This window comes from Tiliqua scincoides, chromosome 11 (assembly GCF_035046505.1).
Source record: "Tiliqua scincoides isolate rTilSci1 chromosome 11, rTilSci1.hap2, whole genome shotgun sequence".
Lineage (NCBI taxonomy): Eukaryota > Metazoa > Chordata > Lepidosauria > Squamata > Scincidae > Tiliqua > Tiliqua scincoides.
In genome coordinates, this window is record NC_089831.1 from 4,417,952 (window position 1) to 4,483,654 (window position 65,703).

General features: G+C 45.4%; 2 protein-coding genes across 2 annotated transcripts; one reads left to right on the plus strand and one right to left on the minus strand.

The window, feature by feature from the left end:
• The first annotated feature begins 33,018 nt into the window (after positions 1 to 33,018).
• H2AZ2 (H2A.Z variant histone 2) lies at positions 33,019 to 50,956 on the plus strand. Its single transcript, XM_066639378.1, has 5 exons — positions 33,019 to 33,129; positions 42,242 to 42,319; positions 44,183 to 44,296; positions 45,927 to 46,056; positions 47,124 to 50,956. Exons 1-5 carry the CDS (start codon positions 33,127 to 33,129, stop codon positions 47,183 to 47,185), a joined length of 387 nt encoding a protein of 128 aa, XP_066495475.1. The 5' UTR covers positions 33,019 to 33,126; the 3' UTR covers positions 47,186 to 50,956.
• Positions 50,957 to 51,175: 219 nt separating this feature from the next.
• LOC136662507 (heparan sulfate glucosamine 3-O-sulfotransferase 1-like) lies at positions 51,176 to 52,081 on the minus strand. Its single transcript, XM_066639734.1, has one exon. It carries the CDS (start codon positions 52,079 to 52,081, stop codon positions 51,176 to 51,178), a length of 906 nt encoding a protein of 301 aa, XP_066495831.1.
• Between the last annotated feature and the right edge of the window lie 13,622 nt (positions 52,082 to 65,703).

A 65,703-nucleotide genomic window follows, 5' to 3' on the forward strand; every position in this document is an offset into this window, starting at 1 on the left:
GAGGAGTTTTGTGGACCTTGAAAGGACTTACAAATGGATCCTGGCATCAGTTTTCATGCCTGCCAGCTGCTTCATCGGCTGCACCGGAGTCCAGGAAGTTCCTGCTTACTACCCATTGGTAAGTCCTGCAAGGCTGCTGCTAAATCTTTGTTACTTTGGCTGTCATGTGCAGCTACTCTGCTGGAATTGGAGGTGGTGTGGTTTGTTTCTTGTCATCCCTGCTCTCAGAAACCACTTTGCAAGACAGGCCATTGCAGAGTCCATTACTAAAATGCAAGGGCATAGCTTGCAGTGTGTGACAATGGCGGAGCAGGCCAAATTCCCGATGAGCCAGCCTCTGCTCCTCCCACTATCCCATGTCTTAGCTTAGCATCCTCCTGCCCTCCCCATTTCCTCTTCCTCTCGGTCCCCCTTTTCCTTTTTCCAATCCAGGGACTAGAAGGTGGACAGAGAAGAGTGCCCCGACCACTCAGTGGGCCTCACGGATGGGCTGGCCCTGCTCCTGGGTGTGAGAGGCAGGGTGTTACCAGGCCCGCTTAGAGGTCCAGAACGGCACAAGCTATTTGAGGCCGCTGAGTATCATAAAAGGGGAAAAAGGAGTGAGACATCATTTGAAGCAGTTCTCTGGTGTGCCTAAATGTGCAGCTCTTAGAGAGAGAGCAAGTCACCCATTTTGGTCCACTGGGGATGCGCAGAACAGGCTGCCCCTGCCCCATGGGATGCCCCCAAATCAGCAGGTGCCTGAGCCTGAGCCCCTCTGGAGCTGGAAGTGATGGCCAAGACGACCACCATCCCCTGCCCGGTCCTGGGCGTCACACAGATATGGGGGGGGGGAACCAGAGGAATGGCGAGTGGCCCCTGAAATGCCCTGGCAGCAGCGAAGGGCCCAGTCCTACTGGCAGGCCAAGCCCCTGGAGGTCTACTCAGAAGTCAGTTCCCGTTCAGCGGGGCTTACTGCCGGGAAGGAGTGCGCAGGGCCGAGCCGAAGGTGCGCGTGCCAGCCCCTCTCCTGCGGCTGCGCCCCCAGCCGTGCGGGAACGCGGGCGAGCCTTCCGCGGCCCCTGCTCCGGGCCCTGCAGGAGGAGGCGGGCAGGGCTGCGGCTGCGCGCCGGCCGGGAAGCGGCTCTGCCGGCGCGGGCTGCGCACTGCGGCCCTCCCAGCGCGCCTCCGGCTCCTCCCCCGCAACAGGCCCGCCTCTTACCTCGGATGAACCCGGCCCGCCCGCCCGCGACGGGCGGGGCTCCGCGTCCAAGCGACTGTGGGGCCTGAAGGGGGCATCCTAGAAGCGCCCCCCCAACGCCCCACGTGCCGGTGCCTGCCGGGCTGCTGGGGGTCCTGCAGCACAGCCCCAGCCCGTCCCCCGAGGGCACTTGAGGCTCCCACGGGCACCGGCACAGAGCAGCAGCCCAGCAAGCGGCCCACCAGGATTGCCTACTGCCCAGGCGTCCCTTGGTCTCCACGGGAGGTGCCGTGGATCCATTGCCAGACCTACCCAGGAAGAGCCAGGCAGCCTGACTTGGAAGCAGTGGCAGAGCTAATGACCGTGCGCCCAGGGCCAGTCTCAAACTCATGCCCCAGAAGCTCGCCTGGGCTCTTGTAAAAGTGAAAAGAATGGGGGGGGGGGAATCCACTTCCTTCCCCAGCTGCTCTCCACCCACTCACTCTGCCACCTCCCCCCAGGCTCCCCCCAATAAGGTGTTAAACCTTATTGGCTCCCTGCTGGATCATAACACCTAATTGGCTCTCCCATCAGTGAGTTTTGAGTTTAAAAAATCCAGTTTTTGTTACGTAATGCAGTTGTGTTTTTGTTTTCTAGTTATTTGGCTATAAATTTTGATGGAATAGAGATATTTTGATGCGGTTCGTTTCATTGCACTCAACATTAAATTCCGCATCGAGTGGTGTATCACATGATAGTATTAGTCAAAAATACCAAGGTTTTCACAATTTTGGCCACTAGTGTCAAGTTCAGGTTGTTGTCCCCCTAACGCTTGTTGCCTGGTGCTTTTGCTAGCCCTTGCATCTCCTTAGCTATGCACTGCTTGGAAGAGAAGCCCACAGATTTCAGTACAGGAACGCCAGCCTGAATGATTTGGAGCTAATTACATTAATAGCCCTGTTCACACATTAAGCTACACATGTGTAAAATCAACACACAATTGTGTCTGCAGGTACAATTATTCATATGTTTATACTGGTCTGAGACAGTTAAATAAACTACTACTACATATGTTCAGTGTGTCCACAGTACACCCAGTCTAACTTTTTGAGGATCCATATTGACTTTTTAAATGAATATTCAGTCACATGGAAACATGTGCAGATACTTGCACATGTGTACAACATGAATAGTCCTTCTCTCCCTCATAGCCACAATGATGTACAAAGGAAAGTCCAGCCTCACTAACCACCTGCAGTTTTTCAAGAGTGTCAGCAAGCATGTGGACAGAGACAATTGGGTTGAGACTGTATGCTTGAACTTGCAAAAAGCTTCTGACAAAGTCTCTCCTAAAAGTCTCCTGAATCCAGCATGGGATAAGAAGACAGCTCTGTTTATCAATTGGAAACTGGTTAAGGACCTGGAGTAAGACAGTAAGAATAAATGCTCAGGTCTCATAGTGGAGAGAAGTGGGGTATCTTCTTGGGACCAGTATCAGTGATCTGGATTGTAAGAAAACATGCGCAACTTGTTTGACCAGAGGGGATAAAGGAAGAAGAAAACAAAATGTGTGCATGCAGATAACACGAGAACTTGGGGATCATCCAGGGAAACTGATTGGCAGGAGATTCAGGACTGGCAAGAGAAAGAACTTCATACAGTGTATAATCTGTCTGTGGGATTCATTGCCACATGCTATGGTGGGCTCTACATGGGGATGCCTTTAAAAGAGGAGGAGGAGAGGTCTAGCGCTATGAGTTATGATGGTTATGTGAAATCAACTCTCCCTGTTTAGGGGCAGTCTTCCTCTGGATACCATTCCTTGGAGGGCCACAGTATGGGAGAACTGTTGCGGAGGAGTCCTATACTGTGGCTTTCCTAAAGGCATCAGCTCAAGAAACAGATAGACACAGGAAGTGGCTGTAGGGAGGGCATCTGCCTTACAGCAGGCCCAGCTTCAGCCCCCAGCTAGGACAGAGAAACATCCCTGCCTGAAGCCTTGGAGAGTTGCTGCTGGCCATGGCCCTGGTCTGACTCAGGGGGAGGCAGCTCCTTAGACCTTCCCTGTGTTCTTATGCATGATCACTGGCTCCAATGGCTTTAAAAGGGAATTAGACAAATCCATGGAGGAGAGCTACAGCCTGGACTCTCCTTTTGAACCTCCCAGGACAATGGCAGCATACCTTTGTCTACTGGATGGCAACATAAGAAGTTGCCCTCTTATGGGAGGGTTGTTGTCTGCCTGGGGGCTTCCTGGAGGCATCTGGTTGGTCACTGTGGGAACAAGCAGGCGCGGTTAGCCGATCCATGGGGCTGAAGGAGAGGAGACAGGGCAGGCAGGAGACTGACTGGTAGGGGACCGGTCCACCTTCCCCCTCCTTTTTGAGGCTTCTCCCGCGCTCTGGCGTGGAGGAGGACGGAGCAGAAGAGGCAGTGCGGGGAAGGGAGGGATGCGGCCGCCCCTTCCTTACAGCCCAGCAGGGCTTCTCTTCCTCCATTGCTAGCCTGCTTATGGAGGGCGCCTCGCTCCAGTCAGTGACCTTGATGCGGTGGGCAGGAGTCCTTCGTAAAGCGCCGCCGCCATGGGAGGTGCCCAAGCACCCACAGCCCCCACGTGGAGCATGACCCCGGGCCCCGCGGAGCGCGTGGGTTGTGGGTGCCCGGGCGCCTCCCATGCGGTAAAGGACTCCGGTGGGGAGGCTCTGCCTCACCTGCCTCGGACGCAGCCCAGCCCTCTGAAGACCAGCGAGAGGGGGGGCTTCCCGCCCCGGGGGCACCAGGGCTGGGAGGCTCTTTGGGCGGCGCCCACCCCTTGCCCCAGTGCACCGGGGGGGGAGGCGGGGGCTGTTCTTGGGGGCGCCGCGCTCTGCCTCGCTCGCACGTCCCTGCCTGGACGCGCGCTCCCGCCGGCCCCTTCCTGCCTCCCTCTCCAGGCCTTCTCCGCTCGGCTGCTCGCTGCGGACGTGGTGCTGCTGCGCGGCCGTGTTCGGCGCGACGATCGCTGGGCTGTGAGAAACGAGCGCCAGGCGCGGCCCCGCCCCGCGCAGGAGCAAAGGGAACAATGCGAGCCTGTACAGCTCGGCACGCACGTAACACCCGCCGCTGCAGCCGCGGCCCCGGGCTCTGCGGGCGAGGCGCTTCCTGGCTGGCTGGCTGGCTGGCGGGGGGGTCTGCCGGGGGAAGGACGCGCTGAGCTCCGGCCTGACTTGAAAGCGGGAGGAAATCCCGAAGGCAGACCAGGGCCCTGCGGCGGGTGGGGAGGCAGGTGAGGCAGAGCCTCCCCACCGGAATCCTTCGAAAAGCGCCGCCGCCCTGGGAGGCACCCAGGCCCCACGCGCTCTGCACAGTCTGCACGCGGGTTGTGAGTGCGTCTGCACCTCCCACGCTGCTGGCACTTTTTGAAGGACTCTGGTGGGGAGGCTCTGCTCACCTGCCTCCCCACCCGCCGCATGTCCCTGGGGCAGACGTGGGGCAGTGGTTGATGAATGTCCCCCACCCAGGGCAATGAAATGGAGCCTCCCCGTTCAGAGGCAGTCTGTCTCCAGGCTTTAGGTTCTGCTGCCCCATGTGGAAGCCAGATCTGCATCAAGAGACATGAGACATTCTAACTTTCTTAACTTTTTATTCCACAAGCTCAGGGTAAGATGCCTCGTTTTCCTACCCTCCACCAGATGTTTAGGCTAAGAGAGATGGTGACTGGCCCAAGATTCCTTCATGAACTTCACGGGGAAGGGGAATTTATGCCTGGCCTCCCTGCTTCAAGTCCACCACTGTAACCACTATGCCATCCTTCCTCTTGTGTAACCTGGTAACCTTAATCATTAATTAAAACCCATTTCAGCCCAGTCCACATGTGTACACATTTGATCCCTGTTGCACATATGCAACGTGGAGCAGAAATGGCTTTAAGAGAATGAGCTGTGATGCAGGGACTGCCTGTGCCAACCGGAATATGGCACCATGACTTCCTAGCCTGTCATGCTAACCATGATGCCATATTCCCATTGGCACAGGCAGTCCCTGCATCACTCCCACTGGGTGGGAGACTGATTCAAATCACATCGCCATTTATTTTATTTTAAAATATTTGTACCCTGCTTTTTTTCTTTAAAAGACACAAAATAGCTAACAAGATTAAAAAACAAAGCAACAGGGTTAACAAGATAAAACACAATAATAATTAATACAATACTCAGTCAATAAATGAAGATCAGCCTATTCAGCCCAAGACCTCCTGTTGCCTGAGGCAGTGTTCCAAATGCTGCCCCCCTCACCTAGTAGCTGTCAGCCTCTATCTCTTGCACTTGCTGGATTGCAAAAGGAAGAAAGGACTGTGGTGGAGGGGAGAGCTGTGGGCTAGAGTGTGATACTTTGTGTCCCTCTTCCTTTTCCAATCTAGTTTGTGGGAGGAGGAGCAGCAGCACAGAGACAACTGCAGAAATAGGTGGTGCCTATGACCTCTGTTGACCTCATGGATGGACCAGCCCTGCCCACAGGCACAACACAAAATGAAGATGGTCCGCAACAAATCAGCCCACGTTTCATGAAAAATCAGGGGAGTCTGGTGCAGAAATGCTGGGAACATGCCAAGCCTCAACAGAAAATTGGTGCCACTGCTGAAAGGTTCCCACTCCTAATTGGGCAACTGATAAGGTTCTCTGGGCACCTGGAGCACAATGTCTGGTGACAACTGCAGCCTTAGGAGAGGGATATACAGAAGAAATCAATTTTGAGGGTATTCAGGTCCCAAACCATTTGGTGGTTTTAATGGTCAGGACCTGCATCTTGAATTGGGCCTGGAAGCAAACAAGCAGCACACGCACATTTATGGAGACAGGTGGAATATGTTTCTAGAGAGCTAATCCATTTAATAGCAATACGTGCTACATTTTGCACTAGCTGTAGTTTCCAAATACTTATCAGCCATGATCCTATCTCTCAGTCCAGCCTATCTCATAGGATTGTTGCGAGGATTAAATGTAGGGTGGGGCGGGGGGGAGAGAAAGCCCATGTCAGCCATTATAAGTTTCTTAGAAGAAAGGCAGGATCAAACATGCAAAAATAAGCAAATAAATAGCTTGACCGCTGTTTCCAAATGTTCTTGGCTCCATTGCTTCTCAGTTTTGGAAACGTTCACTAAGGACGTAATCCTAACCCACTTTCCAGCACTGACATAAGGGCAATGCAGCTCTGAGGTAAGGGAACAAACATTCCCTTACTTTGAGGAGGCTTCTGTGACTGCTACCCACCTGCAGGATGCTGCACACATCCCATTGGAACAACTATGCCAGTGCTGGAAGGTTGGTTAGGATTTGGGCCAAAGTGTCTCAGGATTATTTCCAAGACCTGGAGCACCAGCTGACACTTGAAGTGCTGGAAATGTTGAGGCAATGTGGTTGTCAAGATGTAGGGCTCAAGTGCACTAGTTGGCCGCATGTTTACTTCTGAGGAACTGGGTGCTTTTAAAAATGTGGGGGATAGAAGGAAGGGAGATGAATATCTAAACCAAACAGGGGAAGGCAGATGGTGGGAAAGAAAGCTTTAAGTTTAGCTTCAGAGAGCAAATTCAGCATGCAGGGAAAGGCGCAAGGAAGTTCTCTGGGTGAAATGAGTTCAGGGCCAGCCCATCTGTGAACCTAGCTGAGGCACTCACTTCTGGCTGTGGATTGGCAGGAGGCTGATCACACAAACCTGAACCCAGATTTGTACTGGTTCACTTCCTGGTCAGAAGTCTAGGACGCAATCCACTAGGTGCTCTTCTCCTCATGCCACATTGAAAGTAACTAGAAATGCTCTCACAAAATGATGGTGCTCTTGTCATGCTCTTGAGCATCTCCCATTCATTTCAGAGCAGTATGAACAGGAGGATGTCCCATTGGATTGTGCCCTGTCCAAATGAGAGGGAGAGGAAGCATCAACTTGATTTTCTGTCTCAGGTACCAAGATATACCCATAAGCCAGCCCCATGGGCACACACTTCTACCCTACTAAGCATCAGTACCTCTGGACCAATGTCCTGACAAGCAATCCTATTTCTAATCAGCCTTGCCACAATGTGCCCTGGAGCATCCATAGGTGGCAGACAGTGCATTTGATGTCCCAGTCATCACAAAAGGACCAGTCCCTTCTCAGAAAACCTCTTTTTTGTCAGTATGCTCAGGTAAAGTACAGGGCTACCAGACTTCAGCTAGAGAGACCGAAGTTGGACCTAGAGTGAGTTTCATCAACACCATCAGTACATCTCAATTTAAGAGCTGTAGAGTACACTACCAGAGATCTTATCAAGCTCTCAGAATAGTTATTCATGTTCTTGGGGAGGGGGCAGAAAAGTGAATATTATTTTCTATCCATCTATTCCTTCCATCGTCCCTTTACTTCAGACTCATTCCAGGATGACACAAGACCTCTTGGCATTTAAAGTGGACCACCAAGAGCTATTCCCTGAGTATAACCTTCTGATGCCAAATGCTGCCCCGCTCACCCAGTAGCATGCGCTCAGATTTGGCTTGGCTCCCTGGTGCAAGGTTGCCAAGTCAGATGCATCCCTAAATCTAAGATTCCCAAGCTGACATCTGTTGAAACACGGGAGGGGGGGAGGTTTCTGGTAGGAGGGTGGTGGAGCCTGGTGGCTGCCCCCAAATGGCCTGAGATTAAGCTGCCTGCCTGAGAAAAAAGATGAAGAAACAGGGTCATTTGGGGGCAAACTGGCCACTCTCTCCTGGTGTCAGATCCTCTGCCTGTCTTCCAGTCTTGGTCCTCTTAATGGTATCCGTTGTGCTTTGCCTTGGAATAGGCCCTATCTCTGCTGGCTGGCGACACAGAATCCTGGCCATTTTTTGCTCTGCTGTGTCCTTCAGCAGTGAACATGCTCAGTACACACACTCAGCACTTTGCACTGCGTGTGGCTCTGCTTCTGAGAAACGGTAGAGGCACTGTGTGCTCCTTTGCAGCTCGTGTCCTCAGCTGCCCTCAGCTGCTCTTCCATCTGTTCTGAGCCTTTTCCATGAATGAGTGCACCAGAGACAGGATTAATGGACATGATCAATACAGGCCTGTACAGTGGGTCGCCACGGGGGTTCAGATACTTACATGCTGCCAGGAAAAGAGAAGCCAGACGGCAAGCAAAACTGTGTTATGACCGAGAAGCTTTCGGCTGCCACCCTGGATGATCACCCCCCCAACATTAAAAAAAAAAAAAAAAACCAGCATGCCCCCACCAGACCTTTCCAAATTATGCTCAAAGAACCACAAATTTGACAAGTGCAGTTCAGCCCCTCCCCCAGTTCTGCAGTCATCATTGGCTCTGCAAATTCAGGCAAAATATGTCAGTTCGAATTGAACAAGGTTATGTTTTAATTTTTTTTAACATTGCCTTTCTTTCTGCAATGCCAAAGGAGGAGAGGACAGGTACCTGCCCCCAGGGGTTTACAATCTTTTAGGAAATATATTATTGGGGAAGTTAACAGAGGACTACAGAAGCAAAGAAAAGCACACTCTTGGCCTGTGTCAGGGAGCAGGAGAACTAAGTCTGAATTGTTTTTCTTAGTGCAGATGCTTCTTTAAAACAACCATGGATTAATTGTCCAAAGGTTCTGCAACTTTGTCCAAATTGTCCAACTTCTGCAGTCCAGATAAGTTCAGAATGTGTGAACTGGACATTTGCTGCAGAATCCTGACTGGATGAGCTAGGACTAAGCAGACCCAGGTCCCAGTCTCCACTCTGCCACTGGGCAGCCTCAGGCCAGGCACTCTCTAACCTACCTCACACATCTGCCATTAGTAAAGAACCATGAATGACACCCTGAGTCACCCATGGAAGAAGGGTGGGACTATGTACCTAACAAACAGAGACAGATATAATATTTCTGCTTCCAGGAGAAACTCTTGCAGATGTCCTTGTATCGCAGCTGTGGTCTACCTGTAGGGCGCTTTCCTTGCACGAGTTCTCCATAGAGGAGATCCTTTGGGATCCGGCCATCATCCATTCTCACGACATGACCAAGCCAACGCAGGCGTCTCTGTTTCAGCAGTGAATACATGCTAGGGATTCCAGCACGTTCCAGGACTGTGTTGTTTGGAACTTTGTGCAGTCAAGGTACAGAACAACAAAAAACATCAAAGACAAAAAAATTAAAAGATAAATTAGCAGATTAAGGTCTCAATCCTATCCAATTTTCCAATGGGGAAATGCACTGTACCAATGGGGCATGCACTGCATCTTGAGGTGGGGAGGCAGACACAGAGACCTCCTCAAGGTATGAGAACATTTGTTCCCGTACCTCTGGGCTGTATTGCAGCTGCACCGGTGCTGGAAAATTGGATAGGATTGGGCCCTAAAACCAGAAAATATTTCTCAAAAGTTTGCTGGATGACAATAATCTGTATGGCTTCTCTAGAAACATGTTGTGATGGGGGCTCCCTCTAGGAAGGCTATGTCAAAATATGGGTGCTACTACAGAAAAGCCTCTATGAACAAGGATGGAGTTAGGGGCAAGCAACTCAGGTCAGTTCCTGGAATGCTTTTTCAAGGGCTGGTAATAAGCTGTGAATCAGGAATTCCTCTGTTTAGAACTTGACTCTGCCACAAACACACTAAGGGCCTAATCCTATCCAACTTTCCAGCAATGATGCAGCCCCATGGTAAGTGAACAAACATTCCCTTACCTTCAGAAGGCCTCCATGACTGCCCTCCCCACTGCAGGATGCAGCACATGTCACATTGGCATAGCTGCATCAAAGCTGGGAAGTTGGATAGGACTGGGCCCTAAGTGGCCTTAGGCAAGCCAGTTGCTCTCAGCCTTTTCCATCTGGAATAAGGGGATTGTAATATTTAGGCTGCAAACCTACACACGCTTACCAGGCAGTAAGCTCGTTGAACATAGTGGAATTTATTATAGTGCATAGAATTGCACTGCAGGATTGTGCTGTTACTTGCCCTACAGGGTTGTTAGAGGGGATTTACAAGCCTCATATATGCATGCAGCACTAATGCTATACAAATGCTCAGGCAGAAGTGTATCTAGGGGCTGCAGTCCCTGGGCAGTGACATGACCTCACGTGAAGTCACTTCCACTTCCATCTGCAGCATCACCCAGCCCAAGAAAACAGCAGCCAAGCCTGGCTCTGGTAAGCTGCAGACAGATGTATTGAAAAAATGACCTCTTGCAGCTTTCCAGCTCATCAGCCACCCATCCCAGAGTCTCCACCATGTGACTGGGAAGCAAGAGCACCTGGCTTTTACTTTCCTTTTTAAAAAATTGTACCCCCTTTGGCATAGCACCCAAGGCAGGTGCTCTTCAGCCATTGCCCTCCTTACACCTCTGTGCTCAGGAATTTGTCTTAAAATGAAAAAGCTACTATAAGAGGAGAAGGAATACAATTCTTTTTTTGTTTTTGTTTTGCTTCTATGCAGCATGAATAAAGACTGGTTGAGAGGTCCATATGTGCAAAATTATTGACTTATGTGACTAGGATAAATCCTGCATGCAAATCACGCATCAAAATTGTGCAAGGGGATGACAAAAGCAACAAAAAGACAAAATTAGGGATTTGAAAGCTGAACAAATTGAAAGGTGGGTGGGCAGAAGATGCTACTAATGGCCTTCCTATCTCTCATGCTTGCCCACCACACCTCTGATAGCAACGTGACATGGAGAAGGCTTCTGCACTAGAGTGAAGCCTTGGGCAGGTTCATGTCAGAGGAGTTGGCTCTAGTGCAGAAATTCTTCCTCAGTTCACTTAGGACTACAAAGGTCTAGTATGGCCAGTGTGTCTCAACTAAGAGCAGGAGACTTCTGGATGCCTGGAGACAGAGCATCTTTAATACTTTAATGCTCTTTAATACTGTATTACTGTTCTTGGATTGTGTGCCACTTCTGCTTTCCGGAATTTCCTTTGCAAGAGAGCAGGGTGGGAAGAGAGGAGAGCCTAGGAACTCTACACTCCTTAAACTATGTTACATGTGAGGGGCAATTAATAGGCTTGGGGACCAGGTTGTTGCTGCCAGAGATGAGAAGCAGACAATATCCCAGGGGGGAGCATGGTAGGTGTAAAGTGTCTTCTGGTGCTACACTAGGAAAAAGGATGCACACAAGAGGCAGCTGAAGTGCAGAGCCAGTGTGGATAGTAGAGAATTGGATTTAGGTTACAAAGACCCAGACTGCCATTTTGGTGGGTGACCTTAGACCTTAATCCAGGATAAAAAGGGAGAAAACTATATAGTGCCCTGATCTCCTTCAAGGAAAGAAATATAAAATTTCTCCACCCATCACCTGATTGGAATAAGGACTCCAAATGGATAACTTAGCAGTTATGGGCCTAGTTGATCTGCTACCTACACATCAGAATATCTTCTGGGCCAGGACCCTCTCTTAAGAGTATAAAAAAAACCCCTACTAGAGCCATCAAGTATTGATATTCAGAGGTCTATAGCCTCTGAATGTGGTGGGTCTATACAGGCTGGTTCAAAACCACCTGGAACAGTGTGCTAAATGCTGCCCATCCTTACCTGGTGATGTACCAGCGTCTGCTCCTACTACTACCTAGATCTGAAAAGGAAGAGTATAAGGAGGAAGGATGGAGGAGAGGAGGGGAGAATGATGGGCTAGAGTGTCTTGTCCACCTTTCCTCTTCCACTCCACCCCCCTCTTTCTTTTCCAAACCGGAGAGTGAGGAGGGGCTATGAGGGCAAGTTGGTGAACAGTTGGACCCCCCCCCCCCCCAACTAATCTGCTGCCTGAGGCAGCCATCTCAGATAGCCTCATGGACAGGCTGGCCCTGTATCTCATGGTTAATAAAAAGAGTTCTGACAGACCACAGATCCATCGAATCTGGCACCCCATTTCCCACATTGGTATCCAGATAGCCCAGAAGCAGAGAATGAAGGCAATCTCCCTCCCCTGCTATCCCTCCCCCCCAAAGCATATTTGTATTTAACATAGTAAGATGCTTGTAAACCAACAATGCTGTTCTAAAAATGTTTCTCTACAGGTATACTGCCTTTGAACATGGAAGTTTGACACAGCAGTCATAAGTAACATAAGCAGTGACAGCTTCTGGTCCAACAAGAAGCTGACGGAACATACCAAGATCCAGGTCTACAGAGCTTGCGTCCTGAGTACACTTCTGTACTGCAGTGAGTCATGGACTCTTCGCTCACAACAGGAGAGGAAACTGAATGCTTTCCACATGCGCTGCCTCCGACGCATTCTCGGCATCACCTGGCAGGACAAAGTTCCAAACAACTCAGTCCTGGAACATGCTGGAATCCCTAGCATGTTTGCACTGCTGAAACAGAGGCGCCTGCATTGGCTCGGTCATGTTGTGAGAATGGATGATGGCCGGATCCCAAAGGATCTCCTCTATGGAGAACTCGCGCAAGGAAAGCGCCCTACAGGCAGACCACAGCTGCAATACAAGGACATCTGCAAGAGGGATCTGAAGGCCTTAGGAGTGGACCTCAACAAGTGGAAACCCTGGCCTCTGAGAGGCCCGCTTGGAGGTGGGCTGTGCAGCATGGCCTTTCCCAGTTTGAAGAGACACTTGGCCAACAGTCTGAGGCAAAGAGGCAAAGAAGGAAGGCCCATAGCCAGGGAGACAGACCATGGACAGACTGCACTTGCTCCCAGTGTGGAAGGGATTGTCACTCCCGAATTGGCCTTTTCAGCCACACTAGACGCTGTTCCAGAACCACCGTCCAGAGCGCGATACCATAGTCTTTCGAGACTGAAGGTTGCCAACATGACAGCTTCTCCTCTCCCATGATTCTGTCTCATTCCCTTTTGAAGACACCTAAGCCAGAGGCTGCCACCACCACATACTAATCTTCCCTTGTTTTTGGCTCCTGCCTTATTTTGCCTTTTTACCTGCATGACAGGCAGATCCTTGAATCTCAATCTTTGTTCACCTGTTCATGCTTGAAAATTGATTTGTTGTTGAATCTGATTCTTAGGTGCATCCTACTAGCCTGAGCCATCTGCTGCCCTTTATCTCACGACCTGGGGGGTTTCTCGCTGTTGGCAGGAGATACCTGTTCAGACAGCCCAAATCCACAATTTTCCTGACTTTTGAGCTTAGATAGAAGGACAATCTACCCAGTTGAGTTGTATGTGTTTGGGGAAAGGCTGACATCTGGTGGCCAATGTAAGCACTGACTCAAAGTACAGTTAGTATTAGGTATGCAGTCCCATACACCAAATGACACTGAGTGACACTGAACTTAGTGAGACTTACTTCTGAGTCAGCATGCATAGAATCATGCTGTTAATCATGTATGGGCATTGTCCAGAGCAGTATTTGGGAGTTATACACCTAAGTGTAAAGACAGTCATAAAATTTTAAGACCTGTCACAGTGGCTTCCTTTACCCATGGTGTTTTCTGGCTTTGCAATTTGCAATACAAATGTATATTCAAATGTTAAATCAACTGCCTCTTCCTTTATGTAATAGTGGGTAGCAGAATGTGCATGTATTCATGTATATCATCTTTTTAAAATTGCAATATTGCTGAAGAGAAACAGCATTGGTGATATCACAGGAACTAGTCAATAGGCACCTTCCACATCAATTCCCCCCCCCCCCATTTCAAACTGACCACACTGGAAATTTGCATAACTGATTTTGCAGAATCCACTGTACAACATACAGATATATTTGGATAACATGGTGAGGGGGCTTTCAAACTGATCCCTTGCTGTAGTAATGTTATGCCTACCAATATAATACCAAACAATACCAAATTCCCTCCAGGCAGTGGACATATATTCTGCATTACCCACCTAATCCAATAAAGCTCCCCTGGAAGGGGAATAAGATCACACACAGCCTTAACTGTATTGTGTATGGATTCCTTTCTCCTTTTCTGCTGCTTAATCCTAATCAATCCCATTTTCTTGCTACCCAGGTTGTGTGTGTACTGTTCTTCCACTTCCACCAGGCCAATGATATGGTAAGACTCTTGCCTCTCCTTTAAACAGGGGGGGGGGGGTTGGGGGTCAGAGCAATTAGCTCCCAGAGCAATTAGCTCCCAGATCAAGGAATGCAATCTGCATACTAGCAGAGACAGTGCTACAGCAGTGTTTTGTTCTTCTTTCACTGAACCATAAGAAATATAGGGCAGCCTATGAAATATAGGGCAGCCATAAGAAATATAGGGCAGCTAATCTGCAATTAGCTCCCAGATCAAGGAATGCAATCTGCATACTAGCAGAGACAGTGCTACAGCAGTGTTTTGTTCTTCCTTCACTGAGCCATAAGAAATATAGGGCAGCCAGGGTCAACTCAACAGTTTAGGGCATTTCAATAACTACTTAGTGGAGTGATATTTTCAGGACAATGTGCAACAAGAAGGGTGTACCCCAGTATTCCTCACACCAGAGAAAGTACTGTGGTGCCAGTCCCAGAGAGGGTATGGCTACAACAGATTCTGAGTTCAATTAAACTTACTCCCAGATATGTGTGTGTGTATATTTATTATTATTATTATTATAATTATAATTATAATTATTATTATTATTATTATTATCAACAGTATTTATGTACTGCTTTATCAACAAAAAGTTCACAAAGCAGTTAGGGCCTTAGGGTCCAATCCTATTCAACTTTCCAGCACTGATGCAGCTACGCCAATGGGGTATGCACTGCATCCTGCTATGAGGAGGCAGTCATCGAGGTCTTCTCATTGTAATGGGAAGATTTGTTTTCTTACCTCAAAGCTGCACTGTGGCCATATTCATGCTGAAAAGTTGGATAGGATTGGGCCCTTAGTCAACTAATATTGCAAGTCTGTGCATGTCTGTTCGAAAGAAAGCCCCACTGAGTTCTGTGGGACTTGCTCCCTAAGTGTGTATAGAATTGCAGCCGAAAAGTACAATCCTAAACATACTTACCTGGGAGTAAGCCCCATTGAATACAGTGCAGCTGACTTCTGAGTAAGTATGCTTAGGATTGCGGTTAGATTTCTTTAATATGGTGACAACACAGACCTATGGTTTCCCCACAGTGCTTGGAAAGATCAAAAAGTTGTTTGGCAATTTAGTTTTAGATCTCCCTCCCACCCTGCTTTTTTGTACTGTGAAATTAGCAGGGAAGGTAGGCAGGGGAAGGTGATTTCCTGATAACAAGGTGCCCCTGAGCCTAATCCTGAGGAAAGGGCATCTGTGTGCTGCAGCCCACAAATTCAAGAGAGCCTGACATTTTCCTAAGGGGGAATCAGGTCCCAGGGTCTAAGCATGGAAGATAAAACCTGGATGCTTTACCCAGGCCTGGAAGTCCAAGGACAGAAAAGAGTCATTATCACAAGGGAAAAACTAAGGCTAAACTGTAGACCATGCTAGAAGGTATTTGTGTAAACTTATTTCCCTGTATTTACAGGTGAGTGTTTGTGTGGCCAGACTACATAAACCCTGGATAAGACTTGATGGATGCAGAAGCACTATAGAAGCAGAGGAGAATCAAAATATGTGTAATAGTAAATAAGATCAGTGGACTGTGCCCCAAAGGTCTTGTCTGATGTTCTTAAGGCCATTCAGAATCCCATGTCAGGTTTGGCCAACTCACTCTGTTGCATGGTAGGGAAGCTTCAGACAGCTGGTTGGTCCCAAGATGCCCTTCTCCCTGATCCTGAAGATACTGAAGCCACTTGTGATACATATTACAAAAGCATCTCCTTAGATCTTTGACCTCCAAAACAAACGTATACTTCCTCACTGCTTCTGCAAGTCTTTTGCAGCACCAAAGAAGGCTCATACAATTCTAGGCTGCATCAGCAAAAGGACAGTAGCCAGATCACAGTAGTCATACTGTACTGCCTTGTTCTGCTTAATCAGATTCCACCTAGAATACTGCGTCTAGTTCTGGGTGCTGCAGTAAGAGGGATATTGACAAACTGGAGGGTCTACAGGAGGGTGACTAGGATGATGATGAGGTGCAGACCATGTCCAGTGAAGACAGGTTGAAGGAGTTAAGCATGTTTAGCTTGGAAAAGAAATGGTTAAGAGATGACATGATAACGACCCACAAATATCTGAGCAGCTGTCCTGTGGAAGATGGAGCAGATTTGTTCTTGGAGGGTAACAGCAGGACAAATGGATTTAAACTACAACAAAGCAGATTTTGATTAAATGTTATTAAAACTTTCTGATGGTAAGAACTGTTTGGCTGTGGAACAGTCTGCCTCATAAAGTGGCAGATTCTCCATCACTGGAAGACTTTAAGCAGCCATCTATTGAGGATCTTGAAGTTATGGACTGGCTGCATTGGCAGAGGGTTGGACTCAATGACCTTGTAGGTTCTTTCCAACTCTGATTCTGGGATGAAAAGGTGGCTGAAATGAGCTCTGAGAAGGCTTGGGCATCTTGCCAGAAGTCAAGCAGCAGCTGTTCTCCACTTCCCACATTCCTTATCCCCAGTCTTAGAATCTGTATCTCTGAGTATCTTGGACGTTTATGTCCCATTGACTGTTTTACAGCCTTTGGATACCATAGCAGAAAATAACACCCAAGCTGAGCAGTTTCAACAGGTGCTGGGGTGACTGCTGCACAAATGGTGCTCTCCCTGCCCCTTCCACAGATGGCAGAACTTTACTTTCCTGGGGGGAGGGGTGGATCTTGGGTTCCTCTCATCCCACCCTGAGCTTTGATATCATCATGGGGTTGCCACAGATGCTGGCCACTCTCCCGGAGGAGCAGGTGTGGCGCCATCCTCTGAATGCACCCTATTGTGTGGGTCTTTGGCACAAGGGCAAGTTCCAGCAGGACACAGATGGAATAAGCCAGGAGTTATGCAGAAGGGGTTCTGCAAAGCAAGCTCGCATTAGCTTAGTGAGGTAAGGAAATATTTGTTTCCTGACTTCGGGGCTGCATTGCAGCTGCATTGAAGCTGGAAAGTTGGATAGGATTGGGCCCTCCTTCCTTACTGAATCTGCAGAATGTCAACACTGGCAATTCACGCTAACAAAATCTGAGCAAGGTGTCCCCAGAAAGCAAAAATGAGAACAAAATTGAATTGGTGACTAAGGAAAGTTATAGCATATGAGAAAAGTGGAAGAAGTGACTATTATGACAGTGAGTATTGATTCTGCAAGCCAAGGGTTCTCAAAGTGTGGGTGAAAACTAGCTGTAATATGAAAGGAAGGACTGTGTAAATTTATATATTATTTTTCAGAGGTTGCAATTAAGATACAGTATGAGAATGCCTTCTGTAAGTCTTATGGTAAACGACCCAGTGAAACTCTTTGCCATGAAAGGTTGCAAAGGATGTATTATAGAGTTGAGCAGAATATTGGCAATTTCAGCAAGATATGTGCCAAGGTCTAGTTTTGCCTCTTCTCTTGAGTGTAATATTTCAAGTTCAACACCAACATCTGTATTTTGAATGTGAAACTTTGTCAAATTGTAGTGCTTTAGATGTGAGATAATCTCTTAATTGTTTGGGCAACCATCAAACCAAATATTTCATAAGCTGTCCAACAGCGATACTATGGCATTAAATCTTTCAGGTGCTGTCAGGCCCTATTAAATGCTATTGGTGTCAATTATCAGATACAGTCAGGCCTGATTACAGTCAGGCCTGAGCTGTGCAGGCAAGCATTGAGTGTTGGCTAGAGGCCAGGAGTCAGAGATGAAAAACAGAATAAGCCACGTGCTAGGAAAACTATCACAAGTTCCAGCTGAACAACAGAAATCTTTATAGCCTTTCCTGTTGAGGGGATGCCAATGGAAGGCCTGGCTGGGTGAAGCCACATCAATATCCAGGATCCATTTATGACCTAGGGCAGTAGTCCGAGTAACATCACCCAATCTTGTTCATATTGGGGTAGGTCGGAGCAGGTGAACTATAGAAAGTAATATATACATGTTGCACATTAAAAATGTTTAAAATAAGAGAAAAACAATTGCAAATTTTGCAGTTACAGGCTGCATACTATCACTTCTCAGCTGAGCTCTGTGAGAACTCAAATCAGCAGTTGCTTCATTCAGCAGGAGAAAAAGGTGTGTGATGGGGTGGGTAGAGAAGGTGAAAGAGTGAGGGTGAACATAATTATAATACCACTGGGCTCAGCAAGCCACTCAAAATGTGGTGTGCCAGATGTTGCCCAAAGTTGGAGATGTGGCTCCTGGGGGGGGTCACAGGGCATTCCCGGGGAGCCACAGCAAGGGCATGTGATGCTATAGAGCAGGGGAGCCCAAACCCTGGCCCTGGGGCCACTTGCGGCACTCGAGGACTCCCAATCTGGCCCTCAGGGAGCCCCTAGTCTCCAATGAGCCTCTGGCCCTCCGGAGACTTGCTGAAGTCCGTGCTGGCCTGATCCAACTGCTCTTAGCGTGACAGCCAAGTGTTCGACCTCTTATGTGAGCTGTGGGATGAGGGCTCCTTCCACTGCTTGCTGTTTCACATCTGTGATGCAGCAGCGGCAGCAAAGGAAAGGCTGGCCTTGCTTTGTGCAAGGCCTTTTATAGGCCTTGAGGTATTGCAAGACCTTCTTTCATTCACATGTTCCACCTCTAATATATTCACTTATGTAAATTTATTCAAATTTTAAATGTAAATTAATTCTTTTTCCCCAGACCCGGACACGGTGTTAGAGAGATGATGTGGCCCTCCTGCTGTAAAGTTTGGACACCCCTGCTACAGAGGAAAGTAGGAAGCTCAGCAGGCTGAGCACCTGCATGTGGTTTTCATGCACTTGGAAAAGTCCACCCACCCACCCTAAGCCTCTTAGGCATCTGTAGCATCTGTCTCAACCCAGAAATAAAAGTTTTTGTTTTTGGTGAGTAAGATAGGCTTATAGCCTAAGGGTGCAAACCTAACCTGCGCTGAAACAGGGAGGCCAGGAGTCTTGCACTGTATTCAGTGCAGGATTGTGGCCAGAAATGGCTCAGCCAGAGGTAAGGGGAAACTTTTCCCCTTACCCCTGGTTAAAGGCTGCTGGCCACAATGGGTCTCTTCGGATTTGCGCCACCTCTGGAGGTGGCACAAGTCCGAGGAGTGTGGAGCGGCTTGAAGGGGGTTGGGATCAGGCATAACTGCTGGATAACTGCCCAGGAATACCTCCCTCCCTCCTTCTCCCCACGCCTACCATTTCCGTTTGGGTGCCTGTGGGCCAGCCCAAGGAACTTGGGCCGGTATAGGGGTAGATACTCAGGTATAGTACATGAAATCTTTGCCAAGTAATCAAGCTCAAATTAACACTTCACCTTATCTCCGGGTCAATCAGAGGGCAAAGCCTTTCAACTCTGAAAAGTTACTTTTCTCAAGCAGTAGGTAGGCACCAGGCAGGCAGGGCAGAGATCCTTTCTATGGCAACTGGGAAATTCCAGCCAAAGTTAACCTTTTAGTCTCCTTCCTTCTGCTGCAGCCTGCTTTGCAAATGCTTGCAAAGCAGGTGTTTTTTGAAACACCAGGATGGGACCCTCCTTCCCAGGTTACAATTCAGTGCACCATTACTTAAGAATAATACCCATGGAAAGCAGTGGGTCTACTTCTGAGTAAAAAGGGCTGCAAATATATGCAGCTGCATCTCTCTGCTGTGACTTGAATTGCACACTCCCAGTTATGTGTTATATGCTGTATGTAGAGCTTCTGGCTTAACATGCCAGACACCTTAAAGGTGGATTTGATTCATGGTTCAACCTTTTTCACTTGCATATCCCTTGGCAGCCCATTTCCATAAATTGTACCCTTCCTATTAGCAAAACGTTTGTAATTAGTAAGACAAGCCCTCATCTCCTCCATATGAAAGCCCAGACTTCATGTATTCATCACATATTTTCTCTCTTCATCTGTTTGAAGAACAGAAGACTCTGCCTTTGCACTGTTTTGCACCAGAAATGTACTGAGAAATTCTGGATGATTGATCACTTTCCATATTATGTTTCAGCTTTTTTACTGTGCTGGTTTTCAATCACTGGTTCATACATGAATTGATGACCAAAAACTAGCTATTGGTGGGGCTTTCACAGCCAACTAGCTACCTCCCTTCCAGGTCCTGCATTCTGGAGCACAGCCTGCCTTTTTCTGCCTTTATTCCATTCTTTTTCCAAGTACCCCTAAAGGTCCTGTTGAGTGTCCCTGGGAGTACATGAATACCAGGTTGGGAACCACTGATTTACTGGTATGTTGTTTACAGTGCACTTACTCTGATATTGTTTACAAAAAGGTGGTGAAGACCAGAATTTTAAAAAGAATTAAAATGTATCTTATGATCTTTTACTGTGTTTTTAATAAATTAGAGACTACAGTTCTTAGGTAACAATTAGTGGTAGGTTATTTTTCAGGATCTGGCCTGGGGTAAAATCAGACAAAACTATAATCAGACACCCCCCTAAGTTTAACCCCCGACTTATCCAAGGGTCATAGAAAATTCCATGAATGTTGGCTCAAAATTGCCCTTATCTGTGGAGTCAACTTTTGGCCAGGTGTCTGCGGTACTTCTGAGTAAAACACAATTCAAATGCCTCTTTACATCATGAACATTTGGCAAAGTATTCCCATGTGGAACAAACACCCAGCAAAGAGAGGCCCAGTGAAAAATAGTAACCCTGTGAAAACAAATTGTTCCACAGGCTGCTTAGCATCTCCTCTCTTTAGTTTGTGCTGTGTCTTTCTCATTTACTTTTGTTGCTATGACACGCAGATACATCATGGAAGAGCTGTCAATCTACGTAAATTGGTATGGTTGATAGCATTTGTTCTATATTTATATTGCCAAAGGAGCATCACTGAATTGAAAATACAGTTATCACAATATTTGATAATGTGCTCCCTCTAGTGGCTGATCCAGATGGTTATGTAAACCCCTCCACCACCACCAGGCAAAACAGCATCATCTCTTAATTGTAGAAAGATTTATACATCCAAATCAGTGGTTCAAGCCATAACTTGCTTTTTCTTCTCCTGGGGCAACCGGTTTGTACCAGCTGCTTTGCAAGCTTTTAATGCTAAAGTCATTCCACAAATTTTATATGGCATCCCAGTATGGATGCCGACATTAAATAACACAATTGAAAGGGTTCAATCCAAATTTCTTTACAAAATTCTCGGCTTACCACATTGCGTTCCCTACGCAGCACTCTGCCTGGAATCAGGTCAACATAGACTGGAGTTACATGCATGGTCCAGTTTTTTAAAATACTGGACCAAAGTCTTCTTCAGGGCTGATCACGACTTGCTGCTAAAGGGGCTGTTGACTGATCCAACGTTAACCCCTTGCCTAGTACTATTTCATTAAAAAACTCAACAGATGGGCCTTGAGGTCGATCTACAAGGAGCTCTGTCTCCAGAGGTTATCACCAGACTTGTGAAAACCAGACTATATGATATAGAAAGGCAAGAGATTCTAAGTGCAGCACAGAAAAAATGTTCCCCTCTGAATTTTCATCTTAAAATTACAAGTGGTCCACAACCAAAATATCTGTCCCTCCTAGTGCACCCCCTGGAGAGAAGGGCCTTTACCTTGGCACGTTGTAATGTGACCCCCTCTAATGACTTACATGGCAGATTTAGAAATGCCTCCTGGGAAGATCGTTTATGTAGCTGCAATTTAGGTGAAGTAGAATCATCCACCCACATTATGTTGCACTGTCCCAGATGTCAAGCATTAAGACAGCAATTTCTCCCTCCCTTGCTCCATGCTAAAACAGGGCATTCTGAAAAAGCTATAATTCAATTCCTTCTAGCAAGTGACGTAGAGCATACAACCCTCTCAGTCGCACAGTTCCTAAACTTGAGTAATTTGAATTGAGCCAAGCTTTCTGTAGCCAGTAACCACTGAGCACATTACATCTTTGGCAATATCTGCAGAGTAACTGATTGTTTTGTTTTTTTAATAATACATGTTTGTATGTAAAATGTATTGTACGTTTGTATCTGTGTGTACACGTAGGTGTGCACATATACATATACTTGTGTATTACTTAGGTTTATATTCTCTCTACGGTTTCCATACAGAGTCTTCACCTACCTAATGTTTATGCCTAATAAAGGTTGACTTGACTTGACTTAATTGTAGAAAATTAGGTGTCTGCCTCAAGTCACAACCACTGACAATGAAGCTCAAGGGTGGTTTCAATCAGTTCATCATGCAGCACAGCCCAAGGCTGAGGCCTACTGTTGACACCAGGGTCTTGGGCTATGAACGGTTCATCTCTAACTGAGAGAAAATCCAGGTATTATTCAATAAGGGCTTCCAAAAAGGGATGGACCCTGTAATATACAGAAGCATTCATTGTTGTTTACTTTATAAGAGGTATTCAATTAAAATACACACACACACACACACATTATATTTGATTAATAAATTAAGGGCCCAATCCTATCCAACTTTCCAGCGCTGATACAGAGGGGCAGTTACACCAGAGGGGCAGTTACAGAGACCTCATCAGGGTGAGAGAACGTTTGTTCCCTTAACTCAGGGCGACATTGTGCCTGTATTGATGCTGGAAAGTTGAACAGAATCGGGACCTAAATCTAAAAAGTAAAACAGCTGTGTGGTCCATAGAACCTTGATCAATCATTTAGGGAACATAGAATCAAGGTTCTATGGACCACACAGCTGTTAAATTAACCACACAGCTGTTAAATTAACAGAACTACTAAACAAGTTTATATACACATCTCCCTGACATGTTTCTAAACACAGGCTTACAGCAGCAATTATCCTAGTACAGTGATTTTCAATCACTATGCTGTGGCACACTAGTGTGCCGCGGAACTTTGAGGGAAGGCCATTTATTAGTAGGACTATTGGGGAAAGTGAGCCCTAGCTGGCAGTGCCATGTGCCTTGTCAATGGTCAAAAAACTGATGGTGTGCCTTGACAATTTTAGTACCTTGTCAGTGTGTCTTGAGATGTAAAAGGCTGAAAACTTGCTGTCCTGGTAGGAGGGAAAGTTAAATTGTGCATGAATACAGAACAATAACTTTCTAGAATGGTGTATCATGGGGTGGAACTGGACAGATTCCAGCAGATTATGGGCAGCACCTGGAGTGTACTAATTTAACAGACCCCATAATCTGATAGAACATGGACTTGGTAGTTGGCAACAATGAGTGGCCCATATGGGAACAACGACAGGAGAGAGGTATGCCTTTCTCTCCCGCTTGTGTACACTTGTGAACTTGGACCCTGCGCTGCCTGGGGTCAGGTTAGCAGAATGTCTCCCAGAATGTCACTCACCCCTCCACTTTTGAGTCTGGGAGGGCCTCCAGAGGCGGGAGGAGGCTGCACGCGGCCTCCTCCAGCTCTCCGAAAGCTTTCGGAGAACCCACTTCTGGTTTTAGGCCTGTAGAAGGCCTTTGGAAGGCCCCCAGCTCCTAAGGCTGGCTCTGGACAGGATGTCAGGAGACTATCCAGATCCCCCAAGCTTAGGATGAGAGACCTTGACTCTGTGTACAGCTTCTCCATAAAACTTGTCAGCTGTCAAGATCATCTTTCTTTGTATCAGGGTTCCTAAGTTCTAGGAAGGCTCTATCCATGATGACTGGGCTCTCATCAACTGGAAGCCTTAAAAAGCCTTCCAGTTTGGCTAGAGACCTTGCAGCTCTCTTCCAGTTTTGGCTCCTGACGCAACTCATCCTCTGGCTCTTGTTTCCTACCTCTACTTTGACACAGCTTAGAGAAAGAAGACATATCAGAGTATCAGCAAGGTAATTTAATACCAGACAATGACAGATCTAAGAAGCACTTTCCCCCTTCACTTCCACTACCTAAGATGGAATGTAATCAGCTGGGAGGTGTCTCACATGAAAGCACAGTTAGCCAGTTTAATGCAGTTTTTGTTGGAAAACATCACAGTCCATTGCATCCTATGGAACAAGTCCCTAGGGCCAGCCAGACCTCCTGGTGCCTCAGGTGACTTGCCAAATGCTGCCCCCTTACTTGCTGAAGGACCAGTCTGCTCTTCCAACACTCTGCCCACCACACTTCCATTTTGTTCCTATCTTCCTTTTGTAATCCAGGGAGTGGGCAGAGGAGGGCAGAGGAGGGAGTGGGCAGACTAGCAGAGACGAGCAGGCAGGCAGAAATGGGCACCCCATCCAGTGCTGAATGAGGCAACTGCTTCAGTTGGCCTTATGTATGAGCCAGTCTGGCAAGTCCCTGTGGAATCCCCAGAGATTTCACAAACTTGGGCCAAGCACTTAAATATGTCCTTACAAAAACAAGCCACTCAGACTGAAGTCAAGAATTGTGGCTGTAGCTTTTTAGGGCCTTGTAGACTGGGATTGGCTTTTGAGGATCAGCTGACTGAGCATCCAAAGCAAGTTGGTCCTGCAGCTGAAACAGTGCTCTCCAGCTACAGAGTGCCAGGTTTGCAGTGGAAACAGAGCACTGATGATAGCAGGAAATAAAAAGTTGGGGCCTGATTGCTTGAAGTCCCTCTCCAAGACCTCCCACAAGTGTCTAACAGTCACTTTGGTCAGCAGATAATGGAAGGAGCACCATACCTTTCTGTCTCTGGTCTATCTTTCTCTGTGACACTGAAAAAAAGAACACCAGACCAGCTGGGCTGACTTGATTTGGGACATCTGGAGATATCTCCTTTACAGGCACTCTTCTGCACAGTTTCAGTTGGACCCCACCCATCTTCCAGACTCAGGGCAGCTTACAACATATAACTGCAAAACAGAGAATGAAATTAATAACTACAACAAAATTCAGAAACAAATCAAAGGGAGATAAAAGCCACATTCCTTATGTTCAGTACTACTGTGAAGGCCTGCTAGAAGAGGTGAGTCTGCAGCAGGTGACATAAGATTACCAGAAAGGGGGCCTGCCACATCTCATAGAGCAGGGAGTTCCACAGGATCAAAGAAGACAATGCCCTCTCCTGGATCACCACCAACCATATCTCAGACTCAGATCTCAGAAGGTAGTGGAGGGTAGCAAGAGGACCTCCCTGAAAAATCTTGCAGGGTGGGTAGATTCCAGTGGGGGTGGGGGAAGAGACAGTCCTTTAGATACTTTGGTTTTCAGCTATATAGGGCTTTAAAGGTTATAATCAGCACCTTGAATCGTGCCTGGAAACATACAGGCAATCAACGTAGCTGAACCAGCAGATTGTACAACTGGGAGCCTACCAGCACCCAGGCAGATACATGAATTGTGATTCACTGTTACTTGTGATGATGTCTGAGGGCCAAATCCTATCCAACTTTCCAGCTTCAGTGTAGCCATAATGTAGCCCCATGGTAAGGGAACATGGTTCCATACCTTGAGAAGGTCCCAGTTACTACCCTTCCACCACAGGATGCTGTACACACCCCACTGGCACAACTGCACCAGCACTGGAAAATTGGATGGGGGGGAGGAGCTAACCTTCAGCGAAGTTGCAGTGAACTTCGGGGGTTCCCGAAGAGACTGCGAAATAGATATGTTTTCATGTGCCTAAACAACTAAGGCTTCGGTGCCAGGAAGACAGTACGAAGAGCTGAGAGCTTGAACGGGGGGGGGGGGTCCTTAGAAACAGGCAATTTCAAGGATTTCTCTCTGTTTTGCTCTGTGCTGAAGCATATCTATCCCGGGCGCCATCTTTGAAAAGCTCGGAAAGCTGAAAATCCGTCCTCCCACGGCCTAGATACAACAACATCGCAGCGAAAAAATCTATTAAGAGTGAGTGAACTTGGCTCATTAAAAAGTTTTACTGAGAACGGTAAGTAAGAAGTCTGGAGGAGGAGGAGATAATTCAAGATTATTCACGATGGCCGTTAGCTATTCCCAGGGGGGGAATAGGTGAATTGGTATTTCCCCTGCTGGAGTAAGTACAAGATTATATTTTTTTTTAAAGAGAAATAAATAAGTAATCTTCAACAAAGGAAATAAAGTCTAACTTCATTTTCCCAGCAAAAAGCCTTTATTTAAGCCTGGACACTGCTACTTTTGGTTTCAGTTTCTCAGCAAGAGGCTTGAATTTTTTTTTTCTTCTTTTGGTCATTTAAAGGCATACTAACCTAATTTGACTGTGTGGATTTAATTGATTTTTTTTGGATATAAAAATTTGGAAAGTAGCCCTGGATACAAAATTAGAAAGTAGCCCTGCAGGAAGTGGCTCGAGTTGGTGTTGATAAAAATGGCTTTTGAAAATCTAAAAGATGATCGTGAAAGCCAGGCCTTGTTGGTGGACTTTCTGATGGATTTTAGAAGAGAAATGGAGCAACAAGTCAGAGAACTCTCTGAACAAATTGGGCAAATAAGCTCCTCCCTTGTAAACTCTCGGGAACAGATTATAAACAATAGAGAAGAAAAAAGAATGGATCAGATGTCCGGTGAAGTTAAAGAAGTGGAGTATTTTGAAATGGGACACGAGATGGAAGAAGCAATTGTCATAATAACTGAGAATCTTAAGGAAGAAAAAAGTCAAAATGTCCAGAGAGCAAGCTGTCTTAAGAAGAGGAAGAATTTATGGATTGAATTCAAGAATAACAGAATGAAAAAGAAGAAAGAAAAACAGAGGGGGGGGGGACTTAAGAAGAAAAAGAAATGGAAGAACCAGTAGGAGGACTAAGAGGGAACACCAATAAGACAGAGTACAAAGTAAACAATAAGAAGAAGGGCAAAATGGTTGAATAATAAATAGAAATTTTTTTTTAAACATATTAAATTAAAATAGATGCAAATGAAAATTTGAAATATAAATATTGCGGAAATTAAGTGGTATTAACAGAAATATTTTATTAATTAGACTAAATTAAAGTGGATGAAAAGGGAATTTGGAATATAAGTATTGTGAAAATTAAAGTGGTGAATATATGAAATAAATTAGATGGAACTGCAATTTTGGAATTGTATTGTGTAAATTATAGTGGTATTAAGACAAATAAAAGGGTTATTTTATAAAAAGGAAGGTAAATAAAATAAATTATAGATGTCAATTTATTTTGGAGAAAATATTAAACCTATTTTGGGTTAATAAATATGTGGTGGATAAGCGAAGTATAATACTATTGTAATTGGAGATATTTGTTTTTAGATGTGATATTAGAAATTAAGAATCAGATAAGAGATTGTATTTTAGAGGTTAGTTTAGTGGTAAGAAGAGTCTATAAGTAAAAATTTGAAGCCTTTTTTGATTGGATAATTATGGAAAATGATGTATAATGTTATAAGAGATATTGAAGGAGGTAATACCATTGTAATCGGAGACTTCTTTTTTAGATGTCATATTAGAAATTAAGAATTAGATAAGAAAGTTTATTTTAGAGACTAGTTTAGTGGTAAGAAGAGTGTATAAGTAAAAGTCTGAAGTGTTTTTTTTATGATGGGATAGATAAGGTTAGAGGAAAAATATGGAATGTTAAAGTATTAACCAGTTGGGTTAATGAATATGATAATTTTTGTATTGATTATTAATTTCATTTGGATTAATGTTTGTTGTAATCGATGGCCACCACCCTCGTGTGTAACCTATGTAGTCCTAGCCCTAAGTCTATCCAATTTTCCTTACCTGTATCTGTAATAAATAAATAAAGCATTATAAAAAAAAAAAAGGAAAATTGGATAGGATTGGGCCCTAAGTGAGGAATGATGGACAACCTTCCTCATTGGCCTACCATTTGAACCTAGACAGTCTTCTTAGGGTGCAATCGTAGACCTAAATAAAGTGCCTTACAGCACAAACCTATACATGTCTACTCAGAAGTCAGAAGCTGCACCAGCACTGGAAAATTGGATAGTATTAGGCCCTTACTCCCAAATAAGTGTGTATATGATTGTAACTTTAGTGGTATCGGTTCTGCCATAAGCACTCCTGCACCAGCATAACTTGAGCTGTGCCAGCACCTTTCCCCAAGGTTCCCCAAGGTTCACATAACTTTGCTACGCCACCAGCAGAACACAACGCCAACTTTGCTCATTTCAACTTTGCTCATTTCAACTTTTACACAGGGCAACAATCTCTGAATTTCAGTCTCTGAATTTCCAACTCATATACATCAAATGAGGTAGTGTTGATCAAAACGCACATCCCATTTTCATTTCAGACTGCATCTGTCTTTTGCTTTGTCTGGCATTAAGAATGTTTCAGAAATGACTCATGGGGAGGTGAAATGGGTTCTTGGTACCACATGCAAATGGACCATGTGTTCCTGAGCAGATACAGTACTTAAAAAACTGTTCTGTAGAATTCTGGGGTTACAAGGAAGCTTATTAGAAAGTCAGCAATGATGGAAGAGTTTCCCAGAAAGGCAGCTATATGCAAAGGAGCATTGGGTGTGTTACAGGCCAACTGGATGCCTCCCGGAAGTTCACAAGGAGAACATTAAAGAGAGGGTCCTCTCTTGCTTTCTCTTCAAGTAATTTGTATTCTGTGATAGATGGCCCCTAAACATACGAGGGTCACCCAGAAAGTAATGCACCACATTTTTTTTCTCAGCCTACAGTAATGGTACAAATGCGAAACTTTAGATATACATTATTTGAATTTTCAGGAGTGCGCACACAAATTTTTGGTTTCTTCAGACAGATAGTGTAGCTGCAGCAGTGTTTCGAAATGGCGTCTGTAAGTGATGTACGTTACAAGCAGCGTGTCGTCATTGAATTTCTCACTGCGGAGAAAGAAACTGTTGGGAACATTCACAAACGTTTGTGTACAGTTTATGGAGAATCTGCAGTCGACAGAAGTACGGTTAGTCGCTGGGCACAGAGGGTGAGGCCATTAGAAGGCGGTTCAGCAGAGCTCCAAGATTTGCAGCATTCAGGGCGGCCATCCATGGCTGTCACACCTGACAAGACGCAGCTTGCTGATGTGCTCATTCGCGAGGACCGACACATAACGACTAGGCAGTTGGCACTGAAGCTGTCAATCAGCAAAGGAAGTGTGGATGCAATCATCCGTGCTCTTGATTACTCAAAAGTGTGTGCACGATGGGTTCCGCGCTGTCTTACGGTGGACCACAAATCTCTCAGAAAAAAACATTTCTTCTGAGTTGCTGAAACGTTTTGAAGATGAGGGGGAAGCATTCTTGTCCAGGATTGTGACAGGTGATGAAACCTGGGTTCACCATTTTGAGCCCGAAACAAAATGACAGTCGATGGAATGGCGTCATCCTCAATCTCCACAGAAGAAAAAGTTCAAAGCAACTGCTTCCGCTGGTAAGGTCATGATCACTGTGTTTTGGGACTGTGAGGGTGTCATACTCATTGATGTGATGCCAAGAGGCAGCACCATTAATTCTGAAGCTTATGTGAAGACATTAACCAAACTCAAGAAGCGCTTCCAGCGACTTCGGTGCCACAACAACCCACACAAGTTTGAGGACTTCGGAACACATCACTAAATAGGGTTGGACTGTGTTACCCCATCCACCCTACAGCCCTGACCTAGCTCCCTCAGACTTCCACTTGTTTGGGCCATTAAAGGATGCCATTCGCGGAAGACATTTTGAGGATGACGAAGAGGTGATTTGCACAGTGCAGAAATGGCTTCGTGACCAGAACAAGGAGTGGTACCGACAGGGCATACATGCCCTTGTGTCTCGCTGGAGGAAGGCCATAGAACTGGACGGAGATTACGTGGAAAAATAGGGAGTGTAGAAGAAACATCATTCTTTCTTGTGTGCAAGTTTTATTGTGTTCAATAAATAATTGTTGAAGAAAAAAAATGTGATGCATTACTTTCTGGGCGACCCTCATAGAGGTTCCATATAGCCATGGTAACTAATACTCATTGAGACCTCCCCTTCCCCTCCTTGCCAAATTTATCTCATCCCCTTTCAAAGCCACCTTTACCAGTAGCCCCACTTCATCTAGCCATGAAAGAAAAATCTATATATTAATCATTCACTGCAGTGGAAATATTCTTTCTGAGGTGAATATTAAAGGAGGGGTTTCCTGGTTGACAGCCAGGTCAGTCTCTTAGGAGTGAAATCCTATTCATTTCTGCTCAGAAATAATTACAAGTTATTATAATTACTATATATTATACGGGGTTTACTCCCAGGTAAAATAGGTAAGGGATTGCAACCATTTCAGTATGCAATCTTAGGCATGTTTACTCAGATGTATAACTCATTGCAAATTGGGTTGCAATTCTATCCAGACTTACCTGGGGGTAAGCCCCAATGACAATAATGAGACTTATTTCTGAGTAGACAGGGCTCTTACTTCTTAGCAAAATATTTCTTCACACAGCACATAGTCAGTCAGTGGAATTCATTGCCATAAGATGTGGTGATGGCCATGGATCTAAAGTCTCTAGACCAGGGGTGCCCAAACGCCAGCCCTGGGGCCACTTGTGGCCCTTGAGGCCTCTCAATGCGGCCCTCAGGGAGCCCCCAGTCTCCAGTGAATCTCTGGCCCTCCGGAGATTTCCTGGAGCCCACACTGGCCCAACACAACTGCTCTCAGCGTGAGGGCAACTGTTTGACCTCTTGCGTGAGCTGTGGGATGAGGGCTCCCTCCAATGCTTGTTGTTTCATGTCTGTGAAGCAGTAGCGGCAGCAAAGGAAAGGCCAGCCTTGCTTTGTGCAAGGCCTTGAGCTATTGCAAGACCTCCATTCATTCATAGAAGTTCATCTTTAATATATTCATTTATGTAAACATATGTAAATTTATTCAAATTTTAAATGTAAATTAATTCTTCCCCCGGCCCCCTACACAGTGTCAGAGAGACGATGTGGCCCTCTTGTCAAAAACTTTGGATACCCCTGCTCTAGACCATTTTAAAAAACGGATTATTGGACAAATCCATGGGGACAGGCCTGTCCATGGGTACTAGTCATGAGGGCTCTATGTTACCTCCAGGTTTCACTAAAGTCTGCCCCTGAATAGCAGTTGCAAGGGATCAATGGCCAGAAAGAAGTATGCCTTTCTCTCCCACTTGCAGCTATCTCAGAGGCAGCTGGTGGGCCACTGTGGGGAACAAGATGTTGGATTAGCTGCACCTTGGGCCTGATCCAGCAGGGCTTCTCTTATGTTTAGGATGGCAGTTTTACAGTTACTGCACTACCAACTCAGCCCATGTGCCTGTCGGATCAGGCCCTAAGGCTACAGCTCCTATACCTGATCTTGAACTTCCACAGTGCAAGCCTATACATGTTTATCCAGAAGTAAGTCTTACTGTGCTGAATGGATCTTATCCTCAGGTAGTGCAGCATGTGGTGGTCCATATGCTTGCTGGAGGGTGGCAATTCACCTCTGTCAGGACACTGCACTAGCAGCCCATTTGTTTCTGGGTCCAATTCAAGGTGCTAGTGTTGACTTTTAAAGCCTATACAGCTTGGAGCCAGGGTATGTGAGAGACAGCCTTCTTCCACGTAATCCAGCTCATCCTCTCCACAGGTGCCACCACCTATGGAGGCAGGAGGGGCAGAGGCAAGGAGTAGGGCCTTCTCTGTGGTGGCACCAGCTCTGTGGAATTCCCTTTACTCTCAGTTTACAAACTGCTCCCTCCTTAGAGCTGTGGTTCCCAAACTGTGAGACATGGATCCCTGGGAAACTGCAGAAACCAGCCAGGGGAGCCACAGAATCCTCTGCCCACTGCCCTATACAATGTAGGGGATTGCAATCCTAATGGGGACATGGACAATGATCAAGGGAGCCATCAGTTGAAAAAGTTAGGGAACCACTGCCTTAGCAAGTGGCAAGCCTTAGCAAGCCTCTGGCAAGGCTAAAGACATTTCTTTTTACTCTTGCCTTCTGAGGTTCTGGTTTTTTAAATCCATTTCTGCCTGACGTACACATTTGATCCCTGTTGCATGTATGCAACGTTGGGCAGAAATGGCATTAAATTTTTATGGGATTATGTTCATTTTAGTGTTGATGGTTTTCTGCTTCTTGTTCCCAGCTTTCAATGAGATGTTCTGTTTCTAGGGAAGGTTAATATTTATATTTTTTATATTGTATTTTATGTTAACTGATTTTGTAATCCGCTTTGCATGCCCACTTGGGAGATAAAGCAGGATATAAATATAAATACATAGGATGGCAACCTTATAGTGCAATCCTATCCATTCCTACTCAGAAATAAGCCCCATTGTGTTCAGTGGGACTACTCTTGGGTAGGCAACCACAGCCCTTAGAGGACACCTATGAAGATTGCAACCCCCAAGCCTTTCTTTCCAAGCTGGGGCTCAGTCTCAGGAAAGTGTGGCTAGAGCGCAGCCTAAGGTTGCAGTCCTGTGCCTGTCTCCTCAGAAGTCAGTCCCGTTCCAGTCAGTGGGCTCACTCCCAGGTCAGTGTGACAGGCGCGCAGCCTCAGAGCCCATCCCGCGCAGTCTCCTCAGAAGGCAGCTCCAGCAGCGTCAATGGGCCTCTCCCGGGTAGCGAGGCCGGCAGGCAGCCTCACTGGGAGCGCGCGCCCGGCGTCTCCTGAGGAGATTTTGGCGGGAAACGGTGGGTTCCGCCTGAGGGTCGCGGGTTCGAGCAGCAACGGCTCGGCAGGCGCTGTCGTGGGCGGGGCGCGTCGCCGTGGAAGGCGGGGCGGCCACGAGGCGCCGAGAGCCGCCTGCGCGCGGCTGCCACAACCCCCTCAAGTCCCGCCGACTCCATTTTCCCTCCTCGACGCAAAGCAAACAGGAGGGGAGGGGAGACCATCTGGGCGGGAAACGGCTCTTGGTTCCTATTGGTTCGTGACGCCGCTCGTCCGCTGGCACCGCCTCCCTGCGCGAAGACGTCGCCCTGCGATTGGCGGAGAGGCGCGTCACTCCGCCTGCCTCCCTCCTGCGCGAGTGGTGCTCGGTCCCGCCTCCCTGTGACGTGCCGTGTGCAAAGGGGGAGGCGGTTGGTGGCGGCTGTTGGTGGCCTTAAAAAACAGCCGTTAAACGGGCCGCAAGGCGGGGCCTGGCCGGACGACGCAAGAAGTTGCTCCCTGATTGGCCGGGGCGGGAGGTTCAAACGAACATGGCTCGCGGTGATTGGCTCGCGGGGGCCGCGGCAGGCCAGGATCCCTCCTCGCGTCCGGGCGGTTATTGTCTCTCGAGTTTCCGAGGCGGCTCTTGCTGGAATCGGGACCGGACCTCGCAGGCAGCGGCTGAGCGATGGTGAGCGGCGCGGGGGGGCCGCTGGCGGGATGCGCGCGGGGGGCAGGGGCGCCGGGGCGCCGGCGGCCGAGGGCTCCCTTTCGCGGGGGCCTCTGTGTTCCCCCCGCCGCCGCTGCCCCCCCGCCTGTCACGCGCTGCAGGAGAGCCCTGTGTTCCCGTCCGGGGAGGGAAGGGGCCGTCGAAAGCTCTGCCCCCCGCTCGCGACCTCGACACGCGTTTTCTTGAAGTAACGTGTGAACGCGAGAGACGCGTGTCTCCGCTGAAAGAGGCGCGCTGAGGCTCCGGGAGCGCCGTCTTCCTCAGAAGACCGAAAACCCGCGTCTTGCCCACGCAACGTCTGAACGCGCGTGTTCCCCCCCAGGGGAGGAGGGGGGCTTGTAATGCTACAGGACTACTCACAGTTTCTTGGGAGTAAGCCCCTTTGACTACTGCGAATTACTTCTGAGTAGACACACATAGGAGTGGGCTCTGAGGCCACAATCCTAAGCACATTTACCTGTGAGTAAGCCCCATTGACTATAATGGGGCTTATTTCAGAATCGACAAGCATAGGATTGGGCTCTGAGGCTGCAATTGCATCCACACTTACCTGGGTGTAAGTCCTAGTAGAGCCAGTGAGGCTTACTCCCAGGTAAGTGTGGATGGTGTTGCAGCCTCAGAGCCCCATCCTATGCATGTCTACTCTGAAGTAAGTCGAATTAGAGTCAGGTGAGTAGACATGCATAGGATGTGGCTTCTATGTTGCAATCCTAGCCACTCATACCTGGGAGTAAGCCCCATTGATTTTAATGGAATTTATTTCAGAGTAGACACGCTCTCAAGCTGCGATCCTATCCACAGTTTCCTGCCAGTCAGCCCCACTGACTAATGGGACTTACTTCTGTGTAGACATATATAGAGTTTGGCTCCTAGGCTGCAATCCTATCCACGCGTACCTGGGAGTGAGCCCTATTGACTGTAATGAGACTTATTTCTGAGTAGACATGGTTAGGGTTGGCCTCTAAGGAGGCAGGCGGTAGCGGAGCAGGCTCCTCTCCATGAAGATGTTGCGCCAGGGAGGAGGATTCAGGCCTGCATGTCAGTTGCTGCCACGCAGGGAGACGTCCTGGCAACTACATACTGTGTAAATGTCAGGCAAGCCAAAGCAGCAGCAGCAGGCTGATTCCTTCAGGTGGGCTCCCACTGGAAAGCAGGAATGTGGGGAAGCAGGTGAGGCAGAGCCTCCCCAGTGGAACCCTTCATAAAGCACCATCGCTGTGTGAGGCACCCAGACACCCACCACCCATGTGTTCTGCTCTCACACAGAAGGACTCCAGTCACACCCATCACACATCTCTGCTGGAGAGTCTCTCAATGGGTCCTCACCCTGTGACAGCCTGATGTGGTTCTTCTTGCCCACAGCTGCTTCTGGAGGGGTCCCGTTTCCCCTCCAGGCTCAGTGGCAACTGGGTTATCACTGGTTAGCAGCCTCCTTATGTCATCTGAGCCCCAGCATTATTTCATGACACTCCCTCATGCTGTCCTTTGGAACTAAACCTCAAGGGACTTGACGCCCCAAGTAAAACATGTGCAGCATCCTGGCTTTGACTGGGAATAAAACCTATTAAACTCCATGGCAGTGGTTTCCTGATGCAAGGGAGGGCACCAGGTCTCTTGTTGTCTTGTGTGCTCCCTGAGACATCTGGTGGGCCACTGAGATACAGGAAGCTGAACTAGGTGGGCATTTAGCCTGACCTGTCAAGGCTCTTCTGATGTCCTTATGGTTCCCAAACTTTTTAGTACTAGAGCTCACTTTTCATAATGACATTCTGTTGGGACCCACCTAGCTTTACATGACTGAAAAAAGGTTTCGCTTTACCAGCCACTCATGTCTCTTTTTATTCTTTTTGCTTTGGGGGGGGACCACCTCCTGGAGCATTGTTGAGTTCCGCATTCATTAGATCTGGACCATTCTAGTGGCCTTGCATCTGGACCAAGGCAGGGCTGCCTACTCATGAGTAAATATGCACACACTTCTCTGTATTGGTTTCCATAGGGCTCAATATATTTTCCTTGTCAGTTTCACCACCTGATGGTGGATCCCAATCCACAGTTTGGGAACCACTGCTCCATGGGAAATAAGTGTAGGATCTGTCTGCAAGTGTGTGCATGCATGTGTGTTTCCTACCCTTGCTTATGTCATTAGATGTAATTCTTGCCTTGGAGGTTTGATTTGGCAAGTAAGTTTCTGTCCAGTTAACAAGCACAAGCAACATGTTCTAGAAGTAAGGAAGTGATTTTTTTTTAAACCTTTCACTCTCAAGCACCCCTGGTCTTGACAGCTGTTACAGTTTGCTTTATAGTCTCTGTGTCTTTCATACTGTAACCCTGAAGTGCTCTGAAATTTCTTGCTTAATTATTAATGAGGGGATGACTTCTAGTGGATGGACCGACAAGCAGGGAGTTCCTGCTAAAACACTGTTCCTGCTTTTGTCAGCTTGTGGTATCCCACATATGTTTTGATCTGTTCACCATCTATTAAAAGTTTAACTGATTTGCTTAACAATGCAGAAAATCTTTAAATACTTTTAAAATAGTGAATGCTCAGTGGAAAGACATTTAAACTGAAATTATCTGCATAGCACTTTCACCAGAATTGCCTCAATAAGGTGATATTGAAATATGTCTTTCTGATGGATTTTGCTCAGTGTTCCTATGCCATTTGAAAACAGAGCACATTTAACTCTTCAAGGCCCACTATCTTCTGAACAACTTTTGAAGTTGCTGGCATTGCAGTTTGATTGAATTTCAGGAAATCTAATTACTTGCACAAATCAACAACCCTGGTTGCCAGTCTTGTGCAGAGTTGGGTGCACCTTGTCTCAGCATATGTACAACAGTCCTAATCACAGTTCATGGGGAGTAAAACGCACTGAACTTGGTGGGACAATTCAGAATAAACAGGTCTAGGAATACACTGACAATCTGATATAGAGTCATATCTTGTTGATTACATCATACTAATATTTAGGGTTAGGCGTACTATAGACATTCCAAAATGTAGTGTTGCAGCAGTATTATATGTATTCCAGTTCATATGTAGGCTTGATAACTGATTGTGGTGCCAAATGTTCTAGTTTAGTTAAATTTGGGAAACATTATTAGCTTAAAACTTTTTACAATATGTTTAACTTCAACATGAACCTTATGTGAATGAGGTGGCTGAAAGAAAACTGAGTAGCAGAACTAAAGTGAGCAAGTTGTGCCTTTAAACCTGAACTACCTTCTGGCTGTCACAACTGTCAACTACCATATCCCCTCAAATGCATGTGGATGGCAGAATGCCCAGTCTCTGATGTGGGTGTTCTTATTCAGCTTGAGCAAGGAACTTATTTATCAGAAAATGCCCAGTCAGTTGATTGGACAACATTTTTCACATACTATGAATTGTTGCTTAAATCACAACAGGTGAGATGCATATGCCAATTACAAAAATAAACTTGTGAAATTAATTTTAAAAGTTTCTAAACCTGAGATCAATTTCTCATAAGTGTTTTACAAAACATACTGTATAGCCAGATTATATGGGCTTTTATTCCTAGGTTCCTGCACTAAGCAAGAGGGAATCATGGGTGGTTCCCAGACAGTGACTTCTTGCCACTGATGTAATTCTGTTTATAGATGCCTGTAGCTATAGCAGGTGGTCATTGGGAGAAGTCAGGTTTGCTCTAAGTTCTGCAGGCCTGGGTAACAAGCAACCTTGTTAACAAGGGACATCCTGATGAGAGAGGGTGTTGTAATTAAGCCATCCACCAACATGGTGGCATTCTTGACTTAATAAGTACTAAATACTATAGTATTTGACCACAGTCAAATCCACAATTGACTGGCTTGCCAACACCAAGGTTGTAATCCTGTACATGCTTTCCTGGAAGTAACTCCCATTGAATACAGTAGGACATGCTTCAGAGTAGACATGCATAGGATTGTTCTATAAGTCTGCCAGTTTTATTTGTCCTTTAAGCTCTTCCTTCATTAAAGTGAAATTGAAAAGTTGCAGTGCTCTCCAAGGTCAAACTAGCCATAGAAAACTGGTCCTTTGTGACAATTTTTTGACATTGGTGGGAATACATATAAACAATGGGAAGGATAAACTGGTTGCAGAAAATAATGAAAAAATGAGGCATTTGTGGTGTAGGAAAAGCTTCTCCAAAGAAAGTGAAAGGTTGCATTCCTAAACACATTTACTAGGAAGTGAAACCCCAGTTGAATGCCATGAGACTTGCTTCTAATTAACCTGATTCAGATGGGGTTACAAGCCTTTTCTTAGGTCAAGGATCTTGGAGCAGCTTGAGAAGCTGGCAGGTTTGATTTGATTTGTGGGTTAGCTGTGACATTTTTTGAAAGTTTTCCAGAAACTTTTCAAAAATCTGATACCTAAATTATATGTAGTAAACAAAATAATACCGGTGTCCCAGCATCTATTACTACCTGTGACATAATTTTATAATTGAAAATTTTACACCTTCAAATATTCTGCTAGGAGCAAGGAGTCTCCTGCTAGAAGGAAAAATGCAGTGTTAGTGCTGTTGGAGCCTTCTGTATACTGTATATACAGTATACTGATAGTGTCTCAGCGGTTGATGATGAGCCATGAAAAAGATCTTGGGATTATGGGCATAGTTTAATGAAAAGATTGACCGAGTATGTGGCAGTTGTGAAGAGGCAAACACCATACTAGAAGTGATTAGGAGGCTGATGTTATAATACCCCATGCAAATCTATGGTGTGGCCACAGTTGGAATGCTGTGTACAGCCCTGATTGCTGCATCTCAAAACTGAAAAAAGTACAGAAGAATACAACCAAAATCATCAGGAGTTGGAATACCTTCCTTATGATTAGAGACTGCAGTGTTTGGAGCTTTTGGCTTGAGAGCAAGGCAGCTAAGGAGGATGTGATTAAACATAAAATTATGCATGTTTTGAAGAGAGTGGAGTATATGGAGATGTCTAACACATGGCAGATCATTGGTCCATCTAGTTTGGTGTTGTCAATAGGAATGTGTTACAAATGTAATGTGTTACATAGGAATTTTTCTCTGTCCTACATGGCACTATTGAGGATTGAACCAGGGCCTTCAGCATGCAAAACAGAGGCACTTCCATTGAGTTACAGAGGCCTTTTCTCCCTTTTGTAACACTAGAGCCAGGGTTGTCCAGTGAATCTGATTGGCAGAACATTCAGAATGGATAAAATGAAGTTCTTCGCATAGTGAATAGGTGCAATTTGTTGCCACATGATGTGGGAGTGACACTAACTCAGATAACTTTTAAAAGGGTTTAGACAAGTTCTTGGAGGACAAATCTATTGCTGATGACTAGTGATTAAAGCTATGCATTAATATTACCTCCAGGTGCATATCAGGTGCAGGAGAGCAATGGTGGAGAGGGGCATCCTTCAGTTCCTATTTATTCTTCCTAGAGTTTTCTGATGGGCCTCTGGAAAGCAGGATGCTGAACTGAATGTTCTTTGGTGTGATCCAGCAGGACTGTTACATTGTTGTGTTACTGCTGTTTAGAGAGAGAGAGAGAGAGAGAGAGAGATGTCAAATTAGAGCATAGAACACATGGATTTGAAAGAATATAGAGATACTTTCTGATGAAACAACGAAAATCAAACCTCGTCTAGATTACTTAGGAAAATGACTACAAAATGTAAATTCTGATTTTTGAGTTGAATGATGTTGGAGGAGAAGGGAGTAAGACATTAACTGCTTTTCTGATAATGAGCTCAAGTCAACACACTAGGCACACCAGCCCCAGTCTGCGCTAGTGTTTACATGTGACACCTGTTGATATCTGAGTGTTACAAGCAAGTGCGTGTGCAGTGTGTAGATATCTCCACCCTGCCTCTATTGCTGGCTTTTATATTGGACTGTAATAGTGCTTCTCAAGCTTTTCTGCCCAACAACCCACTTTCTGCATGGAGACCTCCAACTCAGAAGTGTTGACGGTGATGTAATGACGTCATCACGACACTGCCAACACTTCCTTGTTGCCGAGCTCTTGCATTTTTTAATGTAAAAAGCCCACCTTCAAAGCACACTCTCACTGGCAAGCATGTTTTCATCAGCACAAGCACAATACATCTTGGCTCTGCTCAGTGGTCTTCAACCCTCTTCAGGACAGGTCACGTCATACTCATCAGCAAGAACACACTCTGGAGGTGGGCTTTTTGTACTAAAATATGTGAAAGCTTGGCAGCCTGGGTGGTGTTCAGCAGCCCACCAGAAATTGGGTCATGATCCACTGAGAAATGCTGGACTATGATATTAAAATTTAGTCATGCATGCGTGTCCCTCTGAGATTAGACTGTATTGCATTTTGTGGGTACTAGTCTGTTACTCCTGATTAGCAGATAGTCTGAAATGGGTACTGAAAGGTATATCCTTAAATTGTAAGTGTCTCTGGAAGCTTGTGAACTTGAAAACCTGGTCACATTCATGTTCTTATTAGCCAGGCTATGTGGAATTTCTGTCTTTTTCATCAAGGCAGATGAAAAATAGTTCTTGATACTAAAAAAAACCAGAGTGTGAATGTGTGTCTTCAGTTGGATTCCTGCAGCTTGAACTGAACCCTCTGCATTCATTGCCTTACCAGTGCATAATCTGAGTGCAAAGGTCACAGGCATCATTACTGCTGAACTGATGCTTCTATCTCTAATACAAAAGTGCTGCCAAAGGTGAGGAAAGGATAGAGTTTCCGTCCTGTTTCCAGTGGTTCTCTTCTCTTGAGCCTTTGAAACCTGTTGGGGGTGCACACAACCCTGCCTTAACTACAGTGGTGGAAGCTCCAGTTTATAATGCTGTATTAAAATAGCTCTATAGGATCAGATTTCCTGTTATATTTTGGCGGTGGTGTTTGTCATGGACAGTAGACTGGTGATGAGACACAGATCAAAGGAAGACATTGTATGTATACTTGTAAGGGCAAGAGGTCTGGTCTAGAGGGTAGAGCCTCCATTTGCCTGAAGATAACATCCACAAGATTGCCGGTTAGAGGCCACCGGCACCATGCGACCTTGAAGCAGCTGACAAGCTGAGCCAAGTTATTCCATCTGCTCTGAGCGTGGGAGGATGGGGGCCAGAATGTGAAACCAGATCAGAAAGAAACATCTGAATGTTGTGGTTCTTGTAAGATAGAACCTTCTTTCAATTGTAAAAATCCCTACGGGGATTTAAATAGCCTGCCTATGTAAACCGCCTTGAATAAAGTCTTGAATAAAGACCAAGAAAGGCGGTATATAAATACCTGTATTATTATTATTATTATTATTATTATTATTATTATTATTATTATTATTACTAATAACAGCTTTGTTCTGTCATACATTTACTCCCAGACAACTATTTATTCTAGACAAATGGTTCTAACATGACTGCTGTTGAGTTTATTCTTGTGGAAGCTGAATTATGCTCTCTTGTTACATTAGAATCAGATGTCCAGATAATTAAAATTCCTTGCATTGTAGGGACAAAACCAAATAGACAAAGTATTATCTTTGTTTACTTTAAAACAGGACAGGATCCACAAATTATTCTCTTGGCCACGCTTCTGTGTGGCCTGCAGGAACTTAATAAAATCCTGGAACTTTTATTTCATGAGAAGCGACCTTCTATCCTTCAGAGTTTCAGATAATACTTCATTACAACTAGTTTGTTTGTGTTTAATGCAGAACAGTAAAAATAATTTGAAATCTCAATGATCTATTTCATGCCAGAAGTTGCTTATGTTGTTGATTTATTATGTTTGTATGGCCCACACCTATTCCAGAAATCTCCAGATAGTGTACTTAAGGGTTATCCTTGTTGATTATTAAATAAAGATATCCGTATTTTAAAGGTAATGGACATTAGCTGTGGACCTCAAGCTAATGTTTCTGCACAGGGCTTGATGCTTAGCAGGCTTTTTTAACTTTTAATGTTTACTAGATAAGAGGAAATGAAACTCCATGTGCGTCCTGCTCACGTAGAAAAATCTGCTTGTTAAATCCCAGTTCAACCTATCACCTAAACCAGGGGGTAGAGAATCTGTAGCCTTTTGGGGTACTAATCATGGCCTCTTCCATATCTGTCCACAAATACTAAATCTGCCTTTATTTCATGACATAACGATTAGTGCAGTAACAAGTATATAAACTTTGTTGTTGAAAATGTTAGCTTAACTAGTCTAGGGCGCAATCCTAACCCACATAAGGACAGTGCAACTCTGAGGTAAGGGAACAAACATTTGCTTACTTTGAAGAGGCCTCTGTGACTGCCACCTAACTGCAGGATGCAGCACATGTCCCATTGGCAACGCTATGCCAGTGCCAGAAAGTTGGTTAGGATTTTGGCCTTAGTAAGATAAATTGGGAAGTAATATACATTTATATGCTTATAATTTAGGGGCAAAATAAAACTAAAATATCTTATGGTCTTGAAAATACATACCGTATTTTTCGCTCTATAAGACGCACCTGACCATAAGATGCACCTAGTTTTTAGAGGAGGAAAACAGGAAAAAAATATTCTGAACCAAATAGTGTAATAAAATATGTCTCTCCACTGCTCTGTTTCCATGGTCCTTAGCATATTTTACTACCTCTAGTTTAAAAGGAATTTTATAAGCTAGCCTTTTCTGCTTTATCATCCTCGCACTGGTAGAATGAGGTACTGTAGTATTTTTCTGCAAGTGCATTGTCACTAAGCGTTACATTTGCATTACCATTGAGCGCCTGCATTTGCATTACAATTTGCATTTGCATTACTATTGAGCAGGCAGGCAGGACCCTGGTCAGGGGCAGAAGCACCTGCCATGGAGGCTCTGCTGCCCTGAGAACGCCTGCAGCTTTGCAGTATTCGCTCCATAAGACGCACACACTTCTCCCCCCACTTTTTGGGGGGGAAAAAGTGCGTCTTATGGAGCGAAAAATACGGTATATGGTATTTAATGCATAGTCGTTTTTTTTAAGTAGCAGGTAGTGTAACTATTAAACTTTCTCTCTACCATTTTAGTTTCTTGTATATGGTGAAAAGGTGTCTTGCAGGTTATTTTCCCTGAGGACTAGTTCATGACTTTTTTTCTTATTTAGGCTGGAGGCAAGGCTGGCAAGGACAGTGGAAAGGCCAAGGCCAAGGCAGTGTCTCGCTCACAAAGGGCTGGACTTCAGGTAAAAATCTTCTTTGTTTCCCACATTGGCTCTTATTGGGACTCCTAACACCTGCCTGCAGATGTTAGTAACGGTTGTGCATTTTTGTATTGACTGTAACATACAGTATGTGCAACATAGCCCATTCATTGCCATGTAAAGTCGTTCTGACTCATGTGTTTCTCCTAGTTAAATCTGTGAGTTAACTTTATTTGCTCCTTTGTATGTGGTAGTATTTTATCACTGGTTAAAATTGTAATGGCTTGTGTTTTGGTCTTAACTGTGTTTCTCAGTTGGGAGCAGACTGGCATCCATGGAAGTCTGCATACATAAGAGCAAGTCAATTGAGCTGCTTATTTCCCTCCTAGTTAGGTGTCACAGTTAGGTGTCACAGGCCTGGGGCAACTTTGCCTGTATGTTCTATTAAGTATATTTTTCCCTGCCTTTTCTTCACTTACATCAAAGCCCATCTTTTCATGAGGTGGTTGCAGATGCAGGGAAGAGCTTACAAGACTCTATAAAATGGACACATGGGCTTCAAGTTGAAGCCCTCAGTCAGAAGGTATTCTAGGAGTAAGGATGTAGGATATTTTGTAAACTTATCTGTAAGTAACCTTTCAAGAACCTGTCACCTTTATCCTCTCTGGAGACCCTCAGAGTCTGCCTTTGGTCTAGTTTTTGTCGCTATAGGGAAACCCTCCAAGAACCCACCTGTTCTTGAATTCCTTATTGTCTGTGCCTGACTGTTTCACTATTGGCTGGTAAGCCACATTTTCCATTTTCTTATTCCACTCATTTGCTGGTTGGCCTGTGTTTATCATGAAGAATTTTTGGAAGTTTTCTATGTTCTTTCTCAGACTGGCTTGTCACAAACTGAGCAAGAATAGAAAATCCCCTTTCCTTGTTGTTTTTATTCCTGCATCTTGTCCAGAAAAGGGAACTTTCCCACATATTTAGTTTATCATCTTGTTCCTTTAAAGATTAGAGATCTAAGGTGGAGTAATCACTTTTTTGCCCTAAACATATATTTATTTGGAGAAGATTATCTTTTTCCCGTATTGAGGAAAAACAGTGTCCGAGGTACTGTTAATTGTAGGTTCTTTGTAGATATCTGTAGAAGGGATAGGATAAAAGTACCAACTCTCCTATAGGTAGAGCTGTGGCTTGAGATGCCTTCACACATAATTTATTTAGCTGTTGTAGCTTCCATGTCTTCATGCAAGGACAGAGGTTTTTTGCTCCCATCATGGTTGAAGTGGGAGCACACCTCTTGGGTCTACCTGGTAAGTCCATCCCAGACAATCTCCAAAGAGTGTCAAGCTTATTCAGTGTCATGTACCTGCTTTGTTCATTTTCACCTTCATGACATAAACATTCAGTAACTATTGAACTTCATTGAATTTGCCTATTGAACTTCATTGGAATTTTATTAACATAGAAGAGTGCAGCACCATGGAAGCTATTAGCGTTGTCTTAATAGTGCACAACTTAATCAGTGAGGATCTGTGTTTTCTTATGAATGACTTCATGGAGGTTAATCCTGATTTACTAGCATTCTTGATAATGTGTGTTATCAAGTAGCTCTGGGCTATGAAACCTAGCTTGAATTCTGCAAAGCCATTGCTCCCTTCCTCCCTTCTTTAACTTTCAGTCTGGGATTGTGCAGTACAAGAACTGTATTTGAGTTGCACTAGAGATTGAGTTAGTTTTTACAGTCTGGTCAAATTCTGTCGGTAACACTAATAGTGACGGTGCTCATAGTAAATGTATCCTGTTTCTCTGGAACCTAGTGAACCAGGCTGTTGGCGTTAACTGTTTTTTGGAAGAGTAGTGTCTTGTAGTTGGATTTTGCCACCTATGCTGAACAGGTACTTCTGCTTTCAGTTCCCAGTGGGTCGTATCCACAGACACTTGAAGACTCGCACCACAAGCCATGGACGGGTTGGTGCTACAGCTGCCGTATACAGTGCTGCAATTCTTGAGTACCTCACTGCTGAGGTAGGTTCTAAACTCATTATTGCCAGATCACATGATTTGAACATAAAATAAGGCCTTGGTTGTGAGTTCAAGGAGTTGTGGCTGATAGGAATCTCTGGAGTAGAGGAGCTTAGCTGCTTCTGCTCTTGAAAATAATACTGCAAAAGCTTTAATGGCAAAAAAAAACTTATGGATATGGTTTGTACTGTGTCCAAAAACATGGATTGCTTCCTTGATTTAGGCTTATTGGTTTACAGTGCAGTTCTAGATATGACTACAGAAGCAAGCCCCACTGGGTTCAGAGTGTGCATTGGGTTGCTACTTTAGGTTGTTTGTGTTTATCTGACAGAGATTCCTGCTACATGCTGTTTTACTATGTGGATCTGGCATTTATTGGGACACACCAGGAACTGGTAAAATAAGTACCTCCTCTGTCAGCCAAATAAACTATCTCCTGCACTTAGGAGAAGATACAAACTTCTCAATTGTCGCTGACTTTTTAGTTCTGATCAATGATCTGTTGGGCCTTGTGTGTGAAGGTATGGCCTGCTGCTGAATCTTTGAAAGCAGTCTTTGTCCTTTGCTTCAAGCCAAGCTTTTACATATTGGTGACCCATCTTTCTTTGTAATCTGGAAAATCCACCTTGAAGAAAGGACCAAATTCCAGTTTATTACTTAAATGTATCCTGCTTCTTTTCCTTATTCTAGTAGCTTTCTAGGGGAACTGGTTCAGAATGTTACTTGCCTTAAAGTGGAGCAGTCAAGTACTGCAAAAACTTCATGTTTGTAAGTGCTAGAAATCAAGTTTTGGGAAGAAACATCAAATTTTTTATGCTTATTGCAGTGAAGGAGAACATATTGTGTGTTTCTCTTTTTATTTTATAGTATAACAATATTTATTATAAATTCTAGCTACAGTTATTTCTATAATACTGGGGACAATTATATACACATTTTGTTTGTATGTTTGTTTTGCTTCAAAAATCTATAAAAGCACAGATGTCATAATTTTTTCTACTTTGCCATCTTTTAATCTAACAAATGCATGGAGTTTATATAACTGAGCCAGATGATAGACTTTAGAAATCCATTCTTTTATTGTGAACATAATTGAACTGGATACAGTTGTTTTTGTTGTTGTTGTTACAAAATCTTGACTCCAATTTAGAAATATTTTACTGGGGAAAATTACTTGTTCTGTACAATCCCATTTAACTTCTAGCCTTTAACTTAAGTTTAAAAGCTTTTAACTTAAGTTTTTAACTAGCTTTTAACTTAACTTCTAACTTTTAACTTAACATAAAGGGGTTTAAAGGGGTTTAAAAAAGCGGTATATAAATACTGTTGATTGATTGATTGATTTAAAAGTAGATTAGCATTATAATTTGTCCCAATAGTTTATTTTAATGGTTTAAACCAGAGACTTTACATGGAACAAATTAACTATTTACATAAAAAGTTTTCAGGAACTGTGTTACACCTCTAAAGCTAAAGATAGTAACTGCCTTTAAGAAAATGTTAATTGAGGGTACCTGAGACTTTTTCTAAATGTGTCCATGTTGTAGTTGGGAAAATGTAAACTATGTTTTAGAATAACTTCATCAGGTTTTAGAAAAAAGCTTCCCTTTCAGTTTTCTTTTTCTTCCAACAGGTTTTGGAGTTGGCAGGTAATGCCTCCAAGGATCTTAAAGTAAAACGTATCACTCCTCGTCATTTGCAGCTTGCTATTCGTGGTGACGAGGAACTGGATTCCCTTATTAAGGCGACCATTGCTGGTGGAGGTATGTAGTACAGTGTCTGAGTTTTTCATATGACTTGGCTGGTCATAAAAGCTATCGGGATACAGAATATAGATGACTGTTATGAGGAGGTAATACAGTGTCCTTTTAACTACTTGGTAAACTGGTCATTTGTAACATTCTCCCAAGCAGCAAGGAATGTTTTACCATTCTCCTCCTTCATTAGGTTTCTGATCAGGTAAGAGGGTTTCTGAACAGGTATGGAAAATCTTGGTTGGAAGTTGCACAACTGGTGTACCAGGTAGTTACATACACAATTGTGGAAAGCTACTGCTTTGTAAACAGTTATATGGGGAATACATATTGAGGTAGTTGAAAAAGTTATTGAGCATGCTGATTAGTACAACTTCCACATAATTTTACTGTTCAGATGTAGCTTTGTTATAGTGATCTTTCATCACTGCTGCAATGCTCATTGAATCTGCCATTTTTATTTTGAAATATGCTAATATATATATGGTGTTAATTTCAACAGACATACAGAGCTAATCCCGTAGTAATGCTTTTTGCACTCTATGTTTCTTAAAGAACTTTCATCTTCCATGGTAACCTTACAAAATGATTTTCTTAGGTTTTTGGTTTTTCTTTTTAACTCTTGAATCTGGACTGCAAAAGTAGACTGGGAAATGGACCTTGAGGTCTTGCTTCACAGTACACACTAATAAATCTTCATACCCCAGTACCGTGGGGGAAACCTAATCTGAGAAGAGAGTCCAGATTTTTTTCTTTTTTCCCCTAGAGGTGAAGGTATAGCAGTTCTGCACAGCACCATGTAACTGTTTTGTGATACGCAAAAACACTTAATAAGTAAGGCAGCTACTTGGTTCCATCCCAGTTCTTCTCCCCATGTATTAAAATAGAACTTCTTATTGGAGAGTTTGCCAAAAGTAGTTGCAACTGTTGAAATGATAACTTGCAGCCTTGGATTTTACAGAGTGTATTAGGTTTCTGTTGAAAATTAAATGAGTGAATTTACTATGTGTCTTTTGCATGTCAGCTGCTAAATATTTCTTGTATTTTTGAGTTATAATCCATTACTTTCTTTGCAGGTGTAATTCCTCACATTCACAAGTCTCTGATTGGAAAGAAGGGACAGCAGAAAACTGCATAGAGAGGAGATGAACAACCCTCTTCCTCCCTGTCATTGTACTGTAACTGGGACAGAAGAAATATGGGGATATGTGGAATTTTTTAAAAACAATAGTTAAATGGAAGAGCATAGACAATTGACTGTAGACTTAAAACATTTGTATGTTCTTTAGATTCAAAGTTTGACATAAAAAAGTACCTTGTTACGTGGCAGCAATTTGTGTGTTGATTGGCTAGGTTTCTCCCATGTGTTTTATACAAAAATGGAACTGATAAAACCATTTTTTACAAAACTTGTTCTGGTGTGTCGTTCTGGTGTAAAAAGCTCAGTTCAGCTGAGATTTCACATCTCTAGAAGCTGGTGCAGTTGGAACTTATTCAGTTATTTAATTGTAGACTTTAACAAGGCCACATCCATGATTGATTACCTTTTTTGTTTTATCTTAGCTCTTGAATGACACAGACCACAATATGAGGAAATTAATGTTCAGACTTAGTTTAGTTTAGACTATACTCCATTTAACAATGCAACTGGTTTAAAATGGTTTTAGCATTCTAAAGCTTTTCCAGGGAAATGGATACAGTGTGAACATGGAAATGGCAGGGATCATAGCACTGGAAGATGGTAATGTCTAGACTAGCAAGAAGTACCAAAAGGCATCTTTCATTGCTTATAGTTGGTGACCTGCCTGTGGTTTGGTGGGTGGCTTTGCCTTGAATTCTGCTGTGTTCTTGAACAAAGTACAATGATTCTTGCTTCAGTAAATGCCTTGTTGTGCTCTAAAGCATCTTGTTGCTCTCTTTGATAGTCCCTAGTTGTCAAGCTGTTGTATGCAAATGAACAGCATTAATGAATCAAATAAGATTTTATTTAACAAAGTTCTAAACTAGCAACACTGCCATGGTTATTCTGGCAACCTTGTTAGTATATGATTTGACCCCTGTATAGTAACTTCTGGGTTTGCTGAGCTTAAGAGTTAAGATCTAAGAACTTGTGTTCTTTCTGCTGCTGTGAATGCTGTTTCATACACTGTAATTTCAGGCACAGTGGTGAAAAATAAGAGCAGAAAGAGTCTCTATAAGACTTAAGAATCTTGCTTGAGCACCTCCCAGATTCTTGCATGCCTGTATTTATCAAGTCAGTCTGTACAAATTCTCCCTGAATTATGATTTCCAATTGGAAGTAACTTTCAAGATAGCTCTGCCTCAAACTTTGCAAAGGATTCATCATTTAAGCTAGACTCTGCTATAGCATCATAGGAAGAATATTATTTTTAGACAAACCCAAATGCTACTGTGAGATTGCCTAATACTGTACTGTGAGGAATGATAGGGGGAGGGAGATCTGGGGTCACTACTTGCTGTTTCTGAGGTGGTTGACATGTCTTGGACATGTCTCATAAGGTTCACTTTGTGAAAGTGTTGACAAAATAAGCCAGTGACTTGGGCTTGGTCTGATTGCTCATATCAGTTGCTCCTTTAGCAAATGTGCTTTAACAGCACAGTTTTGCACAGTGAGGTAGGCCAGAAAATGACCATACTCACTGGGGAAGCATAAAGATACAAGGTGCAGGGAGAGAGCATGTGTTGTCTGCGAGTAGTGAAAGTGTTACCCCAGATAACTGACCAACTTGGAACAATAACTGTAAGACAGATGAGGGTATTGTTGCAGGGATCAGAACTGGCGGCAGCAGCCTTTGGTGGTGAACTTGCTTGCGGGACTATAAAATGTCACTGAATGCATTTCTGTGTAAGGAAGTGGTTTTCTACGAAACATGCAGTTAGGGAATGAAGGCTTATACTCCTTTTTGTGGTCATTGTGAGGGGGGTGAAATGGAGAGAGGTGTTTCCCTTTCTTTTTTTGTGGTATCTGTGCAGGCACACAATGGGATTTGTGGCTGTGCAGAACCATGTTGGAAGCCATGCAAATTTTACTGTGGGCTCCAGCAAGTATCTTTTTTCCCTTGCATGAGTGGATTCCTCATGACTTTTAGAAACAGCTCATGAGCTTCATGTCTAGCCTCCTGAGGCGAGGATTGCGGAAGGGGGTGTGTCTATGCATAAATGTGAGTTCACATCTGAAGATCTTATAGCTCTAGCCTGCCCAGTTTCTCTGTCTTTCTCTTGTAGCAACGTATTTTCTTTCCCATACTGAAAGGCACTGTCTAGGCAGTGTTAAGAAGGCAAAGTTAGAAATGAATTGACTTCCCTAGGAGCAATCAGATCTCTGGCTGACCCCCCTCCCCCCACATGGGTTCCAGGATCTAATTTTTCCCCACAACTATTTCCATGTGTGTAAGTAAATATAATACACCTGCAGCCAACATTTGAGCTGGTTGCTTCCTGTTAGGTGCATTTGCTATAGGATCAGACTGTAAGACTCTTGTAATGTGTACTGTACTCGGAAGCAAATCCCATTGAGTTTAAAAGAATTAAATCCCACATGTGTAGTTTGTTTTCCCTAAGAGAAACATCAAACTGCTTCTTTACAAAGATAGCTTGCAGTTGCTAAGAACTGCACTTTCTTTTTATACAATCTCAGAAAGAAGGTTGTGACTGTGCAGAGGTACTTGGGAGTAAGTTCCCACTGAAATTGGTGGGACTTCCTTCTGAGTAAATGCATGGGATCAAACTGTTAACAAATTCTCCTGCATGCTGCCAGTATCTGACTCTTCCTCACTGGTCTCTCAAGCTGTTGTTTGTGGCAGACTTTGTAGCCACTAAGATTTTAGGAAGACTGAGCCTGACCTGAGCAGCCTTTTAAAAAGACAAGTTGAATTAACTACTCTGCAGCATGCATAGTTGTGGCCCATCTGCAATAGGGAAGGAGCTATGGCTCAGGTTAGAGCAGCTTTTCATGCAGAACATCTCAAGTTCAGTTTCCAGCTGGCTTGGGAAGGGTTCCTCTGCTTGAAACTGTCCAAGTGGACAGTACTGAGCTAGATACCCCGATGGCCTAACTCTGTGTAAGGCAACTTCATGTGTTCGTAAAAGGCATGTTGTCCAAGTTGGCAGGTTCTATCTGTTAACAATGTATTTAATTCAGCAACCTAGTTTTTACAGCTGTTTGACTGGTTTACTGCCAACACTTTATTGTGTGGGGAACTGCTGCCCTCTGTTGAATGCAAGTGGAATTACCGGGCTTACAGGTGATGGGCATTACATGGATGGAGCTGAATGTTTGGGGTTAAGTTTCTGCAGCTGCTTGTAGTGTGAAGGGCATATCGGAAAATAGTAACTGAAAACAGATGGCTTTTGGCTTGACCCACAATTGCTGAGAATAGATCCTCTAAAACTGTGTAGCTCAGGGGTGTTGAATGAAAGGCCCATGGGCCAGATGTGACCTTCAGAAGCTCCTTATCCAGCCCTCGGGCTCTCCCAGTACCACCATCGGCTGCTCTTAGCTGCTGGGCAGCCTGCATGATAACTGGGCTCTCATCTCTTGAAAATATGACCAAGATTTGCATGTTTTCTGTCATTTGCCGTTAATGAGTTCCTAAGTGAGAAACGCTTATTTCTGGTCATGACCTGCGTAATGATGTAACTTCCTGCTTGATGACATCATTTCCTGCCCTCAGCAGGCATCATGAATGCTATTCAGCCCTCTGTATGAAATGGGTTTGACACCCCTGATGTAGCTGTTTTCTAGGTCTTTTATAGCTCAGAGTATAGCATCTCCTAGACACACCGCTGCATAATGCCAGTTGCTGTGGGCTCCAGAAAGAGTAGCCACCAACTTTGTGACAGTACTCTTGAATAAATGCCTGGGATCATTCCCAAGGGGATTTGACAAGGTGTATTTTACTTCTTGCTTTGCTGTTTCCCTCTCAACTCATGGACCACTGAAAGTCCTCTGACCCACACAGTGATGACAGTTCCACTTCTGGCTCATGAAGAGCACACATACCTTTACCACATAAAAGTCCTGTTCCAAGAAGGCAAGGAGGCCTTATTCCTGTTGTCTGGTCTGTTACTAACCTCAGAATACCCCCACCAAGCCTCACAGCAGAACTCAACACCAGTTGAAGGTCCGGCCCACCATGGCAAAAAAGTTTTCATTGTGTTCGCTGAAGTAAGTGCAGAGCTGTTCCAGCAATAATTCATCTATGGTGGGATGGGATCGCCCTTTTGATTGGTCCAGGCAGTGCTGATGCCCCCTTGCCTGCAGGCAGTAGAACCCTTTTGTTTGATTGAAGTAAAAGTTGTCTGGACCTAGGTACGGCTCCAGTCCCAGGAAGCTCTCCACGTGGCGCATTTCTGAAAGCGGCTCCCGGATTAGCCCTCCTCCATCCACCACATGGATCTGTGTCCTGGGAAAGAATTCCAGCCATCGAGCCAGATGTAAAGCATAAAGGCTGCGCTGTACAGCTTTGTATCTGGTGTTGAGTTCCTGGTCGCTCCTCAAGAGGATCTGTTCTAGAGTCTGGTAAGGCTTGTGCTGTGCCTTGCGGTTGTGGAGGATCTGAGTGTAATCAGACACCAATCGTTCCACAGGGTCCCGCACAATAAGAAGGAGCTTCACAGAGCTGTCCATAGTGTAGATTCTTTCTGGGGCTTTCAGGGAGGAGAAATAGCCTGGTGTCTTTTCCACTGTGATCTGAGTGTGGTGTGAAACTGGCATTTGCTGCTTGTACCAATCCAGCCCCTTATGGTAATTCTCCTCGAGATTGAAGAAGTGAACTTCGGATTGGGCAGCTGCCACTTGGGGGTGCAGGTTCAGCATCTCCAGCAAGGCCCGTGTGCCTCCTTTGCGCACCCCTATGATGATACTTTTGGGCAGTTGTTTCCAACCTTCCCTCAATCCCTGAGAGTCGTTTCTTTGCCACTGGGCCTCCCAGCCCCTGGAGCTCCTTGTTTCCTCCTCTGTGTGGATTCTACATAACTTCAGCATCAGCAACAGCAAGCAAACTTTGGCCATCTCTGAATCTACCTCAAGATGGGGAGCAGCCAAGTGAGCGTGATCTTGAATTGTGTGTGGCTTCTCTAACTCACCATCTCCAGGTTTATTAACGCTATGACCCACTCTATCTATTGTTCTTCCAGATATGGATGGAACTTGCTGTAGAAAGCTATGCTAACAGCCTCTGTGGGTTCTTCCTGTTGTGGATTCTACTGGTAGGAGCTTTCAGCAATATTGGTTTCCCAAACTGCTTCACCCAAATGGCATTGACTTCCCAGCAGGGATTTTTCTGTTACCTGGGACAATGAGAGAACAATACTATGAGCAACGAACCTTAAGTATATCTGCTACACTATGTAGTTTACATAGAGGCAAGCCAGAGTGCCATTGGCAAGCTGGAAGGCAAAGACAGCTTGCATCAAATGAAAATCTTAGATAATTAACATTAGGGTGGTGATGGAGGAGGCAGAGGAATCAACAGCTGATGTTGGCCTAGTCTTTTGGTTCTGAAATTTAGAAAAGTGTTGCTCATCTTGCCACATTTTGAAATCTATCAAAGTGCCCAAGTATGGAGCAAAACTAAAATTGATACCCCCCCCATCATTGAACCTATAATCTAAAATACTTCAAAACAGGTGCCCAGTAGCCACATGTGTCTTGGAGATCTAGCATCTTATTTAGTACAGAGGACAGGAAGCAGGTTTTGGATACCTGCTCAGAAGTTGCAAAAATAAAAGTAGTCCTGTGCTCTAGAATTGAGATACACTGCTTCTGAAGCTGGAGGTTCCATTTAGCCTTTATGGGTGATAGCTGGCTAGACCTTGTTCCCCATGGATTTGTCTAACTTCCCATTGTTTCCATAATACTAAGGTATTATGTTAAAAGCATAATACCCTAAATATGTGCCTATAGTTTTATATTGGCAGATGTGAAAGTACATCTGGTAGTAAACACGAATTGCTGCATGGTTAAGATTGTAATGAATGAGTGGACAGATCCCACAATCAGTTTTTCTAGCACCTTTCTTTGCAGTGGAACAGAGCCTGGCTTTTGAGTTTTACAGCTTTCCCTTGAAAAGCATTGGCATGCTCCACTAGGCAAATAAATACATCCTTGAATCACAATTCAGACAGCTGTTTGCTTGGAACCATAACACTGGGAGAAAATGACACTGTTTTCCAAGTGTGATCCAAGGGGCTGCAAACCCTGTGCTTGTCCCTTCTGGAAGGGTTAGCACACCATTTGCACGTTCCCACAACACAGCAGAGAATTGCATCCAGTTACCCAGTTTTGTACTTCTTGATATGATGGACCCTTTGTAGTATCCAACTGGAGTGTATGCAGACACCACTAAAATTAATGGGTGGTAAGGTGATTGCAATGAACTGGGCTCATTGATCTCAGTGGTGTGCAGTTAGATATGACTTCGCATGCTCTTTTCAGATGTATGTGCATACATTAGAATCCTGGATTCAGATGTGGAGGCATAAATAGGCAAAACACTATTTCCCTGTGGTTATGGCTCATAGAACTGGGTACCTGCCAGAGAACGGGATTCCTGAGAATCTTTTCACATCTCATCTGAATCTGAAAACATTCAGGCTGTTCCCATGAAATTGTTCCTGGAGTGGAGGCCCTCTGCCCTGCACAGCCACCTATTATTCCTTTCTCAGCTTTAGGCAGTCTCTCCTTATTTTATGCCCCTGACACATGTGCTGTGCATTCATGAGCTCTAAGCAATGAAAAGCTGTGCTAGGATAAACCCAACTGCACCTTGTGTACACTGAAACAAATGTGTCATTTCACATTATGTCTAACTCTGCTATTGTTGGTTGTGAGGAACAAGGAAAGACTATTGGCAGGTGTTAAAGTCTTTCTTACATAACCTCAAGAAACCCCACCCCCTTCTGGAGTCTAATTTTCAGGGCCATCTTTTTATGTTGAGGACTGGAAACTTGATGAACGATGCAGCTGCAATTGAGCACATTTCATGGCCAACTGTGTTGCTCAGCAGTTGATGCAATTTGAAGGGAAATGCCTTGAGAGGATAGACTAGCTCAGTAGACCTGTAGTGCAGAAAACCTGCTTTGCTTGCAAAGCATCCCAGGTTCAGTCCCTACAAGCTACGGTAGCTGGACTGGAAAATAAATGCTGCTTGTAGAGTCACTGCTGGTCATTGCAGACAGTATTGATCAGGACCAAGGGTCTGACATGATTTAAGGCAGCCTCTGAAGTTCAGCCTTAACTTCTAAAGGGAGCAGTTCCGTTCAGTCCAACTGCTGCGCATCCATTTCAAGTCACTGTGCCATGGTGGGCAAAGATTTGAACCCGAATTCTACCATATGCTTTGAAGCTCACTGATTCTATCCAACTAACAAATCTAATTTATATATTTATTCAAAGCATTTTTCCAGCTGGAAGAAGAGCCCAATCTGTGCAGATGCTGCCAGATTGGGCTCAAGCTTCCTAGAGTGGAGCTGACCCTATCTGGGAAGTTTGCATAACAGTCACAGACCTGGCACCACCTTAAAGGCGCTCTCCCCTTCCATTGCTGCAGCAAGAGACCAGAACTGGTGGGAGATTAAGGGGCAAGGTGTTTTGAATAAAATGTGCCAGACTGACAATATGAAGAAAATACTTCAGCTTCCTGCATGCATGGGTCACTCTTATGGCATATCCAGAAGGGCTCCTTGCTGCTCCAATGATTAGACTCTCCCCCCCTCCAAGAATGCCCCTTTCCTTCCTCCTAAATGAGTCTCAGGAGGCTGGAATGCATCTGTGTTATACTCCTCTCCAAGGGCCCACCTGGCGTCACTCGGTGCCATCCTGCTGCTCTAAACAGTTGGATGAACTTGGCTGCAGTCCTCCCAGGGACTCCTCCATTTCCACAGGCATGCATCTGCTGAGTTCTGGCAAATTTCACACTGCAGCTGCTAAAAGGAGGTGGGGAGTAGCAGATGATTCCTTGGCTTCCTCAGAGCCCAGGGCATTTGCTGCCCTCCTCCTGATTATCAGAGCATGAACCACTGTGTTTATGCATGAGTACCATCTATTTTCTTGAGGCTTTTGCAAAAGACCTTCCCAGTGCAATGGACCCCATGTCTTCACTCTCCCATTCTTCTGCTCCTAAGCTACTATCCACCTTGCTTCCTGGTGCAGTTGTAGCTCAGAGCATTCTGTCACTCATCACCAAGGATGAGAGGGGAAAGACTTGTCTCAAAGCCTGGAGAGCTGCTGCCAACCAGAGTAGGTTGACTTCAGGATGAGGCAGTTGTGCTCTGCAGCCAGAGAGATGTCAGGCTAGCTGTCTTGTGCCTTGGCACAGCCTATCCCTTCTGCAAACAGCCTGGGATGGGGTGGCCAGGTTGAATGAGTGATAGTGTTGGGCTCCTGCTAGAACTTGTTTTCATTATGACTTGCTGTTCCCTAATGAGATAGATCCCTCTGGTGGGGAAAGATTTCCACTTCCTAACACTTGCTAATGATGGGGTATGACATGTTTTGGGGTCCCAGAGGGTGGCATGCAGGCCATCACCAGGGTGACAGGAACTTCAGAGTATGTAAGGGGACACGGGAGATTTCTGTGTCCTGGAGGGAGGGAGGCTGGGAGAGTGTCTTAGGAAAAGCTTAGCAGGAGGATTTCTGATGAGGGCTTTTCAGGAGGATAGCAGGGTGTGGGGAAAGGGAAAGTCACCCCAGGCATCAGCATGGGAATTGCAGATGCACCACACAAAGCTGGCCAAGTCATCTGATGGCTTGACAAGGAGGTTAGGTGTTTACAGCGGTGGAGGCATATGGCTTTATGGACCTTCAGCCTTCCTCTGAGTGCCAGTGGCTGGAAGGGGGGAGCCATAGAACAGAGAGGCTATTGCTTTCATACTGCCCTGTTTGCTGACTTCCCAGAGACAACTGGCTGACCACTGTTGGAAACAGGACACTGGTCCTCCTGCTGGATCTTTGGTCTGATCCTGCTGGACTGTCACCTATGAAGTGGGTGACCTGATGTAAAGAAAGACCAGTCCTCTTTCAGTACCCAAGTAAAATTTCAGGAAGGGTTTTCCTCCCCCTGCATAAGCTGAACACCCCCTTCCAAGTGTCCCTTCTTCCATTGAATTTGGTCCTTTTAGAGCACTGGTTCCCAAATTGTGGTCCAGAAGACCCTAAGAAGTGGTCTGCAAGATCTCAGAAGAAAAGATCACTTCTGATCATTTCAAGCATCTCACTGAGTGAGTGCTTCCCCACAGAGAGGGTGGAGAACAGACTGTCTATAGCCATCAATGAAGTGTTAGCTGCAGCTGTGGGCAGTTCATTCTCCATCATCGCTGGTAGTCCATGGGGGGGCACTCATTTGGGAGATGCTTCCCCATGGACCACCAGAGAGAGCAGAAAATGGACCACCTGCAGCCAGAGCTGGCAACAAAAGCAGCAACCCAGAAATATCTATAAATAATAAATTCCTAATAAACATTCTCTAATTATTACAAATTTAATTGTATTTTTTGTGTGCAAGGCAGTAGTGTGAACCACAATAATTCCAATTTTTGCCACTGTGGTCCACAAGCTCCTAAAGGTTGGGAACCCCTGTTTTAGAGGGACAGAAAAAGAAAGGGAAAAGGACTGACCTATATAGTAAAAAGGGAGTGGTATCTGGCAACACAGGACTCACACCATATTTATTTACATTTTACCTTCTACATGTTTGTAGTTCCTTCCCTCCCTTTGTCCTCACAACAACCTCTCAGCTCAGTGAGGCTGAGAGAGAGTGACTGGCCCAAGTCTGACTCCTGAACTGCTTCACCATCCTGGCTTTCATCCTTAATCCCAAAGACTTCATTCCATGCACAGACTGGTAGACATCTCTGCTGCTTTCTCCAAAGCCAAAACACAAGCAAAGGAACATCAACCTCCCCCTCCCATATGAACGGCGGTTGAGGCGCTGCATCCCATGGTGTGCTTCATCTGCTGGGGGGGGGGGACTAAGTTAGGCAATTTGGGGTGAGTGGGTACACAAAGGAAGGGCTTTGCCCTGTTGAAGCTGCTCTGGTTCATGGAGAGTAAGGAGTTAATGAGCCCTTTGTTTTTATCTTGGCTCTGCAGATTCTACCTTTGCTCAAGTCAAAATATGACTTGTGTATCTGAGAGCCAGAATGGTGCTGTGGTTCTAGTGTTGGATGTAGACCTGGAAGATCCAGGTTCAAATCCCTTCTCAGCCATGAAGCAACTTGGGTGACCTTGGGCCGGTCACTCTCTCAACCTCACCTACCTCACAGGGTTGTTGTGAGGATGAAAGGAGGGGAGGAACCATGTATACCAGAGAGAACTTCTTGGAGGACAGGCAGCATAAAAATGTAAAAAATAAGTTGCTGACCAGGTGAGAAAAAAAGGTGATTTCACAGTTAGTTGAAATTAAAGGTGTGTCTTGCTGTACTACATAACAGAGCTTTTCCCTTTTGGGGGGAGGTACCACATTGTGAGCACCTACCACTGCCCCCAGAGATGGCTGCTGTGCAAAAAGATGCGCAACTTGCCCCACAGCAGAGCTTATTGCTCTGCACTTTTTTGCTCCTGCTAGGGCAGCTTCCAAAGGGCTGGGCAGCTGTGCAGCCACATCTTGCCAGGAGCCATCTCTGCTTCCACTGCGGTCAGACCAGGTAGGTCAGTGCCACATGGTTACCCTGCTAATCGGGCCAAGTGCCACTCACCATACACTGAAGTCCAGTTAGTGGTCCCAGTGCCAAGTAACTCATGGCTGTGTAATAAGACACAAGCCACAGGTTTAGAATCCAAGATGTTTGTCACGCAAGGGAGAGGAACAGGTGGTGATGTGAGTGCCACTGAAGTGCAGTGAAGAGGAAAGTTGTTTTTCCAGGCATTTACACCCCAAAATGGAAAGAGCCAGGCAGATGCTAGGCAGGCGGCAGTCCCAGCGGTCAAGCACAGCAGGGGGAATGCCCCCCCCCCGAATGGTGGATATAATTTGCAGGTTTACTGAGGACAAGTGGAGCAATGGGAGCGTGAATGGACACAAAGCGAGAAGAATGAAGACGCCTAGACGAAGAAGCATCATGCACACAGATAGGCTCCATTTCATCAAGACCAGCAGCGCTACTGTTCTTCAGTACCAAGCCCAAAGTCAGCTGCCCCTTGCTGAAAAGGTGCCACACCCGGCACACTTTGATCCTTACAATTGTAATCATTGCCCTGGGACCAAGCAGGCATGCCAGTGCCCCTGTGCCAACCACTCCAAAGGCTGGTCATCCAAATTATCTAAGACTTGTGGGCTGAATCTCCTTCCCTTCGAAACAAGGCCACCGTTTGCGTCCCACCCCAGGCTCCTCCCTCCCCCCTTCCCCAAATTCCTACCTGTCAGATTTTGAGCAAAGGACTCTTAAGTGAGCAGCACAGCCTGGCTCAGCCACAGCACTCTCAGCTCTTCTGCCCGAGGACTGGCTCTTTGTACTGCATCTCCTGCCCGCCCACAAGCACATGGCACTCTCTCTCTGCACTAATCTGGCCATTCCCTCCTCCCTTGGAGAGAGAGATTATTGCAGTCTTCAGGGGATGGTGCAGGAGAGAACAAGTCAGGAGATGGTCTGAGCCACCCAGGTGGAAAAAGGGCAAAGCGGATGCCGGGGGCAGCAAGATGGACTGGAGCAGAGCCAAGAATGGAGGCAGTAGCTAGGACTGAGTGTCATTAGTGTAGATGGGTTAATATCCATAATAATTAATACAATCTGTTTTTCTACACATCAAAGTTGTTTATAGAGAAAATAAAACACAAAGAAAACAAAGTGAAAACAAGCCAGTCAAGAAATGCTGTATTAATTAAAACTGCAAATGAGAGAGGAGTCTGAAACTACAAGCTGGCAGTAACATTAGAACAGAGATTAAAGAGTTAACATGGGCTGAAATAACGAGGATGTTCCACCCCCCACATTGGCGTGAGGACTTCTGAGAAACCCCCACTGGGAGGGAGGTCCACAGTCTTGGATTGGGACATAAATCCAATCTTGGATTGGCTATAAAATGGCATCGTTTTATAATAAAGATGTCTAAGGCTGCAATCCTAACCACACTTTCCTGAGAGTAAGCCCCACTGAACAAAATAGGAGTAGATCTGGTTAGGCTTGTGCCCTGAATTATTTAAAAGAAATAATCACAGCACCACCACCAAAAAGGCCCTGCCTCTCCGTTCTCTTGCCTGAGTTCACAAGTAGGCAATACGGAGAGCAGGCCTACCAAATGTAGAACTGGTTGTTGTTAAATGCATCATTAGTTGCAGAATGGGGAACAATGTCAGGGGGACTGCAGTGTCAATACACTGCAGGAAGGAGAATTTGTCCCTTTCATGCTGAGAAACACAAATGTTTGGAGGGAAGCTTTCTTAAATGGTTATAAGAGCTTCCGTCCCCCTCCCACTTCTAGTTCAATGAGGAGTTTTTGGCTGCTCTTCTAATTAATTTTGTTTTAAAATGGAGGGAGACAGAAACCATAAGAACATGCCTGGCAGTGGCGTAGTTAGAGGGGGCGCAAGGCACTAAGTTTTGCTGGAAGCCCCACTGCAGCGTGCAAGCGGCCCCCTCCCACTTGGACTCATTCCGGTCAGTGGGAGCAAAATGGAGGCGAATGCTCCCCCCACCCAGAATGGCTCCAAAGGGGAGGGGCCACTTGCACACCGCAGTGAGGCTCCCTGCAAAACTTAGTGCCTCGCCCCCCTCTCTAGCTTTGCCACTGGTGTTTGGCACCATGTGTGGTGTGAGCTGGGGCAGGAAGTCTCGAGCGCAGATCTCGCCTCACAAACTCACTAGCGTTGCTGTCCTATACATATTTACTTGGAAGTCAGTCCTATTGAACACAGTGGGACTTACTTCTAAACAAACACACAGTCTTGCTTTGCACATGACTTGAAGCAAGGCACTGGCCTACCCTTGCAATTCCAGTATCCATTCCAGTTCAAGAGTAATTCCAGTTCCAGCTTGCCCTTCATCCAAAGAGCTGCTGCTCTCCTCTCTGATCTGAATTCAGGAAGGAGGAACAGCAGAGGTGATTGGAAGCATGGAGGCAGCCCTGCTAATCTGTTACCTGAGGCAACTGCTTCAGTTGACCTCATGGATGGGCCACTCTTGCAGCAAAATCGTACACCCCCTGCCCCCTACTGCTGAACCCACTGCTGAATCAGAAACTGGAAATTAGAATAAGGCTGCAGTCTGCAACACGCTTACTTGAAAGTTATCCCCATGAAAAAAGGTAGGTAGTTATGGCTCTAGCTTGGGGGGGGGGGGCCCTAGGCAAAAGCCCTCTAAGCGTGCCCCAGAGATGAGGGGCCCAATGGATCCCTCCACTGGGGAGATTTACCGAGAGGTAGTGATGATGAGCAGATGCCAACAGTGAACAATTTCTTTCCCTGGAACTAATGCCCAGATGCCCCAGCCTCTGATGCATCATCAAGGTACAGGATACCTGGGCACTAAAGTGGCACTGGAAGATGCAGGCGGCCCACTGTGACCGCTGCCGCCCCACAATTGCCCTGTACATGTACCCAACAAATGCCTTTTCAGACCCCATCTGTTCAGACATCCCTACCAATAGGAGCTGCTTCTGAGAAAATATACTGAGGACGGGGATTTTAATTTATTTTGCGCTATTTCTCCATCAGAAGTCTAACGTGCTACAGAGCTCATCTCCCCCATAGTGCACTTTACCCCCTTCTGTGTTCCCCAAATGTTTTTATTGGTGCCCCTACTGTGGATAAATTTAGATCCTCTGCCATAGGCAGAATGATGCGAGTTACAGGTTCAGCCACAGTTCACAATCCACTAACCTCAAACTCACCCTCCCAGAGGTAGCCAGTGTTTCACCAGAACCACACTGAAAAATTCAGGACCGCTTTAGAAATTGGTGTCCTGATGGATATAATCTGGGTGACCTAATCCGTGAAATGTTTGCTCCACCCACTCCTTGTATCTTCTGCTAGCTCCTGACAGATGCACCTCAGAAGAGACAACCCGTCACCCTTCTTTCCTCTATGCCCTTTGGGGAGTCTGCCATCTCCAGGGATGTACTGAAGTCACTGAGCCCATTCAGTTGTGAGTCAGTGACCCCTCAACTCAACTCATGAGTCACAGAGTGTGGCTGTTGCCACTCAATTAAAAAAAATTCAGGTCTTTTGAGTCAGGAGCCCTCAGCCCAAGCTCTGATCAGAAACTGGAAGTACAGATTGGAGCCCTGTGGAGCTGCAGGGAAGTTCGCAAAGGGAGCTGCAACCATCTCAGACCCTCCTAGAGGCCAGCACAACCCCCCCCTCGGGTATGTAAAAAGGCCCTTGGGTTCCCACAGTGCTGTGATTGCTGTGGCGTCATCATGACACCCATTCCAGGGTCACTCCCCTTAACCAATTTCTTCCCAGCCCTCAAGTGTACACATTTGATCTCTGTTGCATATATGCAAAGTGGGGCAGAAATGGCTTAAGGAGGAATGACCCATTTCCAATTCCGCCAGTGGGTCATGACCCACCACGTTGGGAACCACCGCCTTACATAGCTTGGGACCTGGATACATGGGCAGGGCCAGTCCAAGAATTCTTGACTCCTGAGGGGGCCTGCCACATGCTGCTCCCCTAACATATCATAGATTTAACAGATTCTTTTTCATTATTATCATCCATTGGAAACTGCAACTTTAAGCAAAATGACTTTTAACAAAACCAGTTTTACTGTAGGCTGATTATTATTATTAGGAATATTTATATAATTAACATAAGTAAACTAGAATTATGTGTCTACAGCATATTTCTAGTCACAAAAACATCACCAAACTTCTAAATAAAGATCCAAAAGAGGCAGGAATCAATCTTTTTCTCAACAACTTTATATCTAAATGACTTTGAACAAAACTACTTTAAGTGGAGACTTACTGTATCTATATACAAAAAGATAGATATGGGTTCACTTTTTTAAAAGATTTTTGTTGTTAATGTTTAGGATGGGAGCATTAATGTGTAATATGCTGGTTTTTCCCCCCCTCCAGAAATCTGTTATGTACTCGTAGGTCAAACTTCTTTTCTGCCCCCAATACATTTCTCTTCTCGTGCTACCACTGCTTAACCCAGACAAGAGCTTTCTGGGTTTCTCCATGTAATGATCATCTCTCACAACCAGCTCCCACATTCCTAGACATATGTTGGGCTTGTGAAGACTGCCGTCTTGAATGACTGTAACGGGGATGTATAGAGAAGCATGAAGGAATTTACATGACTCTTCAATAATGTACAGAAAAGGCACTCAGATTTCTGGCACCCACAGATGCCCCCCCTCCCCCCCAAAAAACCCACACACACCTTATGAAGATGGCAGTGGCTTAACAAATTCAGGACAATGGAATAAGATTTTTAAAGTCGCTAATTCCCCATTGCCCCTTCCTTGCACCTTACAACAAATCCCAGCTTTTCCAGCAGTAAAAATTGATGTGCTGTTGATTGTCTGTTACAAGGTCCATCTATCTCAACATTTTTTCCCCAGAAGCGGGCTGCTTCTGAAACGTTACAAGAAAGTTGGAACATTGATGGATTTTTAAATGTATAGATGTTGTCCCTCCTTATCCAATTATTCGGGACCCGTGGATTTGACCCACCGCGGATCCAGATCAGCAGACTGACTTATAGGCAGGAGGTCTTATAGGGCAGGAGTTCTGGTCTAGAGGGTTGAGCCTCCATTTGCCTGAAGATAACATCTGAAGGTCGCCAGTTCGAGGCCACCGGCACCGTGCGACCTTGAAGCAGCTGACAAGCTGAGCCGAGCTATTCCATCTGCTCTGAGTGTGGGAGGATGGAGGCCAGAATGTGCGACCAGATCAAGAAAGAAACATCTGAATGTTGTGGTTTCTTGAAAGATAGAAACCTTCTTTCAAATTGTTAAAATCCCTATGGGGATTTAAATTTGCCTGCCTATGTAAACTGCCTTGAATAAAGTCTAAGGAGAATTCTGAGGACCAAGAAAGGCGGTATAGAAATACCTGTATTATTATTATTATTATTATATCTCCTGGACCAGAAGAATCTTCCTGTCACTCCTGGGAGGTTCTGAGGCCCTCAGAAAACCTCAGAAGCTCACTTCCAGTTTTTGGAAAAACCAGAAGTACGCTTCCAAGGCCTTCTGGGGGCCTCAGACCATCACTCGGGAATGGATGCCGCCCCCCCCCCCCCGCAGATTTTATTATCCATGGTTTTCAGCATCCACATGGGTTCCAGAAACGGAACCCCCATGGATGCCAGGGTTTACTCTGCTCTTTCATTGAAGGCAAACTGCCCAGAGTGGCTAACAAAAATATCAAGAAAAGCACATCTTAAAATTATAACACAAATTAAACGAGAGGGCAGTAAAGAAGATGGTTCAAAAGGCAGCTGTCCCTGTACATCAGGGGCTGGTAACCTTTACGGGAAAGATATCATATCATTGCCAAATGTTGGGTTGCCAAGCTCCCAGAAGTAGCTGTACAGATCTTGGCATGGGAGGATTCACCTCCTGCCCCATTTGCCATGTGCCAGACAAGGAATGACAGAGGAATGGCAGAGGAAGGTTCCCAGGCTCACAGAGTCCCTATTCGACACAGCAGGCCAGATGACTTTAGCTGGACCGTAGGTTGCTGATCCCTGCTGTATGTAGAGAAAGTGTGGTGAGTAGCAACTGATAGAACTACTCTCTGTATCTTTGTCTAAATCAGTGATGGCAAACCGTTTGGGCTTGGGGTGTCAAAAATTCAGAAAATGCCTAACTGGACTCAGCTGGTGTGTCACTCAGATCACTCGGTGGATCACTTGGCTCGTGCATTGATGAAAAACGCAGCCAGCTGCAAGAATTAATGTGAATTGCAGGACTCATTGACACTTTGAACCCACTTGTGGCCCCACGTTCCTCCCAGGGCTATGCCAAAAAAAAAAAAATTATTTTTAGATGCAAGGGAGGGCACCAGGATGCAGGTCTCTTGTTGTCTTGTGTACTCCCTGAGGCATTTGGTGGGCCACTGTGAGATACAGGAAGCTGGACTAGATGGGCCTGTGGCCTGATCCAGTGGGGCTGTTCTTATGTTCACCTCCCCCAACAAAAGGAAAGCAATTCTTTCTGCATATTCATTTGCAAACAAGCTAATACAGTACATATTACTAGTTAACTTTTTATTAGAGCATGTTTTGCATTTACTAACAAAGAAGAACAACCGAGTAGCAAATTTAAGGTCCTGAAACATTAGGGGAGATGTTCCTAATCACAAGTACACAGCATTCAAGCATTGTCTGCCAGTCTGTTTCAGGGGGTAAAAAGTGGTGGGTTTAAAGTCCACCGGTGATTAAGTCCAAGGCTAGAGAGTGGGACATGCCCGCTCATGTTTGCATATCCAGAGCAAACAAGCTAGTGGTGCTTTTCCCTAGAGAGGGAAGAGAGAGGCACCCCCAACCTCATCTGCCCTTTACTGATCCCAGCCCCCTACACAGTCTCTTCTCCTCCATCTTGCCACTCTCTCTGAATGAACAGAAGCAGCGGATACTGAGAAGCACGTGCTGCTCCTGTTCACTTCAAACAGAAGCCCCAGGGAAGGCTGCGCACAGAGCTCCCATAAGTAGGTAGATAGGTGGGCACCCTCCCGCCCCCACAACTAAGGAGCCCCACCTCCCCACAGAGGCATCCCCACCTCCCTTTCCCTTTACTTACCAGAGCATGATGGGCAGCAGTGTTTTTCAAACTAGGTGGGTTGTGAGCCAATTTCAGGTGGGTCCTCATTCATTTCAATTATATTGTATTGGCAACCTTCAGTCTCGAAAGACTATGGTATCGTGCTCTGAAAGGTGGTTCTGGAACAGCGTTTAGTGTGGCTGAAAAGGCCAATCCGGGAGTGACAATCCCTTCCACACCGGAAGCAAGTGCAGTCTGTCCCTGGTCTGTCTCCCTGGCTATGGGCCTTTCTTCTTTGCCTCTTTGCCTCAGACTGCTGGCAAAGTGTCTCTTCAAACTGGGAAAGGCCATGCTGCACAACCTGCCTCCAAGCGGGCCGCTCAGAGGCCAGGGTTTCCCACATGTTGAGGTCCATCCCCAAGGCCTTCAGATCCCTCTTGCAGATGTCCTTGTATCGCAGCTGTGGTCTACCTGTAGGGCGCTTTCCTTGCACAAGTTCTCCATAGTGGAGATCCTTTGGGATCCGGCCATCATCCATTCTCACGACATGACTGAGCCAACGCAGGCGTCTCTGTTTCAGCAGTGCATACATGCTAGGGATTCCAGCACGTTCCAGGACTGTGTTGTTAGGAACTTTGTCCTGCCAGGTGATGCCGAGAATGCGTCGGAGGCAGCACATGTGGAAAGTGTTCAGTTTCCTCTCCTGTTGTGAGCGGAGAGTCCATGACTCGCTGCAGTCCAGAAGCGTACTCAGGACGCAAGCTCTGTAGACCTGGATCTTGGTATGTTCTGTCAGCTTCTTGTTGGACCAGACTCTCTTTGTGAGTCTGGAAAACGTGGTAGCTGCTTTACCGATGCGTTTGTTTAGCTCAGTATCGAGAGAAAGAGTGTCGGAGATCGTTGAGCCAAGGTACACAAAGTCTTGGACAACCTCCAGTTAATGCGCAGAGATTGTAATGCAGGGAGGTGAGTCCACAT

Coding starts and splice junctions, on each gene's coding strand:
- H2AZ2 (XM_066639378.1), top strand. Junction 44,297..45,926: donor TTGAGTACCTCACTGCTGAG/GTAGGTTCTAAA, acceptor TTCTTCCAACAG/GTTTTGGAGTTGGCAGGTAA. Junction 46,057..47,123: donor GGCGACCATTGCTGGTGGAG/GTATGTAGTACA, acceptor CTTTCTTTGCAG/GTGTAATTCCTCACATTCAC.
- LOC136662507 (XM_066639734.1), bottom strand. CDS start 52,081: ATGGCCAAAGTTTGCTTGCTGTTGCTGATGCTGAAGTTATGTAGAATC.